The sequence below is a fragment of the Eucyclogobius newberryi genome, unplaced genomic scaffold (genome assembly GCF_026437365.1).
Source record: "Eucyclogobius newberryi isolate DKJ021-1_F unplaced genomic scaffold, fEucNew1.0.hap1 SCAF_6, whole genome shotgun sequence".
In the NCBI taxonomy this organism is placed as follows: domain Eukaryota; kingdom Metazoa; phylum Chordata; class Actinopteri; order Gobiiformes; family Gobiidae; genus Eucyclogobius; species Eucyclogobius newberryi.
This window is the reverse complement of record NW_027316278.1, coordinates 32,037,932-32,110,020: the sequence shown is the minus strand read 5'-3', so window position 1 is coordinate 32,110,020 and position 72,089 is coordinate 32,037,932. Positions and strand designations below refer to the sequence as shown.

The 72,089-nt window shown below is 43.6% G+C and overlaps 1 protein-coding gene across 2 annotated transcripts; it reads right to left on the bottom strand.

Annotated features, from left to right (window-relative positions):
- Positions 1-21,813: 21,813 nt before the first annotated feature.
- Positions 21,814-70,896, bottom strand: LOC140347356 (dual specificity testis-specific protein kinase 1). Of its 2 annotated transcripts, XM_072433773.1 has the most exons (10): positions 70,740-70,880; positions 63,012-63,084; positions 39,812-40,005; positions 36,009-36,130; positions 32,438-32,486; positions 31,430-31,579; positions 25,239-25,412; positions 24,480-24,563; positions 24,301-24,387; positions 21,814-21,963 (listed from the first exon to the last, which is right to left on the bottom strand). In XM_072433773.1, the coding sequence occupies exons 2-10, from the start codon at positions 63,040-63,042 to the stop codon at positions 21,859-21,861; spliced, it is 996 nt and encodes a 331-aa protein (XP_072289874.1). In that variant the 5' UTR covers positions 63,043-63,084; positions 70,740-70,880; the 3' UTR covers positions 21,814-21,858. The 2 variants fall into 2 exon arrangements, with proteins under 2 accessions (XP_072289874.1, XP_072289875.1); XM_072433774.1 differs by lacking the exon at positions 63,012-63,084 and having other exon boundaries at positions 70,740-70,896.
- Between the last annotated feature and the right edge of the window lie 1,193 nt (positions 70,897-72,089).

Sequence of the window (72,089 nt, the reverse complement as noted above, 5' to 3'; positions counted from 1 at the left end):
TGCAAAATGTGAACACAAAACAAAAAATATCTCACGTGGCAATTTCATCTGTTCATGCAAGCGAACGTCACATATCACGAAAACCGTTAAGCGATGAGTTTTTACTGTGCCTTAAAACTCCAAATAATTTCACAAATGTTGCCTGAAAGGCGTCGGTTCGTGCCAATACCGTCTCACAGAGCCGTCAGCGCAGATATCAGAGCTTTTGAACGGCTTTTTATGTCTTTACACCGACTTGTAAAGGTCAAAAACCTTCATCAAAGAAATCAAAGTAAGCACTAAAAGCTCAAAACCACTTAGAAACATATTTAATATTTAGTGCGGCGCCATTACCACACACAGGGAACGTTTCAGTCACTTACAAACAATTTTTCAGAACATTTTTGAAGTCCATTATGCTTGACCTGTGCTAATCCCCAATGCTAATCATGTGTTAGCATTTTATACATTACTCGCTTACAAAGCCATAGTCATTTGCGTTTTAAAATGCAGCTGACCTTTTGTACGATGTGATTTGTTGTTGTGTAAATGTCAGAACCACGACAGTAAAGATTAGGACTCTTCTGATATTTGAGCAGTTTATGCAGATTTTCTTTGCACTTTACATTATCGACCAAAATCAAGATGGCCGTGTGTGTGTTCTATTCCGGTCTGGTCACATGGAGGAGGCAAATGTGGACTTTGACTTCTGCAGGAAAGAACGAGACAGAGACAATGGTCTGTTTTATCACCAGGCGGGAACATCGTATTGTTGGAGCCTGAAATACAGAATAACAAGGCCTGGTTTCTGTATCTGAGACAGGAATAATCACTGGTGTAAATATGCAGATTGTTGTGGTTGACTAAATATTATTGTCTGTAAATCATCAAGTTCAAAATTTGTGGATTTGCATTTTGGACATTTCTGATCAAAACCACATAAAGTAAATTCACTTTATTTGACATTTCAGTATGAAACAGGAATTCTAAATTGTACTACAGGTTCTGGTTGTAAAAAAAACAAAAAAGGTATGAATTTTATGCCCATTTTAGAATGTTTATTTACAAAAATGGACACCTAAACCTACAAATGAACCTGAAGAAGAAAATATATGGACTGGAAAAAAGATGTATACATTGATACTAGTGTAGCAAAATGTTGTGAATTTTCAAAGTTGGGTCAAATGTATAAGATAATTATTGTTAACAGGAATAAACTGAGAATAAATTGTGAATTAACACTGGGAGTGATGTACAGACACATAACCAACTGAATTTACTCTTGTTTAAATATCTGTGTTTTCACGAGAAACAATCCACAAAGGTGTCATGTCCAGATATGACCACTAGGGCTTTAGGAGGACGGTTTGGTGACTTTTCCAAACAAATGCCCCTCATTAGTCGAGTCAAGTTAAACACTGAGACTGAAGATGGGATAATTAGGCCTGACGTCACTGAGAAGTGACGAAGTTTAAACACCTTTTAGTTTGAACTGTTAACTCCGCCCACCTCTCTACGTCTCTGGTACCCTGATTTGTTTGTTTAAACCCAACTAAATTATGTATTTCTCATCTATCGTGACTAGAATGAATTAAATCAGGCACAGGTCCTTAAATTGCAGTAGTTGATGGAGGGTTTAGTTATCAAAAGAAGAAGAAATGGCTCTATAATCTGGCATTCAGCAAAAATATCTGCTGAACATATGATGGTTTATGTGTATTATTTTTCATTTTGGAAATTTCCAGTGCAAAAATTCCCATGGGAAATGTTTGCAACCGGAATAAGATTAGATCAGAGTTGCAATGTTCAAGCGCAGCAGGAGAATAGACACATGTAATAAAAACTAAAAATCGAACAGAATGCATGCAATAATGTATTTCTATATTTAAACACAGCTCGTCACCTGTCCCATCATGCACTGCTGTGTCATGGCAGCGAGGCAGAGGACTTACAGTAAAGCCTGAGGAGGGAATACTTGATGAGCGGCTGATGTCACTCGAAGAGCAGCTCTGCAGGAACAGGACTGTGCTCCGGGAATGTGGGACATGTTCTCCAGGAAGGAACGAGGAGGAATGAGAAGAAAGAGAAGGAACGAGGAGGAATGAGAAGAAAGAGAAGGAATGAGGAGGAAAGAGAAGGAATGAGAAGGAACGAGGAGGAATGAGAAGGAATGAGAGGAAAGAGAAGGAAAGAGAAGGAATGAGAAGAAAGAGAAGGAATGAGATGGAATGAGAAGGAAAGAGATGGAATGAGAAGAAAAGAGAAGGACAGAGAAGGAATGAGAAGGAAAGAGAAGGAATAACAAGGAAAGAAGGAAAGAGAAGGACAGAGAAGGAAAGAGAAGGAATAAGAAGGAAAGAAGGAATGAGAAGGACAGAGAAGGAAAGAGAAGGAATAAGAAGGAAAGAAGGAATGAGAAGGAAAGAGAAGGACAGAGAAGGAATGAGGAGGAATGAGAAGGAATGAGAAGAAAGAGAAGAAAAGAGATGGAATGAGAAGAAAAGAGAAGGAATGAGAGGAAATAGAAGGAATGAGAGGAAAGAGAAGGAATAACAAGGAAAGAAGGAAAAAGAAGGAATGAGAAGGACAGAGAAGGAACGAGAAGGACAGAGAAGACATTGGACTGTTTTCATCTGGAGAAATGTGACTTTTTCAGGAAGTAATCAAATCTAAAATGACTGGAGCCACTAAAGATGAGCGTGCTGGTGATCTGGTGGTTCACTGCTGAATGTAGACAATAGGACGGACACATTGTTTCATTTATCTATTTGACCACCGGCTTGTCTCCATGGAGATGCTCAAGGTAGATACATTTACTCAGTTACATTTACTTGAGTAATGAAGCCCGCGTAAATTCACCACATCTGCGTTGACCACCATGCCAGGGCACGTCTCCCCGTGGCACCTCCTCTGCTCCCAATCAGCGCACAGGCGGTCTCATTTTGAACCCTGATGCAGTTGGCTCGACCACTTCAGACCGTACTGCGACCCACCACCTCCCCTCCTCCTCCTCTGCATCCCTCTCATCCTAATCATCCTCTCTACCTTCTCACCACATCTACCACCACCAGTCTCCGGGCCCTGGAGAGTGTCCATGACCCGCCGGGGTCTGAGCGCCAAATAACCCAAGTAATAAAGCTTACTAAATGGTCCTTTCTGAGTCTCTCCAGGGTGAAATGTTTTGAAGAAATTGTACTTTGTTTGAAGTAACTGTGCAACTCGAGGAAAAGTGTCAGTTTTTTCGTCTCTTTTTGAGCCTTCGTTATGCTTTTGTTCTTCCAATTAAATTCACTTTAAACTATTAAACAACTATAATCTGATTTTACGTCCAGACAGTTACTCATTTAAAATTTCAGACTACTTGACCTACCTCTGGTTACACAGCATGGCTTTAAACATATCTCCATGGAGACAAGCAAGTGACACCACCAGGCCAAGTTACAGGTCAGAGCTGTGGAGAGGCGGTGCATGTTTTTTTGTGCGTATAACTGAATAAGTTCAACATTATACTTTTATATTATATATTTTATGTTTTATGGTTTGTTATCTTTTGGATAACACATAAAAAGTGAAGGTATAACAAAATAGATCATCCGAAATGTTTGCAGTTTTTCTAGATTTGACTTTATTCTAGACTTTATGAAATCACCTTGTGGAAATGCAGTGTTGGCTTTGACACGTGACACTCTCGTTCCTCACGACGCCGCTCTGACACTGATTTGAAGGTTAATTGGGTTGAACTTCATCTCCACATCACTCGTGTCGGATCAGTGGGAGGAGCCTGAAGCTAGCGCAGCCAAACGCAGAATAAAAACACACCAGGACGAGTGCGCGGATGACATCACTGTTTACGAGGTCCTCTTGCTCTCAGCCGCCGAAAACACTGCATTTTCCGCATTGTGACGTCAAAATAAGAGATCTTCTGCTTTATTTTGAGTGCATAAATCATCACCATCCCTAAATCGTGTTTGTTACTACAGCGTGCCACGGTAATCCCCTTTGTTGCCAGTAGATAACGGTAACACCAGCACAGATGCGGGAGCACAACAGACTAGGCATTATTTTACATTCTAAAACATGAGACGCCAAAGCGGAGGCGCTGGGGAAAATGTTAAAATGACAATAACAAATAAATAATGCGTAAAATGTGTCTTTAAGATTTTTTCCGATTTTCCTGCAGTGTCTTTAATCTTACTTTTTGAAGGTTTTCAGTGGGAAGCAGTTGTGGAGGGAGTGTTCCGTGTCAAATTTAAGGTTTTTATTGTCCCCAAATGTGTCCTCTGCCTTCAGCGCCACCGACTGGAGAAAACCTGTGCTGTCAATCTTGATTTCAAACGAGAGCAGCTTTGGAGAAACAGCCGATCGAGCAAATCAGTTATCGCAAAACATTGTATATTTTTCCCCGTGTCCGTCAGAAACCTGCAACTGAAGCGTTTCAAATCAGCCATTCGGTCATTTTTCCCTTAATTTTGGTCCTCCTGAGTCTTTGTTGGGCTGTGACAGACGCTCGGTCACCTGTGGCTGGACCTTTTGGCTCGTGGCGGGATGAGCCTTTTCATTTGTAAGATGGAGCTGGTTTTATGGGGCTGTGGAGCAGATGGTGGTCTGACGTTCTGCTCCCCGTTCAGCGTTTGGGGAACAGATCCACCTGCACCGTAATGATGTCAACACAAAAAGGATCGCATTACAGCCGCATTAAAACTGAGAATTAGGATTGTATTAAATCTGTTTTATGTCAACTTTAATTAGCCTTAATGACGCATGAACAAGTTTATTAAGAATGATTCAGGCCGAGTAACTATTAATTAAGGGATTAGCTTTAGGGTTTTTAGTAAGAAGTACGTTTTTTTGTTTAGTTTTTAGCAATAAAACAAATGAATTAACTGCTTTAATAAATCGGTTTAATGCCATACTGTGGAACATTTCAGGCAAACCAACAACATATCTACAGCCACGTTCCGACCGGTTTATTTTGGAGTGGATTGGGACGCTCTGAAAAGTGAATCATGCTGAGGGGGTGTGGCCAGCTTTTGGCTCCTGAAACACTTTAGCTCAAGAAGATAGCAGATTCTAGGGAAAACAAAATGGAAAAAAGCAGTTTAAATAAAAAAATAATGTATCACTAAATACTGACTTGACCAGGGCCTTATGGACTCGAGCCGATGTTGGAAACCCCCAAAATGTTACATGGTACATCTTTAATTTCTATTTTGTTGGTTTATTCTTCCAAAAAAATCTTTTCCACGTCTTCCCAGATCTCCTCCCGTTGGGCCTGATGTTGTTGGGCCTGATGTTGGGCCTGATGTTGGTCCTGATGTTGGACCTGATGTTGGACCTGATGTTGGTCCTGACGTTGGACCTGATGTTGGGCCTGATGTTGGGGCTGAAGTTGGGCCTGATGTTGGTCCTGATGTTGGTCCTGATGTTGGACCTGATGTTGGTCCTGATGTTGGTCCTGACGTTGGACCTGATGTTGGGCCTGATGTTGGTCCTGACGTTGGACCTGATGTTGGGCCTGATGTTGCATCTGACGTTGGACCTGATGTTGGGCCTGATGTTGGGGCTGACGTTGGGCCTGATGTTGGTCCTGATGTTGGTCCTGATGTTGGTCCTGATGTTGGACCTGATGTTGGTCCTGATGTTGGTCCTGACGTTGGACCTGATGTTGGTCCTGATGTTGGGCCTGACGTTGGGCCTGATGTTGGGCCTGATGTTGGTCCTGATGTTGGGCCTGACGTTAGGCCTGATGTTGGGCCTGATGTTGGGGCTGACGTTGGGCCTGATGTTGGGCCTGATGTTGGGGCCTGGTGATGTTGGGCCTGATGTTGGTCCTGATGTTGGGCCTGATGTTGGGGCCTGGTGATGTTGGGCCAGATGTTGGTCCTGATGTTGGTCCTGATGTTGGTCCTGATGTTGGTCCTGATGTTGGGCCTGATGTTGGTCCTGATGTTGGGCCTGATGTTGGGCCTGATGTTGGTCCTGATGTTGGGCCTGACGTTGGGCCTGACGTTGGTCCTGATGTTGGTCCTGATGTTGGGCCTGATGTTGGTCCTGATGTTGGGCCTGATGTTGGTCCTGATGTTGGGCCTGATGTTGGTCCTGATGTTGGGCCTGACGTTGGGCCTGATGTTGGTCCTGACGTTGGGCCTGATGTTGGTCCTGATGTTGGTCCTGATGTTGGGGCTGATGTTGGTCCTGATGTTGGTCCTGATGTTGGTCCTGATGTTGGGGCTGATGTTGGTCCTGATGTTGGTCCTGATGTTGGTCCTGATGTTGGTCCTGATGTTGGGGCTGATGTTGGTCCTGATGTTGGCCTGATGTTGTCCTGATGTTGGGGCTGATGTTGGTCCTGACGTTGGTCCTGATGTTGGGCCTGATGTTGGTCCTGATGTTGGTCCTGATGTTGGGGCTGATGTTGGTCCTGACGTTGGGCCTAACGTTGGGCCTGACGTTGGGCCTGACGTTGGTCCTGACGTTGGGCCTGATGTTGGTCCTGATGTTGGGCCTGATGTTGGTCCTGATGTTGGTCCTGATGTTGGGCCTGATGTTGGTCCTGATGTTGGGCCTGATGTTGGACCTGATGTTGGACCTGATGTTGGACCTGATGTTGGTCCTGACGTTGGACCTGATGTTGGGCCTGATGTTGGGGCTGACGTTGGGCCTGATGTTGGTCCTGATGTTGGTCCTGATGTTGGACCTGATGTTGGTCCTGATGTTGGTCCTGACGTTGGACCTGATGTTGGGGCTGACGTTGGGCCTGATGTTGGTCCTGATGTTGGTCCTGATGTTGGTCCTGATGTTGGACCTGACGTTGGTCCTGATGTTGGTCCTGACGTTGGACCTGATGTTGGTCCTGATGTTGGGCCTGACGTTGGGCCTGATGTTGGGCCTGATGTTGGTCCTGATGTTGGGCCTGACGTTAGGCCTGATGTTGGGCCTGATGTTGGGGCTGACGTTGGGCCTGATGTTGGGCCTGATGTTGGGGCCTGGTGATGTTGGGCCTGATGTTGGTCCTGATGTTGGGCCTGATGTTGGGGCCTGGTGATGTTGGGCCTGATGTTGGTCCTGATGTTGGTCCTGATGTTGGGCCTGATGTTGGTCCTGATGTTGGGCCTGATGTTGGTCCTGATGTTGGGCCTGATGTTGGGCCTGATGTTGGTCCTGATGTTGGGCCTGACGTTGGGCCTGACGTTGGTCCTGATGTTGGGCCTGATGTTGGTCCTGATGTTGGTCCTGATGTTGGGCCTGATGTTGGTCCTGATGTTGGGCCTGATGTTGGTCCTGATGTTGGGCCTGATGTTGGGCCTGATGTTGGTCCTGATGTTGGGCCTGACGTTGGGCCTGATGTTGGTCCTGACGTTGGGCCTGATGTTGGTCCTGATGTTGGTCCTGATGTTGGGGCTGATGTTGGTCCTGATGTTGGTCCTGATGTTGGGGCTGATGTTGGTCCTGATGTTGGTCCTGATGTTGGTCCTGATGTTGGTCCTGATGTTGGGGCTGATGTTGGTCCTGATGTTGGCCTGATGTTGGTCCTGATGTTGGGGCTGATGTTGGTCCTGACGTTGGTCCTGATGTTGGGCCTGATGTTGGTCCTGATGTTGGTCCTGATGTTGGGGCTGATGTTGGTCCTGACGTTGGGCCTAACGTTGGGCCTGACGTTGGGCCTGACGTTGGTCCTGACGTTGGGCCTGATGTTGGTCCTGATGTTGGGCCTGATGTTGGTCCTGATGTTGGTCCTGATGTTGGGCCTGATGTTGGTCCTGATGTTGGGCCTGATGTTGGACCTGATGTTGGACCTGATGTTGGACCTGATGTTGGTCCTGACGTTGGACCTGATGTTGGGCCTGATGTTGGGGCTGACGTTGGGCCTGATGTTGGTCCTGATGTTGGTCCTGATGTTGGACCTGATGTTGGTTCCGATGTTGGTCCTGACGTTGGACCTGATGTTGGGCCTGATGTTGGTCCTGACGTTGGACCTGATGTTGGGCCTGATGTTGGGGCTGACGTTGGGCCTGATGTTGGTCCTGATGTTGGTCCTGATGTTGGTCCTGATGTTGGTCCTGACGTTGGACCTGATGTTGGTCCTGATGTTGGGCCTGACGTTGGGCCTGATGTTGGGCCTGATGTTGGGCCTGATGTTGGGCCTGACGTTAGGCCTGACGTTAGGCCTGATGTTGGGCCTGATGTTGGGGCTGACGTTGGGCCTGATCTTGGGCCTGATGTTGGGGCCTGGTGATGTTGGGCCTGATGTTGGTCCTGATGTTGGGCCTGATGTTGGGGCCTGGTGATGTTGGGCCTGATGTTGGTCCTGATGTTGGTCCTGATGTTGGGCCTGATGTTGGTCCTGATGTTGGGCCTGATGTTGGGCCTGATGTTGGTCCTGATGTTGGGCCTGACGTTGGGCCTGATGTTGGTCCTGATGTTGGTCCTGATGTTGGGCCTGATGTTGGTCCTGATGTTGGGCCTGATGTTGGTCCTGATGTTGGGCCTGATGTTGGTCCTGATGTTGGGCCTGACGTTGGGCCTGATGTTGGTCCTGACGTTGGGCCTGATGTTGTTGGGCCTGATGTTGGGGCTGATGTTGGTCCTGATGTTGGTCCTGATGTTGGGGCTGATGTTGGTCCTGATGTTGGCCTGATGTTGGTCCTGATGTTGGGGCTGATGTTGGTCCTGACGTTGGTCCTGATGTTGGGCCTGATGTTGGTCCTGATGTTGGTCCTGATGTTGGGGCTGATGTTGGTCCTGACGTTGGGCCTAACGTTGGGCCTGACGTTGGGCCTGACGTTGGTCCTGACGTTGGGCCTGATGTTGGTCCTGATGTTGGGCCTGATGTTGGTCCTGATGTTGGTCCTGATGTTGGGCCTGATGTTGGTCCTGATGTTGGGCCTGATGTTGGACCTTATGTTGGACCTGATGTTGGACCTGATGTTGGTCCTGACGTTGGACCTGATGTTGGGCCTGATGTTGGGGCTGACGTTGGGCCTGATGTTGGTCCTGATGTTGGACCTGATGTTGGTCCTGATGTTGGTCCTGACGTTGGACCTGATGTTGGGCCTGATGTTGGTCCTGACGTTGGACCTGATGTTGGGCCTGATGTTGCGTCTGACGTTGGACCTGATGTTGGGCCTGATGTTGGGGCTGACGTTGGGCCTGATGTTGGTCCTGATGTTGGTCCTGATGTTGGTCCTGATGTTGGACCTGATGTTGGTCCTGATGTTGGTCCTGACGTTGGACCTGATGTTTGTCCTGATGTTGGGCCTGACGTTGGGCCTGATGTTGGGCCTGATGTTGGTCCTGATGTTGGGCCTGACGTTAGGCCTGATGTTGGGCCTGATGTTGGGGCTGACGTTGGGCCTGATCTTGGGCCTGATGTTGGGGCCTGGTGATGTTGGGCCTGATGTTGGTCCTGATGTTGGTCCTGATGTTGGACCTGATGTTGGTCCTGATGTTGGTCCTGACGTTGGACCTGATGTTGGGCCTGATGTTGGTCCTGACGTTGGACCTGATGTTGGGCCTGATGTTGCGTCTGACGTTGGACCTGATGTTGGGCCTGATGTTGGGCCTGACGTTGGGCCTGATGTTGGTCCTGATGTTTGTCCTGATGTTGGTCCTGACGTTGGACCTGATGTTGGTCCTGATGTTGGGCCTGACGTTGGGCCTGATGTTGGGCCTGATGTTGGGCCTGATGTTGGGCCTGACGTTAGGCCTGACGTTAGGCCTGATGTTGGGCCTGATGTTGGGGCTGACGTTGGGCCTGATCTTGGGCCTGATGTTGGGGCCTGGTGATGTTGGGCCTGATGTTGGTCCTGATGTTGGGCCTGATGTTGGGGCCTGGTGATGTTGGGCCTGATGTTGGTCCTGATGTTGGTCCTGATGTTGGGCCTGATGTTGGTCCTGATGTTGGGCCTGATGTTGGGCCTGATGTTGGTCCTGATGTTGGGCCTGACGTTGGGCCTGATGTTGGTCCTGATGTTGGGCCTGATTTTGGTCCTGATGTTGGTCCTGATGTTGGGCCTGATGTTGGTCCTGATGTTGGGCCTGATGTTGGTCCTGATGTTGGGCCTGATGTTGGGCCTGATGTTGGTCCTGATGTTGGGCCTGACGTTGGGCCTGATGTTGGTCCTGACGTTGGGCCTGATGTTGGTCCTGATGTTGGGGCTGATGTTGGTCCTGATGTTGGTCCTGATGTTGGTCCTGATGTTGGTCCTGATGTTGGTCCTGATGTTGGGGCTGATGTTGGTCCTGACGTTGGGCCTAACGTTGGGCCTGACGTTGGGCCTGACGTTGGTCCTGACGTTGGGCCTGATGTTGGTCCTGATGTTGGGCCTGATGTTGGTCCTGATGTTGGTCCTGATGTTGGGCCTGATGTTGGTCCTGATGTTGGGCCTGATGTTGGACCTTATGTTGGACCTGATTTTGGACCTGATGTTGGTCCTGACGTTGGACCTGATGTCTGGCCTGATGTTCGTACTGACGTTGGGCCTGATGTTGGTCCTGATGTTGGTCCTGATGTTGGACCTGATGTTGGTCCTGATGTTGGTCCTGACGTTGGACCTGATGTTGGGCCTGATGTTGGTCCTGACGTTGGACCTGATGTTGGGCCTGATGTTGCGTCTTACGTTGGACCTGATGTTGGGCCTGATGTTGGGGCTGACGTTGGGCCTGATGTTGGTCCTGATGTTGGTCCTGATGTTGGTCCTGATGTTGGACCTGATGTTGGTCCTGATGTTGGTCCTGACGTTGGACCTGATGTTGGTCCTGATGTTGGGCCTGACGTTGGGCCTGATGTTGGGCCTGATGTTGGTCCTGATGTTGGGCCTGACGTTAGGCCTGATGTTGGGACTGATGTTGGGGCTGACGTTGGGCCTGATCTTGGGCCTGATGTTGGGGCCTGGTGATGTTGGGCCTGATGTTGGTCCTGATGTTGGGCCTGATGTTGGGGCCTGGTGATGTTGGGCCTGATGTTGGTCCTGATGTTGGTCCTGATGTTGGGCCTGATGTTGGTCCTGATGTTGGGCCTGATGTTGGGCCTGATGTTGGTCCTGATGTTGGGCCTGACGTTGGGCCTGATGTTGGTCCTGATGTTGGGCCTGATGTTGGTCCTGATGTTGGTCCTGATGTTGGGCCTGATGTTGGTCCTGATGTTGGGCCTGATGTTGGTCCTATGTTGGGCCTGATGTTGGGCCTGATGTTGGTCCTGATGTTGGGCCTGACGTTGGGCCTGATGTTGGTCCTGACGTTGGGCCTGATGTTGGTCCTGATGTTGGTCCTGATGTTGGGGCTGATGTTGGTCCTGATGTTGGTCCTGATGTTGGTCCTGATGTTGGGGCTGATGTTGGTCCTGATGTTGGGGCTGATGTTGGTCCTGATGTTGGTCCTGATGTTGGGGCTGATGTTGGTCCTGATGTTGGCCTGATGTTGGTCCTGATGTTGGGGCTGATGTTGGTCCTGACGTTGGTCCTGATGTTGGGCCTGATGTTGGTCCTGATGTTGGTCCTGATGTTGGGGCTGATGTTGGTCCTGACGTTGGGCCTGACGTTGGTCCTGACGTTGGGCCTAACGTTGGGGCTGACATTGGGCCTGATGTTGGGCCTGATGTTGAGCCTGATGTTGGGCCTGATGTTGTTGGGCCTGACGTTGGTCCTGACGTTGGGCCTGATGTTGGGGCTGACGTTGGGGCTGATGTTGGGCCTGATGTTGGGCCTGATGATGTTGGGCCTGATGTTGGGCCTGGTGTCGGGCCTGATGTTAGGCGTGATGTTGGGCCTGACGTGGGGCCTGATGTTGTTGGGCCTGATGTTGGGCCTGATGTTGGGCCTGATGTTGGGCCTGATGTTGGGCCTGATGTTGGTCCTGATGTTGGGCCTGATGTTGGTTCTGATGTTGGTCCTGATGTTGGGCCTGATGTTGGTCCTGATGTTGGGCCTGATGTTGGTCCTGATGTTGGACCTGATGTTGGGCCTGATGTTGGTCCTGATGTTGGGCCTGATGTTGGTCCTGATGTTGGTCCTGATGTTGGGGCTGATGTTGGTCCTGATGTTGGTCCTGATGTTGGTCCTGATGTTGGGCCTGATGTTGGTCCTGATGTTGGTCCTGATGTTGGGGCTGATGTTGGTCCTGATGTTGGTCCTGATGTTGGTCCTGATGTTGGGCCTGATGTTGGTCCTGATGTTGGTCCTGATGTTGGGGCTGATGTTGGTCCTGACGTTGGGCCTGATGTTGGTCCTGATGTTGGGCCTGATGTTGGTCCTGATGTTGGTCCTGATGTTGGGGCTGATGTTGGTCCTGATGTTGGTCCTGATGTTGGTCCTGATGTTGGGGCTGATGTTGGTCCTGATGTTGGGGCTGATGTTGGTCCTGATGTTGGGGCTGATGTTGGTCCTGATGTTGGGGCTGATGTTGGTCCTGATGTTGGCCTGATGTTGGTCCTGATGTTGGGGCTGATGTTGGTCCTGACGTTGGTCCTGATGTTGGGCCTGATGTTGGTCCTGATGTTGGTCCTGATGTTGGGGCTGATGTTGGTCCTGATGTTGGCCTGATGTTGGTCCTGATGTTGGGGCTGATGTTGGTCCTGACGTTGGTCCTGATGTTGGGCCTGATGTTGGTCCTGATGTTGGTCCTGATGTTGGGGCTGATGTTGGTCCTGACGTTAGGCCTGACGTTGGGCCTGACGTTGGGCCTGACGTTGGTCCTGACGTTGGGCCTGATGTTGGGGCTGACGTTGGGCCTGATGTTGGGCCTGATGTTGAGCCTGATGTTGGGCCTGATGTTGTTGGGCCTGACGTTGGTCCTGACGTTGGGCCTGATGTTGGGGCTGACGTTGGGGCTGATGTTGGGCCTGATGTTGAGCCTGATGTTGGGCCTGATGTTGGGCCTGATGATGTTGGGCCTGATGTTGGGCCTGATGTCGGGCCTGATGTTAGGCCTGATGTTGGGCCTGATGTTGTTGGGCCTGATGTTGGGCCTGATGTTGGGCCTGATGTTGGGCCTGATGTTGGGCCTGACGTTGGGCCTGATGTTGTTGGGCCTGATGTTGGGCCTGATGTTGGGCCTGATGTTGGGCCTGATGTTGGGCCTGATGATGTTGGGCCTGATGTTGGGCCTGATGTTGGGCCTGACGTTGGGCCTGATGTTGTTGGGCCTGATTTTGGGCCTGATGTTGGGCCTGATGTTGGGCCTGATGATGTTGGGCCTGATGTTGGGCCTGATGTTGGGCCTGACGTTGGGCCTGATGTTGTTGGGCCTGATGTTGGGCCTGATGTTGGGCCTGATGTTGGGCCTGATGTTGGGCCTGACGTTGGGCCTGATGTTGTTGGGCCTGATGTTGGGCCTGATGTTGGGCCTGATGTTGGGCCTGATGTTGGGCCTGATGTTGGGGCTGACGTTGGGCCTGATGTTGGGCCTGAAGTTGGGCCTGATGTTGTTGGGCCTGATGTTGTTGGGCCTGATGTTGTTGGGCCTGATGTTGGGCCTGATGTTGGGGCTGACGTTGGGCCTGATGTTGGGCCTGACGTTGGGCCTGATGTTGTTGGGCCTGATGTTGTTGGGCCTGATGTTGGGCCTGATGATGTTGGGCCTGATGTTGGGGCCTGGTGATTCGTGCCCGCTCGTCTCTGGAGGCGTGGTTTACATAAGAGGTGACGGGGCTTTAATTGGCGCCACCTCTGCGGGTCTCTCCAGCTGGGTCCACCGCGCCGCGCTCGGGCCTGATTGAGAGGCTCGTTTGTCTAATCAGGCTGTGGCATAATGAGGACGAGCGGACGACAAGGGACAGGATGATGTAACCGCCTCACCACCGCTGCAACCCTGGGAACCCAAACTCTGCTGAGAAAGTCTCGCAAGCGGCGTTCATTTCCCACCTTGAATCGAGCAGTATTCCACCACATACGTAGAACATTATCTCAGATTTAGTTTGTTGTAAACCTTATTATTGATCTAAATGAACTAGAAACGACTCTTCAAAGCATTTACCGTATTTAAGCAGATCATTATCAGTCCTTCAAAATAAAACTCTGAGAAAGCTAATGATCAGGGAATATCGTTAAAACATTAAAGCCATGAACAATCTGACACTTTAGGGAATTTCTTTTTTCAGTTCTGGTGTAAAATGCCGTCTAGCAAGCCACTCAAGCCACTCTTTTGACTCTCCTTTTGAAAGCGGGTTCCACCTTTCAGAAATAAATGCCCCATTACAGGCGTCTCAAGAGATCTGCTGTTAAAATGAAGACGTTTGACAGACTGGCTATGAACACAAATCAGCGCGCGGACATGATTTAGTTCATCTGTCTTACAACATTAAAGTAATTCTGACAGGTCGGACCACTCAGAGAACTAAAACGCAGTGAAGACAATTATATTTTGAATTTTGATAAGAAATGTTATGGCAAAGAAGCTAATCTTGTAGGTTTATAATTTCACTTCCTGTTTGTAATTGATGACATCACACTAGGAAATTACCCTGCAAGCATTTTTTTTTTTTTTACTTAAAGGCGCAATGGACAATTTTTGAGAATGCAGGCGGAAGTGCGCATGCGCACTCCCCCGTGCGGACTGATACAACACACACGTGCGTTTGTTTATTAGCGCATCACATCACATCTCTCGTCTCCTGTAGATTTCAGTCCACTTCTGAGTCAGCTCGAACTGTCTTTCTCCGTCTTCATTTTGTCCCGTACACTGAGGGAACTATATTATGAAAGATCCATGCGCTTAGGCACGCGGAAACGTGGGCACGAACCGCACGCGGCTGCAGGTGAGCGATAGGTGCGTTTTATGATTGATACGTGGCAGGACAAATGATTTATCCACGCGACGAGGAAATATGATAGAAAATTTGCTGAAAAAAATCGTCCATTCCACCTTTAATACATGATCCCAACTTTATTTTGTTGAATTAATCTTGTCAAAATGGTAAATGTCCCTGGTGTGATGTCACTTCCTGTCATTTTCTACAGCTTTTTCAACATTTTCTCCACTTATACCTACTCGATTGGTGTAAAACTATCATGTCTATGTACAACAGGTATAAACACACCAAATAAAGTCAAAATTTTAAAATTGTAAACACTTGTCATAAGCACTTTAAACCTGGTGGAAATTGGGCCAAGAATAGACTCAACCATCTGGAAACTCAACCATCTCTGGTTCCAGGATTTAGGTTGTGATTTTCTGTTTTTGCAGCACATCGTTGGTCATGTGATTTCCCTGCACGCTTGACAAGTTGACTGCTGCACGGTTACATATTTATGAAGCCAGCTGCCGCTCTAAAAGTGCGGGTGATAAGGAACTGACTATTATTCCAACTTGACAATCAGACAGCTGCAGTTTCATCTCCATAAGTGTGTTTATGTGGATCTGCTGTGGGTAAAGCACGGACGAGGCGGCACAACGCGCTCCATCTGCTTCTGTGAGCTCCACAATGGCAGTTTTCTGGGACTGTGGACGATCTAGTCAAGCTGACCTTTCAGTCACTGCTCCTTCTCCTCCTTCTCCTCCTTCTCCTCCCCGGTTTTAAAGTTTGCTGGGCTGATTTCAGTAGTATTTTTAAATGAAAGGACACACATTATGCATTATTTGTACTGACACTGACCTTTATACATGCTCTAGCGTGCCTTTACTTTGGCATCTCATGTTTTAGGGCTTAAAATACTAAAATCGCATCAGAGAGTCAGGCAGTCCCTCGTCAGGATTTGGTGTTAGCACTACTGGCAGTTAGCTAGCCCCTGACATGCTAATGGAGGCACGCAGTTGTAGTGCATGTGCTTTGAAGCAGAAATGTGCTGGAGAAAAACAGCAGAAGACCTAAGGATTTCAACCTATTGGGTCACAAATCTGGTGTATTTGAAACTGAGTATTTTGTGAGGCTCAGAGAAGGAAGAAGATCACCTTGCGAACAGGATTTATGAAAAAATCGTGAACAAAGCTAACGTATTTTCCCGAGTATAAGTCGCACCAGCCAAAAAATGCATAATAGAGATGAAAAAAAACATATATAAGTCACACTGGAGTATGAAATGCGGTTGCAAGTGTGAAAATAACAAATAATATCACATATAAGTCGATCCGGAGTATAAGTATAAGTATATAAGTATAGATAAAAGAATGAGTCGCACCCCGGGCCAAAACTATGAAAATAGGTGCGACTTATAGTCCAGAAAACGGTAATTACAAATTCAGTTATGTTTCTGACGAAGGGAAAATGTTATAACATAATTAAAAGCTAAGCTAAGTAAATGTCCTAACCCTAACCCTATATTAACCCTATCCTAACCTTAACCCCCAACCCTAACCCTAACCTTAACCCTAACCCTATCCTAACCCTAACCCTCTAACCCCAACCCCAACCCTCTAACCCTAACCCTCTAACCCTCTAACCCTAACCCCTAACCCTCTAACCCTCTAACCCCAACCCCAACCCTCTAACCCTAACCCTCTAACCCTCTAACCCTAACCCCTAACCCTCTAACCCTCTAACCCTCTAACCCCAACCCCTAACCCTAACCCCTAACCCTCTAACCCTCTAACCCCAACCCCTAACCCTAACCCCTAACCCTCTAACCCTCTAACCCTCTAACCCCAACCCTCTAACCCTCTAACCCTCTAACCCCTAACCCCTAACCCTCTAACCCCTAACCCTCTAACCCTAACCCCTAACCCCTAACCCTCTAACCCTCTAACCCTCTAACCCCAACCCTCTAACCCTAACCCCTAACCCTCTAACCCTCTAACCCTCTAACCCCTAACCCTCTAACCCTAACCCCTAACCCTCTAACCCTAACCCCTAACCCTAACCCCTAACCCTCTAACCCTCTAACCCCTAACCCCTAACCCTCTAACCCTAACCCCTAACCCTCTAACCCTAACCCTAACCCCTAACCCTAACCCCTAACCCTCTAACCCTCTAACCCCTAACCCCTAACCCTCTAACCCTAACCCCTAACCCTCTAACCCTAACCCTAACCCCTAACCCTAACCCCTAACCCTCTAACCCTCTAACCCCAACCCTCTAACCCTAACCCCTAACCCTCTAACCCTCTAACCCTAACCCCTAACCCTCTAATTCTCTAACCCTAACCCCTAACCCTCTAACCCTGAGGGTGTGCCATCTGTTTACAAGATGTTACTGCTAAATGTAACATGCTAAATTCTTACTTTGAGGGTGTTTGCGTCTCCACAGAACTGACCTGTACTTGACCTGGTGGTGCCACTTGTCTTTACGTTTAATGCCATATTGTGGGACATCTTAGCCATTTGTGTACGCAGTACGTGCAGTTGTGATGAGGACTGTGCTAAAATATCAAACTACTGATGGCGAGACTAGATTTGTTGATGCATCGTTGAAATTGTTATTAGCTGTATCGATCATGAGTCATTTTTGATGTATTTTGCTTCATTATTTTATGACATTGTATTGTAACTACACGTGGTCGCAGTAGGCGTAGTAGTAGTAGTAGATGTAGTAGTCAGAGAAAATAAACTAAAATATAGTTAATATTTCCACCAAAATATGATTGCGGGGGAAAAAAGTACTTCATGTTCATGTTAAGCGCTGCAGTGACGGATTTTCTTAGGCAACACCTCTACCTGGTGGACATTAAGAGTACTGCACTATAGATTTGAATTCTGGTTTCCAATATCCCAAGTTCTGTGTGTTGGGCCAGTTATGAAGTACATTTGACAATTCACAGCTTTATGTAAATTCATATTTAGATATTTACCATAAATTTAAATAGACAAAACCCATTTTTATTTTCTCTCAACACAATCTGCAACTAAAGATGTTTTATAATCGATTTTTATCCACTTTATTTATTTCTTAAAATGCATTTCCCCACTTGTTCCCCAGACAAAAAGATTGGTCCTTAGAGTAGCACCTACAAACAGCTAAAATTACAATCTTGGAAGGACTTTATTCTTTTATTAACTTTATTTATTATACAACATTTATTTTTTTCCTAGTATATTTAGAACAATCTTATTCAAAGGCTAATTTGTTGAAGCTTTGACTCCAAAAAGGCAAAAGGCATTACACATTTTTCACCCATTTTCAATTAACTAAATAATATATGCAAAATGATTATTGTGTCTAATATACCAATGGAATGAAGAAAGAAAGAAAGAAGAAAGCTGTATTCATTGTTTCCGATTTCTCTGTCAAATAATATGTGAAATGTTCCTCATTAAAAAACTAAATTAAATATATCTGAAAACATTACATGATGAAAAACTTGTAATCCCTCTTTTCTTATAAGAAGTTCATATTGCTCTCATTCACCTGCAGAGTGGCTGTAACTGGCCCAACAGTGCATTTAAGACTTTCAAACATCAGCATTAATTCCTGTTTTACGGCATCAAACCATAAAAGAATTTGCCTTTGTTCCTCGACACATTAATGCTTATCAACCAAACATTATGCGCTTTGTAACTTCTCAATGCGGCGCTCATGATTGAACTGAAAATAGGCCGGCACTAGTGTTTGCATAAATCCATAATAATCCTGTTATTTCTATGCAGATGGAGGTGGACGAGGGCAGCAGCGGCGCGAGTCTTTGAGGAGCTTTTGATGTGTTTGTGACGAGACCTCAAAGCTTTGAATGTACCATGAGTTTTAACATAAAGGTCGTCACTGCAAAGACACGGGTCAAGAGGTACTTTCATTACGCTTTAAACAGAAACATGCTTTGCTTTAGAGTATTTCTTATTTTTCCTGCAATAAGTTTATGATATACCGGACTTGTATTGCTGTACTATATAATGGCAGCGTATAATATGTGACTATTTGGTGAGGGGTCCGCCACCTGCTTCAAATGGTTCATAGCCACGTTTTGACTGGGCCTGATGCATTTGTCTGTCTCTTATAAATGACCATCACAGGATCAAGTCAGTGTTTGGTGCGGTTTTGTGTTCACTCTGCGTTCTCTCTTGTCCAATCATCAAGAGACAAAATGAGTAAAACCGCTTTGGGTCGTTTGAACGGGTCGATACGGTTCAAGACACCGAAGCAAACCAGTGGAAACGAGCCTCATAGTGGCAGCTAAAACATAGATTCTTCCTTCCTCGTGTGACTTAGTCTAATAAAAATTCAAATGTATTACGCTTTGAAATAATGAATATAACAGCAATAACGATGCTTACTGTATTTTCCGGACTATAAGTTGTACCTTTTTCATATGTCGGTGTAATCCCTCATTCGTCCAGGCGTGTTCCATAGTAGAAAAAGCTTCAGTTGTAGTCATCTGGACTCAGTTTACTGAGTCCAGATGACTACAACTGAAGCTTTTTCTACTACCTTTTTCATAGTTTTGGCCGGGGTGCGATTTATACTCCAGAACGACTTTTATGGACTTTTACTGATATTATTTGTTATTTTCACATGACAACAAGAGGGCGCTCTAGGCTCTAAGCGACACAGAAGAAGAATCTGCACTTCCTCTTCCTCCGGAGTTTGGGGAGTTGTTTAGAAGTGACACAGAGGAAGAAGAATTCAATGGATTTAGTGATTTGGGGTAAAACTGATGCTTTGGTAAACTTGTTAGCATGTTCTTTATGCTATAGTTATCTGAATAACTGTTCATATGTTACGTAAACCTAATCATCATGTTCTTTAATCTGTTATTTTAAATTGCATTTGAAGATGAAATGTCTGTTCTTGGATTTTATCAAATACATTTCCCACAAAAATGCGACTTATAAAAAAACATATATATGTCGCACTGGAGTCAGTGCGACATATATATGTTTTTTTCTTCTTTATTATGCTTTTTTTTTTTCCAGCTGGTGCGACTTATAGTTCGTAAAATACGGTATTTATTATAATTTCTTTTTCAAATTTTGAAAAATGTTTTACAATTTACTTAAATTATGTTGAGCCCCAAGACTACTCAATTTGGCATGTACATTTTTCCTGATTTGCTTAAAAATATATTATAGTGACATTATAATACAGTTATACACCAATTATACACGTTTTTGTAAAATACAATTTTTTTTATTTTTTATTGTACCACTTATTTACAAAGAAAAACACAGAATAACAAAAGATGACAAGTGAACATGGCATATTACTTTACACGCCTCCCTTTTAGTACAAAGATAATCTCATTGTTTCAGTAAAAAAATCTGAATACGTCTTAGTTTTCACCACAAATACTTGTCATTGGGATGAATTTCTGTTCAAATAAAATGGAAGTTAGAGATGTTTGTCTATCGTAGCTGCCTGGACTGTCACAAATCAGGTAAAACATGAGAAGAAGAGAAGAAAAACCCTCAATCCCCAAAATATATTCAAACAAAGAAAATGATATTTACACAAATCTCAAAGTTCATAAAGCAACAAAAACCTCAAGAACAGAACGAGAGGAATACAGTTACATTATTGTTCATCGATTTTACATGAGTTAATAACAGTTCTGCCTGAGTCCAGGGAAAGACTAAATATCCACAGACGTAAACATCTGCATCGTCATAATCATAAAACAAAAAAAGAAATACAAGAAAAAACAGTTTGATTTAAAGCGGTTTTACGCTCTAAATCTGTTAAAAACGCCTTAAAGGTTCGTTACGTAGCATTCCCAGAGTGCACTTCTAAACCAGAACCGAGGAAAGGAAGTTAAGTTGAAAGGTCAAAAGAAGCTCTGTAGATGTCACTCAAATGCACTGGTCCTCTGTGTTTTTAAAGTCCATACAGCGCCACTAGACTCGTTTGTATTGAGTTTATCATTAGTAACTCAACTTTGAAGAGTTAGCATCTATTGTTTATAACCTCATTCAAACAGCTTCCCCTTTGACCTCTGTAGCTTGTGTGACGACTGTTTTTACAAAAGGAACTGAACCTGTGTTTGCTGAACCGAACAAATGAGACGCACGTGAGGCTCATTCTGCTTTCTGATTGGACAATAGCCCGGCTCGTTCTGGTCGCTGTAAAAGTGCAGATCTTCGCTTCCCGTTTCGTTCGTTCTCTGTGGGGACGAGCCGAGATCACCGGGGGAAACCTACGACGTGTTTTTGTCTCAAAGCTAACGGCTAACATACATTAGCTTAAACATAAAACAGACACACTTGAGTTAAAAACACTCGACTTGTCATTCTGTGTACTTTTATCAACAAGTTAGTTCAGTTTGTCCTGTTATTTGAACATTATAGATTACATTATTTATTGTGCGTTAGCATTAGCTTAGCGACAAAAACAGTTACTTATAAACACATAGTATACGTCTCCAGGTGAAGTATTTACATGGAACGTAAAGGTCTTAACACGCTGCCTGTGATTATCCATCTGGACCTGGCTCTCCGCTTTGTCTTCATTAATTATTGATTTATTTTAGCGAAACTGCTAATTCCCCATAAGGAATGAATGGAGCAGGAAGTGGAGCTCCGCAGTTTTAAGGCAATTCTGTGAGAAGGTCTAGAAAACCCAATCATAACAAACAATCTGGATGTCCAATGTTTCGTAATCAAGAATAAAACAGGAACAGCTTTAGTCTGATTAGGTTCATTGATTTAACACGTTTAGCTCATTTTCGTGGACACATTCAATACAAATCTCACTATTGGTCCTGCTCAAAGCTTCTGATTGTTTCGTTTATCTTTCAGAGGTAGTTTTCCCCATTTGATTGTATTTTTTTTCAAACGTTCCCATGGTTAACAATGTTCAAAAATGATTTACACGGAAAAGGTACAAAACAAAGCAAACTCAACACGTTTACGTCTATTTCAAAAGCAGTTTGAAAGGTTCCAGTACATACAAAAAGGTGAGATTTCCCCGGCGCGTCGAGCACTCGGTTCTGTCCGTTCTGTCGAGTGTGCCGTGCCAAAGAGGGGGACGCAGGCCGCACGTTGTTTTTAAGACACTTGGGTTTAGTCTGGGCGTCTCCAGAGATCTCAGCTGCTGCTCAGCTCGGACTTCTCAGGCAGCTCCAGGCTCTCGGCCACTTCACTCAGCTCGTCCAGGAGTTCTGTGAAGGCCGGGCGTCTGAAGGACTCCAGCTGAAGGTCGAGCACACAACAGAAACTTAACGGACTCAAACACTTGGGGTTAGCGTTACTTTAAAAGGTCTGTTATGTAACTTTGTCTGGAGAAGGTTGGACACTTTGGACACCTCCACATGCTGAAGGTGCTGGTGCTGTGACATACGTTGACGCTAGCGCATTTTCTTTTTTCAGATTTTAAATATATAAAACAGAACAGAAAAAAAATAAAACAAAAAAACAGTGAGAACCCCCCAAAAAAGGCGATAAAAGACAAATTAAAGCTCATATTGTCCAAGGTAAACATCCTATTTGTCAATTTTTAAATTAAGTTCGAATATGATTATTATTTTTTCATTTCGTGTGAAGACCTTTTCCCAGACGTATGTCCCAAAGGTATCTATTGATTGTGTCCATGGCAGGAGTTTTAAGGCCCAAGTGTCCAAGTCCAGTGTGATGCGATGGGAAAAACAATCCAGAGTACTTTGTTACTCTCAGTCTAATATTTATGAACAATAGAACTGTCCCAAAACATGTGATAATGATGCAGGGCCGCTGCTAACCTTTTGGGTGCCCGCAGAAGCTGGACAATTTGCACATCTTCTTTCATTTTCACGGTTTCTAATGGAATATGAGGCCAATTTTCATCAGCTAAAGACTGTTTTGCTCCTTGTGGTTCATAGAATACATCTGCAGCTCAAAACTGTCCCCAGCTGTGCCCGGATCATCTGTTTGTTTAAACTGTGGCTTGTAGCGGCCCCTGTGCTACTCAAACTCACTATGGAGAGAGGAGACACTCGAGTCTTAGTTTGAAGTGATAACTAAAAAAAGAACTAAAAACAGACTATGCTTACTGAAGGCTCATTGCTTCATTGCAAAAGGAGTCATTCAATCCAAACTGGCTGGTCAGGTTGGTGGCCCTTGATGCCCTTCACACTGTGCGTTATGGAGCACTGTAATGATGGGCCCCTCTGCAGCCACAGTTCCTCCAGCAGAACTGTATTTCCTTGTGAGTTTGTTGACGTGTTAAGTGCCCAAATTAGCATGCACGCTAATGCACTTGGTAAATATTTCTTAAATCTGACATTACGCTGGACAATGAAGCACTAAAAATATAGCAGGCCACATACATTTTGGTTTTGTTTCACTAAGAATTCAAAGTTAGATATTGATAATTATTACGTGTTGGCAAATGTAAAGAGCATAAACAACAACCATGAGTCTGGGCTGTGCATCTGGATGACTCATGAACATGAATGAGATTGAAGTTTGTATCAGGGCCAAAGCTCTAAGTGAATAATGTCAGACCTGTACACAAGAGCAGGGCGAGTTTCAGTTAGAACTCCTCTGTTTGTCTAAAACAGTGTCCAGATGATTACCTTTAGCGGTTAAAATGACAAAATGACAAGCAAAGTAGAGGAGTTTAATGTCTGCGATTTTAAGACCAGGCCACAGACGTGAGGGCATTTTGCAACGACTCACATGAAACAAAAGAGATCCGAACATGAGCTGCTTTAGATGTGCTCTTATTTAGAGACAAAATAAAACAAAAAGAAGAAATAGGTGAGGATTAAACTGGCTCATAACGGCCACAGGAGGGCGCTGTGTTCACTGGAGGGGAGGAGCCTGTTACAGTCATCGCAGCAGATGAAGAATGATAAAGTCTGTTTGTTCATTTAGTTCTTTCTTTAGTTACTCTGATTGGCTGTTGTTAAGTTGTTGGACACTCACAATTAGAGGTTTGGAGCTGCGACCAGACAAATATAATGATGTTAATAATACTAATAAACAGAATCACACTGACCCACAGACACTTGGAGTTATACACAGACCGTCACCTCGATTCTGGAGCCCAGAAACTAGACTTCCTGTCTCTGCGAACGCTAACATTGTTATTGATCGTCATCATGGTAATTTGTTATTGAAATAAATGAAAAAGTATATAATATTAAGCCCTAACCTTAACCCTAACCCCCTAACCCCTAACCTCAACCTTAACCCCTACTTCGTCTGGTTAAAACTAGTTTATGCCATGGATCTGTATTATTAAGAGTGTAGCTAACTCATCCCAAAACAAACTAGACTGTGCAATCTATAAGTTTAAAATGTTTAAACCCGAAAAAAAATTAATTGGGTCAAAGCGGGAGTCGAACTCAGGACTTCATAGATCGGAGTCCACGTCTCTGACCGCTGGGACAACACTTTTGTGCTGCAAGACAGAAAATCTCTCCAGAATCGGGGTGACGGTCTGGGTAAAACCGCATGTCCCACACACAAATCCTCACGCGTGTAGAAGACTTTAGTGCAACAGTTACTTAGTGCACCTTTAATAATAAGAATGAAAGGTTAAGTTACCAGGCAACATCTGGTGGCGAGGTCCAGGACTTTCTGTGGACATCCGCTGACCAGGTCCTTAAAGGAGCTCACGTCCAGACCATAGTCCTGAAGTGACCACACAAACACATCATTATCTCATGTGTCAAACACAAATGTCACAAACACAGAAAAGTACTTGACGTGAGTATTTTGTGTACCTGTGTGCGAGGCAGGATCTCCGGGTCAGCTGGGATCCGGGCCAGGATCTCACACAGGACGATCCCAAAAGAGAACACGTCCACCTGAGACAAACAAACAACGTGTCCGTCACATACATGAACATCTAAAGTTCAAATGACTCGAATTAAGATCCTATTTTCTATTTAAGATTAGAACGAGATATTTGTTTTCTTAATTCAAGTGACATTAGATTTGACTTTTCACTCTCTAGTGGGTTTTTTCTTGTTCAGTTTGTTCCTTTCTGTTTCCTGTTTTTTGTTGGATGAAAACATAAAACAAAGAAAAAGATTGTTTCTTATTTTAAGTACAAAGATTTGTTGCTGTACCTGATTTTTACGTCTTAAAAACATAAAAAAACAGAGCGAGGTCATTTTAAACTGTTGCAATTCTAATTACTCAGAGCGACGAGTTTAAAAGCACTTTTCATTATATTCCGAGGTTGCCAAGTCAAATACAATAAATTTCAAGTAATCTTCATATACCTGAAATTTAAAATAGCTGTTTAGAAGAGTTAGAATATCAAGAATATATTAAAAAACAACAAGATTTAAAGAACTGGGAGAATTTAAAGTAAAATGAATGACAGACATGAACATGACGGCACAGATCCCATCATCTGAGAATTGTTCAAATTATTTCAGAACCCATTTGATTTGAGTTCATTTCGACTGACGTTAATCTATAAAAATACTATTGTCTACATTTTCTGAACCAGTTTGAGTGAAAGTGCTGTTTACCTTCCGGTCGTACGGTTCCCCGCGGAGCATCTCGGGGGCCATCCAGAAGGCGGAGCCCACCAGAGAGAGCTTCCTGCCGGGGTCCTTCACGGGCAGCTCCACCACCTCTCGAGCCAAACCGAAGTCTGTGACCAGAGCCTCACGACCACGAGACGTCACCCGGATCAGGCAGTTCTGCACAGACACACACGCTTACTGCAGCTGCAGAGTCAGCTGTGGACACTAGAGGGCAGCGGAGGAGGGATGAAAAAAGCACAAGTCCTGGTCCTGGTTCTGGTCCTGGTCTGGTCCTGGTCCTGAATCTGGATTTCCCTTTAGCTGTAGTGTATTAAGTGCAGGTTGGACTTAAAAGATCTTTCACCACTTCCTCATTTTATTTGTCATTATTTGTTAGAATGAGGGATTACACCGACATTATTTGTTAGTTATAAATAATATACACTGGTATAGATAGATAGAAGTATAGATCCATAAAAATGAAAAAGGTTGTGTAAGTACAAACATTTGCTCAGCTATTGTGATATAAAATGATTGAATGGAAACAATATAGAGTTCAACAAGTTTCTTTGAATATTTCAGTATTTATAAAACGCAATTATGGTAATAATCGGTGTAACCTGGTGTTGCCATATGCACTGCAGTATCACATTTTACCATGAAAACTACTTTTTATGTTAAAACCTGACATAAAATTATAATAAAATGATGTGATAGAAAATGACCACGCTATTTTGTAATCTCTTGATAGTTTACATGTTAAAACATTAGACTGCCAATTTCATATCCACACAAAACAGTTAAATCATTATAATAAGTCCACAATCTTACGTGCATCCTGGTCGTTTGATTGTAACTTAAGTAACAGCTGCTTTCTTGAGAAATACATAATGTGGCTCCAAATATCCTGAACAGAACAAAGTGGAGGAAAATGGAGTGGAGTTGACAGCCAGGCCACGAGCGCGGCGCTGGGGGTGTGATGACTCTGTAGTTGTGTAACACCAGTGGGCGAACGCTCCAGTGACAAGGACCAGCGCCGAATGTATTTAATTAATCTCATTTACAGGCAGGCTTTTATGCAAGACGAAAAGCAGTGATATAACACCTGAGGAATGGACTAAAAATATGTGCTGTGCTCACATTTTTATCACACGTGTCCTGTTCAGCTCTGAGGGAGACTCAGGCTGCATTCATCACGACAAAACAGGGACTAAACCAGGTCTCAACTCCAAACTAAACGTGGATTAGATCAGGACTAAACAAGGACTAGAACAGGATCAAGGCAAATCCACATCAGGGCTTAAACGGGCTCAATGTAGGACCAAATAAGTGTGAACGCAGCTTAGTCTGGTCTGGTCTGGTCCTGGTCCTGGTCCTGGTCCTGGTCCTGGTCCTGGTCTGGTCTGGTCCTGGTCCGGTCCTGGTCTGGTCCTGGTCTTGGTCCTAGCCCTGGTCTGGTCCTGGTCTGGTCCTGGTCCTGGTCTGGTCTGGTCTGGTCTGGTCTGGTCCTGGTCCTGGTCCTGGTCTGGTCCAGGTCTGGTCCTGGTCTGGTCCTGGTCTGGTCCTGGTCTTGGTCCTAGCCCTGGTCTGGTCCTGGTCTGGTCCTGGTCCTGGTCTGGTCTGGTCTGGTCTGGTCCTGGTCCTGGTCCTGGTCTGGTCCAGGTCTGGTCCTGGTCTGGTCCTGGTCTGGTCCTGGTCTTGGTCCTAGCCCTGGTCTGGTCCTGGTCTGGTCCTTGTCCTGGTCCCAGTTATGTGTCTTCTGTACAAATGTGAACGACTAAAACTCGACAGTCGTTAAGTTAAGTGTAAGTAGTTGCTGAACATAAACTTAAATACAAATTAAAAAGAGTGAAAAGTGATTTCAGTTCCTGTACATTTTATATAGCGTGAGTGACAGGTGGATTTAACCAGCGCACGACTGAGGCCGAGGAGTGGGCGGGGCAAAGTGTCTGCATTGGAGCCATGATTGGAGCACAGAGCTGCATTAAACAGCAGAAGAAAGTATTTTAACCATTCTTTACCCAAACCTTTTCCCTTTGCGCCCGCTGGTCTTTACGAGGATCTCCAGGAACATCTACAGCTTTCATGAAATGGGCCGTGACTTTTTCCAAAAGCTTAAGCCTTGAAACAAACCACTTGCTCCAAAACAATAGCTGCTTTGACTTGAGTTGTAAATGTCTTGATGTCAGAACTCGGATTAAAAACGACTTATTAAGTGTGTGCAGCTCGTTTGGCCTCATGGCGCCCGCGCTCTGGCTCTCTGGGGGCCAGGCCGGCGGTGTTAGTGAACAATGGCTCGTTATCACTTCCCAAACACTGACGATGTTCCAGAGGGTGATAGAAGAAGGTGAACTAAGGTTTATGGAGCGCTCTGGCGCTCCAAGTGACTTGGAAACAGTTTATACTGTACTTTTCGGGCTACATAGCGCTCCTGAATAACAGCGCACGCAAAATGTATGACGAAAATAGAACTTGTACATATACGGGCCTCACCTGTCAATAAACCGCAGGTGCCCACGTTGTAACATGAGATATTTACACATATACTGCGCAGTAGTGATGCGTTTTGAACCGGGGGTCCCGCGGCGCACCTGCAGCCCGCTGAGTCGGGGTCTAATCAGACTGATTTCTCAGTGAATATGAGTTGGATTGTAATAAAACACACAGCATTTTGAAGCTTAACAAACAGAAAACACCTCTGAGCTGTCCCTATTGTCCCCTCTGTCCCTATTGTCCCCTCTGTCCCTACTGTCTCCTCTGTCCCTACTGTCCCCTCTGTCCTTGGTGACCCTGTGTGAGCTGATTTACCTGTGTCTGTGTCTTCTCATCTGGTTTATCTGCTCCTGAGCTCGTGTTGGTTTATAAATCAGCAAATTGTTCTGTGAAATGTGTCAAAGTTTGGTGTGCATAATGCTACTTTAAGAGCTGATATGTCTTTGTATGAGAAAATTTATTTTAGTCCCATATAAATCAATGATTAAATGATAAAACATATTTAAGCTTATTAAAAAGACAAACTGACCAAAAAATACATACATATTTTTGTTTATTTTTTTGCTTGTAATGTCCGTTTTTTCATTCTTTTTTTAAAACAAAATCATAATTTACGTATTGATTGCACTCAATAAAAACATTTAATTATAATTTTTTTTTTAGTAATATAGCAACTTTACTTTACTAATTAATGCCCCTGCACTAATTACACAAGAGCACTATTATGACATAACACTGGATGCACTGTTGCACCATGGTAACCGTATAGCTGCACATTGTCATCACTGTTTATGTGCAGAAGCCGGACGGAGCCCAAATCTGAACACAAAATCACTTAATTATATTTCAAAATGTTCTGCTGGAAACAAACATTTTCTCATTTAAATGTTTTAAATAGACTTACGATACCAATGCACAGTCTATTTACAATCAATGTATACATTATGGCACACGGATTATTAAGAAGTGAATGTATTATATAAGTAATGTATTTGATCTGTGAAACACAAAGTATTTTGCTTTGTGTGTATACTTTGTGAATATAAAATGGTTTGGGGGAAGGCGCTTTAACATTAAATTCCATGTAAATATATCATAATAATGAAGAAAAAAAGGCCAAATAAACTAAACTCAACATGAGATTTTTATAATTTGGATTTAATAAATAAATTACGTTATTTAATTCACAATTTTTCCTGATTTATATTCACGTTTGTCATTGTCGCACTGCTTTACCTAGAAACAGAGCTCTTAATAATGTAAATGAACATACAAAATAATAAATGATAAAGTAACCACATAGACTTAAATCTAAAAAGGACAAAAATAATCTAAACTAAACTAATCTAAACTAATAAAAATAATAATTATAAAAACACTTTTATTTAAATATTTCTTCTTTTGCCTTTATTATGCTATCATTTTTCTTTCTTTTCTTTTTTTTAAAACCCTTTTTGTATCACATGTTCAGCATTTTTCGGTGCATGACTGACCGATGTCACGAGATTTACTCCACTACATTTTTTACATCGTATTATTGCATTCATATTTTAATCTGATTTCACACTTCCCCTTGTTTAATTTAAATTCAGAATACATTTAAGTTAAGAAGAGGTTTTTTTCTTTTTAAAGTAATTTTGGTAATAGTTGTCATTTAGTCAGGATTGGACCTGGCTTCATCCTTGGTATAGTAGCACTTTAGTTCCTGTTTGCTCTTCTTCTATTATCATCATTATTATTTCACTTATGGACAGTGTTTCCAGGCCGTGTGCAGGTTTTACAGCGGGTACCCTGGCAAAGACAACATTTATGTGCCCTTTAAAAGCTGAACTTCATGTGAGGCGGGACATATTGTTAAAAACCCTTGCCTTTTGCTTCAGCGCGGTGAGTGTTTGGTGGTTGCCAGGTTTCCCAAAGGCAGAGGGCAGTTATGCAGCGCGGCGGCTGCTCTTTTGTCACGCACGGGCCTCGGTTCAAACGGCAGAAAGGAATCTGTTGGTGGCATTTCATCTTCGCGAGTAATGGACGTCACCAAACGGGGCCGATGCTAATTTATTCATCTGTTCATTTGTTCATTGACTGTGAACGGCGAGCCCTAGTCAGGTGCTACGTCGTTTCCTCTGCACTTTAATCCACATTTGTGTCCTCTTTTGAGCGAGTCTTTATGTAACGATTGACTGTATATAGTCTTATTTTTAGACCTCTTACAACAACACAACAAAAACAGAAAAAAGAAGAAAAATATAAGCTGGACCAGGAAGAACATAAGGTAAGTAAAGAAAAAAAAAAAGATAAAAGTGTCATTAAAAGAAGAATAATTCAATTCTGAATAATTGTTGCGTTGAAACAATTTTTTTTTTTTTTTTATCCAATATGCTACTAAACGTGTGTTAAAACTGTGTACTCTGAGTAGTATTTTTCATGTTTTTTACCTTTGCTTAAAGGCGGTATGGACGATTTTTCGGCGATTTGAGAACTCAGGCGGAAATGCGCATGAATACTCCCCCGTGCGGTCTGATACAACACACACGTGCGTTTGTTTATTAGCGCAACGGAGCGCATCGCATCTCTCGTCTCCCGTAGATTTCTGTCCACTTCTGAGTCAGCTCGAACTGTCTTTCTCCGTCTTCATTTTGCCCCGTACACTGAGGGAACTATATTATGATAGATCCATGCGCTTAGGCACGCGGAAACGTGGGGACGAGCCTGACGCGGCTGCAGGTGAGCGGTAGGTGCGTTTTATGATTGATACGAGGCAGGACAAATGATTTATCCACGCCACGAGGAAATATGATAAAAAATTTGCTGAAAAAAATCGTCCATACCACCTTTAAGTACAATTTTGGCAGCAGAACTATCCATGTTACTGTCCTTTTACTTACGTTGCAGGTTTACAGTTACTCTGATATTAAAGGAGTCTGTCATTATGGAATACGGCATTAACTTATCTACCTTCACTTTGCATTTATTCAGTTAATTTTAATTCTGGATGAAAAACGTGCATCCTTCCATTTGCTTTTACTTTTATTCCACACTTGGTAAGATACTGCAGCCACAGTAAAGACATTAAAATTGTCTGGGATTCAACTTGAAAATAGACAACAACAAAAAAACTATGGACAAAATGGGACAAGTATTCTGAATTTAATATGCTCTCATTATTATTTTTTCCTTTGTTTTAAATACCACTCGTTATGTTTTATGTTCTCCCTGGTCCAGCTCATTATTTAGATTTTTTTTTAAATTTCATGTCATTTTTTTTCCTTCTGTTATTGTTTTATGTTGTAAGAAAATTGCAAAAATTAATAAAAAATTGTCCGGTTAATCGATGATCACGGAACTAAAAAAATGATTATTGTGACAATTTTAGGAGCAAAATAAACTCTTTGGTGTTCTACAAAAAAGTACAGCTAAATGTATTGTGTTCAGAATAACTTGAGTTTGATTCTACACAAGCCGCTCACATACAAGAGGAACGGTGAAACGTATGAGAATTGAAGAACATTAAAGCTTTCCCTTCTGCTGTGTCAATAATGACGAATAACTGTTGCATCGTGACGTTTCTTCTCACGAAAATAATAACAGAAAAATGTGATATCGTGACATTCCAAAGCGAGTCTAACCCAACACAAGACAAGCCGAGAGAAGTGTTACTAATATATCTACTGTCGTTCTTCAGGTGTTTTGGAGAGCGTGTGAACCTTGGAGTTGAGGTCCCGGTGGTAGATGTTCTTGTAGTGGAGGTAGATCATTCCTCGGCTGACGTCACAGGCCAAATCCACCTTCTCCTTCCAGCACAGAGGCACGTCTTTACGGGCCAGCAGCTCCTCCAGGCAGCCGCCGTTCACATACTGCCACAGAGCAAACACAGCACACACTCAGCTATTCATGTGTGTACCATGTTTTATTTCATTTCAAATTGCCCCCTTTTATGTTAACAGTTGTTTCTTTTTTCCATTGCAGAATTACATTAAAAAAAGAGAGTTTGGAGCAATTACAGGCAAAAAACATCTCCATGATGTTGTTTTGCCAAATAAAAACATAAAAATTTACCCACATTTCTACCCAAAAATGTAAAAAGAAGCCTATAATTCTATGGAGAACTGATATTATATTTACACTGAATAAAATTGAATGTGACAATGGTGTAAAATAGTAATCGTTTGAATTAATTGCACAATGTCTGACTATGGAAAACAAGAATAAGCAGCAAATGCAGAAACTTTGACGACACAACGACCAGTGGATCTGACCGCTGTATAAAGTATGAGTATGGAACCTTTTCTACTACCACTACTACCATTTGTTCATTATAAACTACTTCTTTGTTCATGCTTTATTAAGGCTAAGTAAAGTTCAGTTATTATAAAGATGAACTGAAGCTTCAAATGTCAGAAAACAAACCCAGAACCTTGTGGTTATGAGAGTATTAACCACTAAGCCACCATTGTTCATCCCAGTTTAAAGTTGCGTTCATCCAGTGCTGTTTTACTTGTGTTGAACGTTCTTTACAGTTAATTATTTTTTCTTGCATGTTTCCATTCTTCTTCTGTTCTTGAATTGCGACGCTGGAATTTCCCCGATATAGTTACTGGCTGGTGATTGGAGAGACTGTAGGCTGACACTTCTTCATTAGAATGCCCCAAGGCGGAGTCTTACTGGCTCTAAGTACAATGTGTTTACCATGTGATGTTTGTGTGAAGTCTCACCTCCAGTATTGGGTACAGTTTGTCCTCTTTGACACAGATGCCCAGATACCTGCAGAGAACGAGCATGAAGTACGGGTTTGTCAACGGTGACATGACATTACATAACGTGACATTAAATAACACGACATGACATTAAAATAACACAACATGACATTAAATAAAGAAAGTCGAAGGAACTGAAGAGGTTCAAACACACTACACATGAAGGACGTGAGCAGGACACTTTTTGTTTTGTGATCATGGCATCTACAAACACATGACAGTTTTCCTAATAAAGAGTGCTAAACCAAATATTCATATACATTTTATATTCTCTCTGCTTGTGGCATCATTAAACTCTATTTTTAACACATAGATAAACAATAATATTTTACATTTTCTTGTGGTAAAGTTCTGAATGGTACTGCGGCCCCAGAACCCACTTGCCTGACCGCCAGCCCCGCCCACATTCTCACATTCTGTTCGAATGCGTAAGGGTCTGGAATCGGAGTCAGAGCCAATGAAATCGTCAGTAATCCATTTACCTATCCAATCCAAGTCGGAGGTTTTAACGCGTCGTGAGATACGGAAGTAGCGCTTTCCACCCCCGTTCCAAAACATTCAAGATGGCGGACCCGGCTCGTGACCCGGCTCGTGACCCGGCTCGTGACCCGGCTCGTGACAGAGTGTTTACTTCTGCTCTCGCTTCGGTTTGAACGATCAGGAAAGTCCGCTCTACTCGCCGTGATGAACGTGTGTTAGATGCGGTTATACGAAGGGCGTCATCGCGATTCAGGAGACATTTTCTGCGTTCGGGGACGGATAACGCGGAACACGCCTTGTTGACATGGGCTACGTAATATCCGGTTAAGCGTGTCGCGTTTTTTGCGTCACTTCTGGGTTTATGTGATTGCTTCTGTCTCTGCCCTAGAACTTGAAACGCAGCGGTCGAGCCCCAGACCCACACAGTTTTGATAAGTAGTTTGCCAAAATGTGTTGGGAATGGCTGGTCAGGCAAAGAATCCACACTTTTAAAATACTTTACAAAGAGCGAGCCAAACTCAAACTGAACCGTGCAATCAGATTCAGAATCTTTTAGAACCAGAGCAAACCGCTCTCGCCTCAGATCAACGGATATTTGCTTCGCTCATTGCTTTTGAAGGGAATTTGAATTTGCTTTCTTTTCTCCTCGTAAGCAGCCATGTTTGTTCTGACACATACAGAGCATGAGTGTTCCTGATTGGCTGAGTCACTTGTCAATCACACCTATCTGAAAAATGGACAGACTTATATTGATCTGTATAAATGATACTGAGTGATCTGATTTTTTTTGTCTGGGATGAGGAATAAATGTTGTCATATAAGTTAAACTGAGGCCACGGTCTGCTCTGCTCTGACCTTGTTAAAGGCTGAGGCAGAGCTGAGTCAAACCGGCACAAATCCACTGGTGGCAGCAGCGATGACTCGACAGCGTTCAACAGGACTGACATTTCCACCGCTGTTCAACCTCATCATGTAGTTACTGTAAGTGCCAGCGTTGTATTGAGAAAAAGTCAGTTTATTCTCAGCATTATTTTTTTCAGCTACACAGCCTTATCGTCAGGAAAGTTATAAAGACTCAAGTTTCAACGTATGAAAACGTTATCAATAAAATAACACAATATCAATAACACATAATATTAAAAGTTAAAATCCGATTAACCTCTGGCCTCTTTACCTGTGAACTTAATGTTTTTTCCATTTGAATTTTTTTAATACTTTTTTTTTTCTATTAAAAAAAAATAATAATAATATTTACAAAATGCACCTGACATATTCACAAAAGCTGACATTTAAAAAAAAAAACAGCAGTGAAGGTGAAGAGGCATTATTAATCTGCATGAGTTTCGAAGTGTGATTATAAAAATAATATAAGTTAAAAGTTTTAATATTGTTGAGATCCCACTGTGAGGGTCTGAACACTGTGAGGGTCTGATCCCCACTGTGAGGGTCTGAACACTGTGAGGGTCTGAACACTGTGAGGGTCTGATCACTGTGAGGGTCTGATCCCACTGTGAGGGTCTGATCCTACTGTGAGGGTCTGATCACTGTGAGGGTCTGATCCCACTGTGAGGGTCTGATCACTGTGAGGGTCTGATCACTGTGAGGGTCTGAACACTGTGAGGGTCTGAACACTGTGAGGGTCTGATCACTGTGAGGGTCTGATCCCACTGTGAGGGTCTGATCCTACTGTGAGGGTCTGATCACTGTGAGGGTCTGATCCCACTGTGAGGGTCTGATCACTGTGAGGGTCTGATCACTGTGAGGGTCTGAACACTGTGAGGGTCTGAACACTGTGAGGGTCTGATCACTGTGAGGATCTGATCCCCACTGTGAGGGTCTGATCCCACTGTGATGGCCTGATCCCCACTGTGAGGGTCTGATCACTGTGAGGGTCTGATCACTGTGATGGTCTGATCCCACTGTGAGGGTCTGATCACTGTGAGGGTCTGAACACTGTGAGGGTCTGAACACTGTGAGGGTCTGAACACTGTGAGGGTCTGATCCCCACTGTGAGGGTCTGATCCCACTGTGAGGGTCTGATCACTGTGAGGGTCTGATCACTGTGAGGGTATGATCCCCACTGTGAGGGTCTGATCCCCACTGTGAGAGTCTGATCACTGTGAGGGTCTGATCACTGTGAGGGTCTGATCACTGTGAGGGTCTGATCACTGTGAGGGTCTGATCACTGTGAGAGTCTGATCACTGTGAGGGTCTGATCACTGTGAGGGTCTGATCACTGTGAGGGTCTGATCAATGTGAGAGTCTGATCACTGTGAGGGTCTGATCACTGTGAGGGTCTGATCCCACTGTGATGGCCTGATCCCCACTGTGAGGGTCTGATCCCACTGTGAGGGTCTGATCCCACTGGGAGGGTCTGATCACTGGGAGGGTCTGAACACTGTGAGGGTCTGATCCCACTGTGAGGGTCTGATCACTGTGAGGGTCTGAACACAGTGAGGGTCTGAACACTGTGAGGGTCTGATCCCACTGTGAGGGTCTGATCCCACTGTGAGGGTCTGATCACTGTGAGGGTCTGATCACTGTGAGGGTCTGATCCCACTGTGAGGGTCTGATCCCACTGTGAGGGTCTGATCACTGTGAGGGTCTGATCACTGTGAGGGTCTGATCCCCACTGTGAGAGTCTGATCACTGTGAGGGTCTGATCACTGTGAGGGTCTGATCCCACTGTGAGGGTCTGATCACTGTGAAGGTCTGATCCCCACTGTGAGGGTCTGGTCACTGTGAGGGTCTGATCACGGTGAGGGTCTGATCACTGTGAGGGTCTGATCCCACTGTGAGGGTCTGATCACTGTGAGGGTCTGATCACTGTGAGAGTCTGATCACTGTGAGGGTCTGATCACTGTGAGGGTCTGATCACTGTGAGGGTCTGATCCCACTGTGAGGGTCTGATCACTGTGAGAGTCTGATCACTGTGAGGGTCTGATCACTGTGAGGGTCTGATCACTGTGAGGGTCTGATCCCACTGTGAGGGTCTGATCACTGTGAGGGTCTGATCACTGTGAGGGTCTGATCACTGTGAGGGTCTTACCTGACGATGTTTGGGTGGGACAGTTTCTGCAGGAGGCTGATCTCCCGCACGATGCTGTCCTGGTCCACATCGTTTTTATAAATCTTCACCACCGTCACTTTGCGGCTGCTGTTGTGTGTCACCTGAGACGAGGAAGAGGAGGAATGAGCTCTGGAAAGCAGAGGATTTTCTTCCACTGACGTTCTGCTTCATTGCTGATATAAAAGTTTTTACGACTGAATTATTAAAAGGTGCACTATGTCACGCCACTTCAATCAATCTCATCTTATTTGTGCACAATTCAAACAACAGTTCAATTCAATGCTTTACAACTTTAAAAAACACAATAAATCGATACAAAATTAAAAAGGCATGAACATAGTTTTTTAAATAGTAAAAAAACAGATAAAAGTATTTCATAGGTGCGGCCAAACAAAACAGTCTTTAGCCTGAATTTAAACACAGCCGGGGCGGGGCCTGTCTCACAACCTCGGGAAGGCTATTTCAGACCTTTGCCCCATAGAACTGGAACGCACATTCTCCATGTTTTGTCCTGACTCTGGCACCAGCAGGAGGCCGGTCCCTGAGGTCTTCAGAGTCTGAGATGGTTCATATGGCACTAACATGTCCGAGATGTGTTTTGGTGCTAGGCCATGGAGAGACTTGTACACAAGCAGAGCTGCTTTAAAGTCTCTTCTCTGAGCCACAGGAGCCAGTGCAGAGACCTGAGAACAGGACTAATGTGATGGTACTTCCTGGTTCTAGTCAGGACCCGAGCAGCAGCGTTCTGGATGTACTGCAGCTGTTTTACAGCTCGTTTGGAGAGGCCAGTGAGCGGCCGTTACTGTAGTCTAATCTACTGGAGACAAACGCATGGATCAGTCTCTCTAAATCTGGTTAAGACACTATATTTTTTATTTTGGCAATTTTGGGCAATTTAAGATGGAAAAATCCACTAGTCTCCAAGATGATGTTATTGCTTTACCTGAGATGTTCCTCAGAATGGCATTTAACTAATCTTAAAAAACGTTCTTACTGAGTGGCATTGCTTCTCCAGAGATCTGACCAGTAACTCGGCCTGGTGGTACCGGCTCCACTCTCCATAGTGATAGTGCAGCTTTGATAACACAATATCTCTTCATAAAAGCATCATGACGTGGCACATTAACATAAGAACATCGCCAAAACTGCACCTCGCTTGTGCTTTGTAAATGTGTGAACAGTTACTGCAGCGGCGCAGCTGTTGACAAGGACAATTATGCAGAAAAAGGTCAAACTAATGTGGAAAATGTGAGATTGAAAGAGTTATAATAAAAAGAATCACACTTTGTCTTGCAAATACACACCAAAACTCAGATCTATTTATTGGGTTGTCTGAGTATTGTAGTTATCTGAAAATGTGCCCAGCGTTTCTTTCCATTGCTGTTATAATGTAAATATAAGATAGTTGAGCACAATGTGATTTGAAGTAGTGATACGACAAGCCCATTGAACCCTTCACCTCTCCATGTTCACAAATACACCACCAGTCACTCCTTTTGTCTAAACTGCACGCTTTTTGAAATCTGCTCATTGTCATTTGGTTACGCAAGTTAATTCAGCTGCAGAGGTCAGAGGTCGGCGAAGCTGGTGGGCCAATCACGGCACGGCAGGAATGTCCCAATTAGTGTCGGGACAAGAGTGGCCTTTATGCAGAGAACGTGTAGGACGACGACGAGAGGCACGGAGCAGATGGGAGGAGCAGGTGGGAGGAGCAGATGGGAGGAGCAGGTGGGAGGAGCAAGTGGGAGGAGCAGATGGGAGGAGCAGATGGGAGAAGGTGGGAGGAGTAGATGGGAGGAGCAGGTGGGAGGAGCAGGTGAGAGGAGCAGGTGGGAGGAGCAGATGGGAGGAGCAGGTGGGAGGAGCAAGTGGGAGGAGCAAGTGGGAGGAGCAGATGGGAGGAGCAGATGGGAGGAGCAGATGGGAGAAGGTGGGAGGAGTAGATGGGAGGAGCAGGTGGGAGGAGCAGATGGGAGAAGGTGGGAGGAGCAGATGGGAGGAGCAGGTGGGAGGAGCAGGTGGGAGGAGCAGGTGGGAGGAGCAGATGGGAGGAGCAAGCGGGAGGAGCAGGTAGGAGGAGCAGGTGGGAGGAGCAAGTGGGAGGAGCAGGTGGGAGGAGCAGGTGGGAGGAGCAGCTGGGAGGAGCAGGTGGGAGGAGCAGGTGGGAGGAGCAGCTGGGAGGAGCAGATGGGAGGAGCAGGTGGGAGGAGCAGCTGGGAGGAGCAGATGGGAGGAGCAAGTGGGAGGAGCAAGTGGGAGGAGCAGATGGGAGGAGCAGATGGGAGGAGCAGATGGGAGAAGGTGGGAGGAGTAGATGGGAGGAGCAGGTGGGAGGAGCAGGTGGGAGGAGCAGATGGGAGAAGGTGGGAGGAGCAGATGGGAGGAGCAGGTGGGAGGAGCAGGTGGGAGGAGCAAGCGGGAGGAGCAGGTAGGAGGAGCAGGTGGGAGGAGCAAGTGGGAGGAGCAGATGGGAGGAGCAGGTGGGAGGAGCAGATGGGAGGAGCAGGTGGGAGGAGCAGCTGGGAGGAGCAGGTGGGAGGAGCAGGTGGGAGGAGCAGCTGGGAGGAGCAGATGGGAGGAGCAGCTGGGAGGAGCAGATGGGAGGAGCAGGTGGGAGGAGAAGGTGGGAGGAGCAGGTGGGAGGAGCAGGTGGGAGGAGCAGATGGGAGGAGCAGGTGGGAGGAGCAAGTGGGAGGAGCAAGTGGGAGGAGCAGATGGGAGGAGAAGGTGGGAGGCGCAGATGGGAGGAGCAAGTGGGAGGAGCAAGTGGGAGGCATTCTGGACCTTTCTGAGCAGAGTTATACAGATCAGTGCAGAAGGTAAATTAACTTTTAAGAGCTTTTAACCATAATGCACCTATTCTTTTATGTGCTTACAAATGGCCCCTGTTCACAAAAATTAAAACATTTGGAGAGAGTTGTATTTGGGTGATTCGTGCAAGTTTCAGTAATCCTGTTTTCTTCTGGATTTCAGGCTTGCGTGATCAGAAAATAGATGTTTGCACCTATCTCATGTCCCCACCCACAGCTGTCCTGACTGTAGTTCGTCATACTAAGGCTTAAATATGTTGTGTTGGCATTTTTTCTGAAATAGAAGTACCTAAAATAAATAAATAAAATGTGTGACAAATTATCTCTAAATACCATAATACTTGGTCTTTAAAAAATACTTGTTTAAATTACTTGAAGTTTTTTAAATAACTGTTTTTTAAAGTTTTTAAATAGATAACTGAATACTGGTATTTTATGTTATAAAACATAAATTGTATACGTGGACAAACGAGTAATTAAACCTAAGGACATGAATAGAAAAAACACAATTTTTGTTTGAAGACTAATAAAACAATGTTAAAAACGATAGCTGCACATTCAACTTTTGCAGAGAGAGTAATCTTAGTGCTGAAACAATGTGTATGTAGTTTTAAACACAAACTTGCCCTTTCTGGATGTCAAAAGAGAACTAGGACTGAAGAAAACTTGATCCGACCCAAACAAGTGCACGAGTGTTCACACAGAAACAACAATTCATAGAAAAAAAGAATTAGAAAACAGTGAATTATTAAACTCTCCACTCCATGCTGTCCCAGTTCTGCTGAAGCCTCATTCATCCTCATCGGCCAAATCAACATTTTGATAGACGAAAACACCATCGACTGATTAATGGACCCAAAAGAGAAGACTCACCCATGTAGGACATCTTACACACTTTACTCACGGAGCGTCCTACAGCAGGCCCCCTGGGCACCGGGGCCGAGAGCAGATATTGAGCTGCACACTACTCACCTTATAGACTTTGGAGAAGAAGCCGGTGCCGACGAGCTCTGCAGAGAAGTTTTCCCAGAATTCCAGTTTGCGGACAGCCGTGCGGAGCTTCTGCCAGCGGTCCACACTGTAGTACTGGTCTGAGGACTCTCCATAGAGCGTGGGGCTGGAGGGCTCCGAGGACAGGTCCACCTCACACATCCTGGAGATGTCTGCTGCACGGGACAAACAAGAATACAGTTTAAAAATATAATACACACCTGCCCAACGTACTTTTATTCAGCTGAGGGAGAACAAACGTATGCCAGAGTGAGTGGAAAACTGTCCAATCTGGCAACACTGTACACAGGAAGTAGTTTTGTGTTTAGGGAAGTTAAAGGTCCCATAATATGCAAAATTGACTTTTCAGAGCTTTTAACCTTCTTACATTGCTATTTGTGCTTCATATATGTACCCAGAGTGTTTTTTTGATTGATTCCCGCAGTGTTTAGCTATATTACAGACTATCTCCTTTCCTCCAATCTCCAAACTGACGGGCGGTGGAGGCAAGACCGCGTCATAAGGGCAAGCACGCAGCAGTTGATGCAGCAACCAGGAAAATAAACGGAGAGAAGTTCTATCCGATACCGAAAAACCAGGAAATAAGAGCGCGATGGACATAAGACATAAGATATATATATATATATATATATATATAGATATATATATAGATATATATATATATATATATATAGATCTATAGATATATATATATATATAGATCTATAGATATATCTGTTCTGCGCACGCTGTAGAATCAACACGTTTTTATTCAGTCTCAAAGTACTCTTTCTCACTCACTGCGCTGCTCCGCGGAGCTTACAGCACACAGCTGTGGGGCTACGTCACAGGTGGGCGGGGCACACACGCGCTCTGAGACTACGTCACGGGTTGGGCGGGGGAGCCAGATCGCTCTTCGCAAAGGTGGGGGCGAATATCAAACCAAGCTGTTTGCATTTCCGGGTTGGTGAGGGGGTCCAAGGTCTGGGTGATATTTCTTAACTATTATGTTAAGGGTGTTGCACAACCCTTATTATTATCAATTATACACTTAGGATAGACTACGAAACGTGAAAAAAAGCATGTTATGGCACCTTTAATCTGCAGCAGCTTCACCGATCCTCACGGCATAAACACACTTTTTCTAAATTTTAATTTTCAAAGATGCTTTAAACTGGATTAATGGAGCTGTTTTGTGGACTGGATGTCATTAATTTGCAGACAAAACTATAAGAATATCACAATTTAAATGTATAGCTTTACAAGAGGTGAGTAATTATGTAATTATTGTTTTTTATTTCTCACATTTGTATCTTGTCATTCCGTCTGCTCCTGATGCTTGGCTTTTTTGGCTGTTGCTGTAGCGTTGATGGTTTTTATTGTTAGAAATCACACGGAGCAGCTCAGAGTCGCACTGACCAGAGGATGCCAACACTGACAAAGATCCAAACGCGGGTCACGCCTCCCTGAAGTCGGGGCAGGAGCGAATCGGGGCCTTAATTGTGCAAAATATTTCCGTGTGCACCAAGCTTAAGGCTAATTACTTATGTTGGACCATAGAGAACTCAGGATAAGTAAAGAAAAAAATACAAAGTAATAAGGTGGTATCCAAAGGAACAAGGGGTTAATGCATACTATGGTATAAAGTAAGAGTCCCTAATTATTTATGTTGAAGTTAAACTACTTCTTATAATTTAAACATAGTAAATGACTACGCACAAACACTTCGCATATATTCGAAAGAACAAACCCTCTGCACTCTCCATTGCCGGACACTTCACAGACAAAGGTGCAGTGACACACGGGAGGACACTTTATAAATGGAAAAACATAAAAGCGTAAAAGAGCAGGGGGACAAAAGGTCTCATTACACGTCCACTCTTCACCTGAATGAAGCTGCACGGCTCACAATGACAGGCAAAAAAACGGAATAATGTGGGCTTGAAATAGAAGGTCAACTGGAAAATAGGGAATAGTGTTTGAAAAAGCAACATGCGGCAGGTTTGTATGAGATTTATTTTATTATGAGTGGTGCTGAAGTGAATGCCACGATGTCTACAAATAAAACAACACAAAATATAGAAGTATAACGTGAAAGGCAGTGTTATTTTAATGCATTTGATACAGATAAGATCCAGGTGTAGGTACAATACTGGCCCAAGAACTAAAATCGTCCCCAAGATGCTGCATTGTGGGGAAAAGACAATTCTAGGATGAACTTGAAGGCGCTACATTTTGACATGTGATTGGCAACGTATAAAATGAAGTGTCCAGATATGAAGAACATCCCTTAATTTTCATTTAATTGACAAAAGTATGTACATAGTGGATGCTGCAAAACAGATATGACAATTTATTTGGATTATCAGATTTATGGAGCTTTCAGATTAATTAAACGCCATGTAAACAGTGATCGATCCTTTTGTGTAGGAAAATCCAGCAAGACGTAGATGCACGTCGTGCATCGATCAATAAAAGGGATGTGGAACTGACAAAACTATGTAATTTCATGTGATAAAGTCAAATATGTTCTGCCACAGTAGTTACAGGAAGTGCACTGTTAGCATGCTAGTTGTTATTAGCTTTCCCAGGATGCAAAAACGCTAATAAACACATCGCGGTGAACATTTAGAAGACATTAAGTGAGTATTGCACGTGGACCACTGCAGAGTTTTGTTCACGTTTTTATGACAGTAAAAGTTCAGTGGTACAGTGCCTTTAAGTATCTCCATGATCAGAGCAAATATCTGACCCAAACAGCACTCACACGAGCACAACCTCATCAAAAAACTGTAATTCATCCCGAAAAGTACCAGTAAACTTGGCATTTACATTTGAAAACGGCAGAATAAACTGATATCTCAATCATAATTCTTATAATTCCAGTAAAATAATTAGTTATGATGACAAACTAATGTGGCAGAGATTAAAACAAAACAAAAAATCCTGACACTGTGGAAGTTTCTGGAGGTGGAAAGTCAAATGTATTTTTACAAAGTGTGGATTTTTTTATTTGAATTTGGCTTTCAATAACGGGTTACTTTAAAAACCCGTTACTAAACTGATACATTTCACCAGTTTCCGTTCTTTTGTGCATCGTACACCAATAACCAGGTCTGTAATTGAGCTTATCCGATTACTCTTGATCCGATTCATGTAAATGCAGCCGCTTCATGTTAAAACATTCTCACTTCTCCATCACTTCTTGGCTGCTTCTTCGTGCCTCGTCTGGCTGCGGGCACGGCGTCAGGAAACATTCCACATCACGGGCTTCATTTACACCTCTGAGAACGCACCCAACGTCTGACTCACCCACCGCCGCGTCGGCACAGCCCGGCCTTGAGCCAACAACGTCTGCCAGCGACATTTTTGTGCTCGTTCCGATCGAGGTGCTTTAAAAAGATGGAGACGTGGGGGGGAATCTCACGCTGCTACGAGCTGGACGCTGCAGGGAAATGTTCAAAGGCGCATTCCGAGATGGTGGAGCGCTGCTGGCACGCCGAGTCTGTGCTCACGCTGTAAAGCCAGCTGTGAGCACTGTTGTTCTGCGAGGAAAGCGGTTCAGTGGATAAAGATTGGTTTAAGAAATTCACAAACTATCATCTTTGGTCTTTGATAATCAGTCGTTCACTTAGCTAATCTCAAGCTCCTTCACATTGCTGTTGTTTTTTTCATTGTAGCACTACTGCTCCAGGTTTTAAATGAGTGAAATATTATATTATCAGAAAATATGATGTAACCAATTGATCTAGAGCTGGCGATACAGACCGATATTTGCACTTTTCAGCCTTACTGCAGAACAGGCTGATTGATGTTTTGTATACAAGAATACACGTAAAGCTTTATTTTAACACTTTAGTGCACAAAATAAGACTATTCTGCTCTCTCATAGGTTTGTGGTTAAACAGGGCTGTGGATGAGTTTGTTGCAAATATAAATAATAATAATTTTGTGGAAATTGTGAAAAATGTGCCCTACATATTGCACAAAAAATATCAACAGAACTTGGGCTTCTCAGGATTCTAAATAAATAGATGAAATAAACTAAAAAAAAACATAACTAAAAAAGAGTAGAAGATAAGATAAGCTTTATTCGTCCCACAATGGGGAAATTCCAGGGTTGTATAAGAATTAAAACAGATAACTTAGAAATAACTCTTATAATCTTAATAATAACACTCTTATTTACAGCTGTTATAAAGCTACAGCTACAGAAAATGTAGATAGATGAATTGATACAGAAAATAACAACAATACATAGGACAAAATCAGATTTTTCCAGAAGGTTTTTATAGCAATCTTGGTCAAGTAAGAGACTACATGAAAACAAAAAATACAACAAATATTTTGAGTTCAAAATTATATTCTATTGATTTAAGAGTGCTTTTTTTAATGTGGTATCAAAATATTAGTATCAGAATAGATTATCTTTGTTGAATATCCACACATTTGCAGAAAGCTTTATATTTTCTTCATTTAAATCAAAGAGGCACTTCATCCACACAGTCATTTTAGCATTAGTGAAAACTGCTCAGCAACCATTCCATTCCCGCTCTGCCCGTCATAAAGACACTAGAGGCAGGCGTTATGCTTTTGTGCCGTTTCAGCGAGAGAGAGGTGATTGTTAGCAGCAGAGAGAGAACAAAAGTGTTTAGAATGGACAGGCTGGTGTTTGATGGAGTGACAGTGTGTGCTTCCCACTGCCGTCACTCTGAGACACAAAAAAACAAGACAAAACGAGACAAAAACACAGCATCAGCGCCGTGCGAGGATTATCCCAGTCTGTAGAAGCCGATGGGGAGAAGATTTAGAGGTTTTTGGTAAGAAGTTCCAAAAAAACCACCTTTAAAACCAAGCAAATAAAGAGGTATTTCCATGTGGCCAGTGGAAGGCGCACATGAGGACAGTTTGGGGGTAAAGCCAACTCGTTTCAAGCCCAGTTTTGACCGGGCCATGTCCCCCAGTCACTTTGTACCGGGATGATCCTTTTTCTACACGAGACAGAGTTCAGTCATTTACAAAAAGACTTAACTTAAGACTTAGATGTGGCTAAAGCTAGAGGAAACAAGAATCGACTTCAGGATTATCGACAGCTTTTTCTGAATGTATTTATCTTTCCTGCGCCTCTATGTCTGCGTTAGCATTTCACTGATAATGACATGTCTGTGCTGTGATTGGTTGGATCAGAGACCTCTCACTGTCTGCATGGGGGGGACATCCTCACATGCCCTCCACTGCAAATCTATACAATGATTGTTTGGACCAGATGAGTGAAGGGGAGAGACGTGTGACATTCATTCTGACGACAACTCTGTTCAATTGTTTTACTTTATTTCTTGATAATTGTTAGAAGAGAAATTCCACAACAGCGTTTTCACGACTTTTTATGAAATGTGTTGGGTTTGGATGATGTTAGATGCATTACGCACTGGAAAAATCATATTATGCGGCTTGATGCAAGTGTGTGTCCATAAACAGGAAACAGCTGATGCTAACCTGTGCTAGCTTTGTTATGCTAAGTTCGTTGGCTAACCAAATTAAATCATCATCACTGCAAATGCGGCACAGAATCAAGTTAGTGAAATTATTATTTGTAATCTTATTTGTATTCTTTATCTGCTGTTTGTCCTTTTGTTTTCCCTGAGTCTGCGTTCTCTTGTGTCCAATCATCTCGAGCTAAAGCGTTTAGGCCGAAACGAGACCTTCAGACCCCTTAAACTGGACAGTAATGTTCACTTCTGGCAGTGGAGACACTTTCGGACTGTCCTGATCCGCTCCACAGTGAACCGATGGAAACGTGGCTAGAACCTACAGCGGTTGGTCTCCAGAAAGCCTTCAAGAGGAGGAGCTACACACTGCTGGGCACTGATTGGACGTGAGAAAATGTGCACTTGTGTGAAAACGTACGCACAGAAATAAAAACTACGACCTCATTTACAGTGCATATGCCGTTTTACGACCAAAACGTTAGGGCTGTACTCAAAATATGAAGACTGTATATGTGTTTGATCCAAACTGCAATCACAAGACCAAAAGCAAACAGAAGTAGTAGTTCATACAAAACAATTATTCATTTATGTATGATTTATATATCAGGAAAGTATATTTAACCCATGATTCACTCCCATCTTCAGCTAGTTCACTCTTGTAGGGGAATGGAGATGGACATTCCACGGCCAGATAACAGAAAATCTCTCTTTGAACATTGGGAGTTTTCGTTCTCCCTCTCTCCTTCACCGCAGGGAGCTGCTGTGACTTTTGTGATAACAGACCTTCTCCCCAGTGACTTTCAGGAGGACGCCCCAATGAAAACCATGTTTTATGTGATTATGCCATGAATGTTCGTCTGAATCAACTCCATACACCGCATGTTTTACCTTGTGTTACGTATTTTTCCACTGTTTAAGGTTTATATTCCCAATGCTTTAACTCAAGTGCCCATCACAGGTGAAAGAAGATGTAAAATGTGTCTACCTCAAGAAATAATGTGCACAAACTGCCAAAAGAGTTTAACGTGTAAATGTTAAAACAGGGTTTAAATGTTTTGCCATTATTTACGTTACTCCAGCTTTATTTTCTCGGCCAGGAAATGTTAAACGGGAAGTCTGCGCAGTAGCGCCCGCCCCTTTCGCTCCCAGCATGCCCTACGGGCCAGGTATCAAAAGGACGCTCCAAGCTAGAAACGTTGTCTTCTCTTCTCATCCCCTTTGTGTTCAAGCCTTTGTCTTTTTCTCTTGGAAGCCGTCTCCACGGACGAGCCGTTCACCTTTTCCTTTGTCTCAACAAAAATCCGTCCGTCACGTGGTCGACAAGGCCATGCCAGCCCTGGACTCTGAAACCACCTGAAACCACCTGGAACCACCTGGAACTAAGCTTAAGCGCTAAACCGGACAGAGACTTTCTTTGCTACTTCGTTTCTCTTCCTTTTTGAAGTAATCTACGGCGTTTACGTGGATCAGCGCTACGTCCTCATCTGAGTAAAGGCTGCGTGAGGAGCTAACACGCCGCTAAAAGCGTTCTACCGCTAAGGAACTCCCGGACATCGCCTCCGTTGCCGCCGCCGCTTCAAGGACGTCGCAGCACACTGCTCCACGCGACCCCTCGCTTCACGGCCGCCGCCCCTTCACGAACCTTCGCCGCCACACCGCTCCACGCGACGCCTCGCTACGGACCTCGTCCGCGGACAAGGACCAGCCGGACCGAGTCTCTACAAAACCGTAAGCCGAGTTCAGTGTGCGGTTCTTTTGTGGCGTGATTTGGGTAGAGCTCAGCTGTTCCTCCTCCCTTCAGCTTCTCACTTTCCCTCTTGTTGATATATATTAGCATAGACACGTTTGATTATCAAAGGCAAAACCCTGGTTTAACATTATCTGCATGAAATCTGCTGTTAAATCTGATATAACATCTCCTATGATTTACCTGTGCACATTTCTGCTCCGGTGTTTTTGATTGCCCTTTGGATAAATAAACTACACGAAAGAGTTATTGACTATTGTCTGTTTGATTAGACTATGTGTAAGTCCCTGAATCGTGAAACACCCTTCAGACCTTTCTAACGAGCGCGATTAAGGACCGTATCTTAGCTCTTTGGGTTTAACCCTGGTGCCCCGTCTTGTCTCGTTTCTGCTAAGAAATCTTCCTTAATCATAAACTGAATACCTGTAGTTTGAGACCCTACACTATACCAACAATGTTCTGCTGTTATCTAAAGCATATCCTTATAATTAGTTTAAAAAAACAACTGTATTATAAAAGAAATTACAATAATAGTTGGCTGATTAATAGAAGTCTGATTATTCAAATATGTCCAAATTGTAACTGTATGTGATGAGAAAACTGCATAAGTCTAAAAGCAAAAATAGTCAATTTAAACCCTTCGGAGCCATAAATTCACCTTATTCCACAAACTGGTGCTCTGTGGTGAGCGCTAACCTGGTGATTACTGCCGAGCCTCTGTGACTTCAGTTGTAAAGTATGTAGTGGCTAAGTGCTCTGCGATTGAAGCCAAGCCTTACCCTACGGCCAGTGTGTTTGCCCACAATTTAAATGTATTTAAGTCAGGCAGTCGGTCAGGAAAGCCAGAGGAGCTGGTAATGCTCTATTTTCCGAAATGTTGTGACGCTGCAGTTTGTTCAGTGGGACCACAACGCAGCCTAAAGGACAGAATGTTAGAGCCGCGGTCGTTCTCTGGCGGAGAAGTTCAGTAATGTAGTTTATGTGTTGTTTGTACAGATATACAATATAATGAGGTTCCTGTAGTGTTCCTGTAACAATATGGAAGAATCATTCAAATGTGAGCGAGTGTCCAGTGTCAGGCATGATCACGAGGGCTACGATGAAAATGCTTTATTTCCTTTAGGCAGACGTGTTTTGTCAGTGAGATGTATTTACCTTGACATGTTTCAACTGCAGGCTGCGAGCCATCTTCAGAACTGTGCCCAGTCAAGGCAAATATATATATATATATATATATATATATATATATATATATATATATGTGTATATCTCTATCAAAAGATATTCTCTGTGCACTGATTACGTCGACTAATACTCGCTCTCATACTGATTAAGCTCTTATGAAAACGCTGTATTGACCTCTGTAGAGTTGTTTGTATAAGTGAGAGTGCAGATTAAAGTGCCCAGGAACACCCACAACTAAACTCACTCACTCTGTGTCTTTTCCTCTCTGCTGTTGTGAGTAAAAATCATATAAAATAATTGACTATTATAAATTCAGTAATATCAATTGAGTAAGAAACCTTTGACAGAAAAATGGACTAAATGACTACAACATGAATGGCAACAATTTCATTTAAAACATGCTTTAATTATCACTTTATTACCATGAAATCAACATATTAACAATATATTTTGCTTGTCCCTATCTCAATCGACCAATACAACATGATGCTGTAAAGCAGGGGTGTCCAAACGTTTTTTACCGAGGGCCGCATTTTGCAACTTGTATGGAGCAGAGGGCCACAAACAACCCGAAAATGTCAAATTTGAAAGTTAATCCTTCAAAATTTAGCATTTCACATATTTTCGATGAGCCTCCACACCTTTAATAATACTTGTAACATTAATAACAGGTTGTTATGACATCAAAATGCTTGAATTTGTCAAATTTTACAGTAAAAAGTACTACTTTTAGTTGTTTGGACCGACTCAGAAGGCAGCTGAAGGGCCAACAAAAATTGGTCTGAGGGCCGCATTTGGCCCCCGGGCCTTAGTTTGGACATGCCTGCTGTAAAGTCATTGGGATCGACAAAAGTACCGGTATATCATTTTTTACTGTGACTTTTCTTATTGAGGGTAATCCAAGTACAAGATCAAATATCCAAACAACTACACTGCACCTGTCAGATGGGTGTGTTTGGGACCTTTCCTGACCAGTGCTGCTCACTAAGTAATGACGTTGGTTTGTTGGTCCAGTGATGTCATTAAAAAAATCAAACTGGAGTTCTAATTTGCGCCCCCAGTTTCAAATAGATAAGTCGGGTTGTGTGGAATAGCCTGAAGCAGCGGCTGTGACTGCGGATCAATCATTTGAACACGCATTACAAAACAGTGAGCGCTCTGACGCTGCAGGGGGCGCTGTGCGGGCTCGGCCTGTCCAAGCGAAGAGAGAGCAAAGTTTATGACAGAATATGACACCAACAGCGCCTTTACGACAACTATTCCAGCTCTCCAAGTTCCCCTGGTACACAAACAGTCCTTTACTGAGTCCAGAACGTTCTGCGCCACATCATGCAAAACATAGTAGAAAAAGCTTCAGTTGTAGTCATCTATAATAATTCAAACTGTTTTTCAAACTGAGTCCAGATGACTACAACTGAAGCTTTTTCTACTATGGAACACGCCTGGACGAATAAGGGATTACACCGACATCATGCAAAACAGTATTATTTTCCACTGATCCATAAGCTTTCTTAACTCTATGATGCAAGCGCGCAGTTGAAATGAGCGGGATTTAACGGCATAAATACTCTGATGATGACTAATGATTTGTGGATTTAAAAAGAGCCTAGAAGACCTCCAGAGCTCTTTTTGAGAGGCGCGAGAAAATACGGGGAATGAATGAAACGAGCGCAAATGAAGTAAAATACTACTCGAGATGTGTTTTTGATATTATGACGTGGATAAAAGCTCGACAAAGTGATTTTTGCATAATTTGCGTCATTTAAAGTGCTGTGTCATGGTCATTATTCAATAACTGCTCGTTTGGTGGTAAGACACTAGCCACAGCTACCCCGAGGCAAAGGAGATAGTCTCTAAACGCAGGTTTCTCCAACGGGTGAAGGAAATCAAAGGCGACTTCACATGTTTTAGTTCTTGACGGAGGTCGAGCTGTTCTATTATGTTCCGTCTAAACATTAACAAAGAAAATATTCAATCAAGCTACATTTTGAGGGAACTTTTGTCACAGTTTGTGTACAGAGTCTGTGGTCGGAGGCTGTGACCTGAAGGCCCCATTACCACCCATTATCCTTGCACCGTGATAATGAATAGGCCACGACCCCGTCCCGTCGCCGGGAGCGGGTAACGCAATCACAGCTCCCGCAGACGGAGGCGCTGTGTGAGGCTGCGGTGTCCTCTTTCAGCTCCTGTTACTGCACCTGCCGGGCCCAAAACAAGCACGAGCATGGGAAATGGGCTACTCGCAAACTGCCCTCAGTGACGCGCCACATAAAAGCCACGGAAATGAGTTTGGTCCCGATGCAACGGACCTGGTTTTGTCTTTAAAATGTCATCAATGCTACTGCAACACGCTCCGATCTCCATTAAACATCACTGTGGCCCTTTATAAACAGGATTCAAGGATCTTTTTCTCAATTTGTGCCCGTTATTGTCAATTAAATGTGTCCAAAAAGACCTTCCTTGGGCCTACATACTGACCGCCGCTGCAGACCACTGAAAGCATGTGTTGTTGGCGCATGGTTGAGTCCAGCCCAAAGCTCTTAACCTGTTCTGAGAGCCAGTCGCTGGTAAACGGAGGAGAGAGTGTTCATTATGTATGTGTCATCCGCTCCACTGGTCCCACTATGTTGATTAAATGCCCATGTCCCTGTTACCTAATGTTTTGTTTGGTGTTTTCGATCACTTAAAGCAGGACAGCATTAAATATATATACGAGACATTTTGCTCTTAATAATAAACAGTAGCGTCTCTGTGTTATTGAATAGTAAAGTGGACGTCAGGCTAAAGCCAAAGCCGGACGAAATGTGGAAATGTGGTTTGCTCACAGCACATTAAATGAAGGGAAAACGTCATCGTGGTCTGGGAGCTATGAAGTTATTGCATAAGAGATGGGTAAAGTTTATGTTTGAAAGAAAACTGGTTCACCCAAAAAATCATAAAATAGCATTAAAAGGTCTTACATGTGGGCAATAATTACTTTTTTTCCCCAATTGAGTCATTTCTTTGTCTACGGTTGGGAAATTGTTGATCTTTTATTTGTTCAAGCTACGGTAAGCGGCTAATGCTAGCATTTCTCATCGTATTTGAGAATGATTTGTTCATAAATAAAGACTAAACCGTGTGTGAAAACAGCATTTGTAACAGTTTTTACCTTGTTGTGCACATGTTTGCTGTCCTGCTGCTCTGAGTTTACCTGCAACAGCAAAAGCACTGCCTAAACACAATCTTCTGTTAGCCTATTGTTAGCCTAGCCTACACTCTATTGTCGGTGTTAGCATTAGCACACATGACCCCTCTGCTCTGCACTTACAGTTTTACAGCCGACTCCTATTGTAACGCTTCAAAACATGTGCATCATTTAAAACCCATCGCTTGTTGTTAGATGTGGCCCCTTCGCAGTAACTGTATCCAGGGCCTCTTCATTTACGCAGCAGGAGAAAGACGAGCCGTGAAAGTTGTAAACAAGCGCGCTGATTTCAATAACCCTTTTGCAATTGTTTCTTTGCCTCCTGCCACCATCCTGGTTCTAACTGCTACTGTAAACTCATTTAAACTCCATAGGAAACATGCTTTAACTGTCCAAATTCAGTTACAATCAGTAGTAAATAGATTTTTGATGATTTTGAGCTTTCACTTTGTCAATTAATACCTATCTATTTGTGTTTTAAATCCCCCAAAATCAGCCTTTAAACTAATTTGACGGATGATGTGGTGCACTTAACCTCGGTCTATAGATTCGCAACATAAAAATCTTCCTTTTGCATTTGACCCATTCATAAATAATCAAGGACCGTCTATAATGTGGTACCATTTCAGTTTCTAATTACAGTTAATTTAAAATACTGTAGCTATATTTTGAACAACTGTCCACCTTTAGAGCTCCTGCAGTGGCAATTAACAAACGTTATAATAATTTAATAATGATAATACTAACAATAATAATAATAATACACTAAAATACAGGTGTTGTTTTTGGGTTTATTTTCCTTTTTGTACATTTTTCTTCTCATGCATCAATGTTACTTAATTAGTTCTAGTTTTTGATGGAGTTTTTGTGCGTGAATGTGAGGTGGAGGATGGGTATATTTCGATTTTTCTTTGTTTTGTGACTATATCGTTATGTTAATCTTTTTAATATTTTATTGTCGTCGTTAATTTAAAAAAGAAAAACAATCACAAACGCTTTACAAACGCGAGTGCAAGCAGTCAATTACACAAAACAAACTAGATTTTCAGGTGCCTCCCGTCGTGTACAACAGCATTTCAATTGCCAATATTGGTAAAAATATGTGCCGGGCTTTATTTTCCCCATGTGGGACAATAAAGGAATATCTTATCTTATCTTATTTTATAGTACAGTACATACAAAAACATCTCCGGGGAGACATGTTTGTTTTTAAGATGAATTGTGGTTTACGGCTTCATTAAATAACTCCATAAGCTACATTTCAAGAGAAGGACACTTGACCGGTCCGTGCTCGGCGGCCATCTGTCTGGACTTCTTTTCCCGTCACGCCACGCTGTTAAAAAGGGCTATGAGTAAACAACATGGCACTGGTGAGGAGGAGGAGAAGAGCGAGTGGGTGAGAGGGCTCCGAGAGGTCACATTATTCAGCTCCTGCAGACACAACAACAGCCTGTGCACTGGAGGGGACGAGCTGTTGACAAGACAGAAGCCTCAAAAACGGGATTCTGGGAAATAAAAGTGGGAGTTATGTCGAAAAATGCGCAGTCCCGCTTGCCAATTGTTGTTTTGGAGATATGCAAAAATTTGAACAGTGAGAATATAGTCTACTCTATACCGTATTTTCCGGACTATAAGTGGCACTGGCCAAAAAATGCTTAATAGAGAAGGAAACATTTTTAAAAATTTAAAATAATAACAGATTATAGAACATGGTGAATAGGTGTACGTATGCTAACGCTAACACCTTCAGCTACATGACGCACAGACAGAACTGTGGTAAGTGTCTGGTATGTTAACGTAACATAAGAACAGTTATTCAGATAACTATAGTATAAAGAACATGCTAACAAGTTTAGCAAAGCATCAGTTTTACCCCAAATCACTAAATCCATTGAATTCTTCTTCCTCTGTGTCACTTCTAAACAACTCCACAAGCTCCGGAGGTAGAGGAAGTGCAGATTCTTCTTCTGCGTCGCTTAGAGCCTAGAGCGCCCTCTTGTGAAATGTGGTTGTCAGTGTGAAAATAACAAATAATATCACATATAAGCCAAAACTATGAAAAAACATATAGTCCGGAAAATACGGTAATTAGAACTAAATTACCTTTGTTTTATGGTTTATTCACGTTTCACGCAATACGTGAACCTCGACCAAGACATTTGCAGCCACATTTTTAGCACAATCCTGATCGATTGTTGAAATATCATCTGGAAATCGAGATTGTGAAAAGTGAAATAAAATAATGTGGTCATCAACACAAGTCGGTGGTTTCCTGTGTGTTCTTAGTCTTTTATAAACATTGCTCCACACAGTTATATCAGAAGGTTATGTATCTGTTTATCCGTGGTATCTTATGTTTGAAACCATAGCCCTCTTGTCTCTGTGCGGTTATTGCTCAAGTTTTATTTTGTGGTGAGATGTTTCCAGGAAGTTGAGAGCAGTGGTTTGAGCTCTCTGAAGCTGTGTTTCTGCTGCTGTCAGAGTGTCTGTGGCGGATGAGCTGTGACTGACAGAGAGTGCACCAGCACAAGAGGAAACTACAGGCCAAACACTACTTAAACTATGAGGAAGATGCACTTTCACTGCTTGCTTTATCAGTATGTGATATGTATGAAAATATAATATGAATATGAAAATAACACTTCTCCATTTGCTCTGCGGTTAACGTCATTACACTTTTCTCATACCTGTTTATCAGCCATAAAAGCACCAGCACCAGCCGTGTAAAGACAGTAACTGAGAGGTCATTTCAACTCATATCATTTGTATTGTAGTATTGTCAATTCAATAACAACATAATGTTCTATGATCTCTGTAAAACATATAACACCAGATTTAAGATGATAAGTCACTGAAAAACAGTTGAAATAAAATGCAATGTCTGGACCAGGGCTTCTTAAAGGAGACATACTTAGCTTTTTCAGGTACTTAGCATTGCTCTCAAACACAAGTAGATCATCATTTCATATTTTGCTTAGTAGTGATCTAAACGGGCGTGTACTCTGATGTAAGATTATGAGTGCTATATAAATGTGACCATAGTTTCTGCTGTGGTCATTTGTGTGTGGCGGCCCACCACCACTAAATCCTGACCCCCCCACGGTAAAATACCCCTTTAAAAGGACCTGACTCCGGCTCTGTGGAGTTTGGATGCGTCAGTAACCTGAGAATAAGCTCAACATTCAAAACGCTTCATGATGCGTAGGCACTATTAGGCTGCATTCTTATTATGCTGCAGGAAAGCAAGGACAAGCGGAGCGCAGGGCACAGACAGACACCAAGCACACAGAGATTAGAGTGTGATGAAGGTGTCAGAGGGAGTCGAGCTTCAGCTACAGAACAACACAGGATTTACTCAAACACAGGAATCAAACAAAATACAACTTTGAGTGAATGAACGACGAGGAAACACAGTTGTACGAAGGTTAAACGCGCTGGGGCCCATTCACAAATGAACAGTATTAAATTATATTGGTTTTGTGGCCTTCGCACAGCCTAAACTCTGCACTGTTGCCAAGTAGCCTAGTGTTTCAAGCGTGCAATGACGACCTTCTCAGGGCTATCACCACAATATCTCAGATAAGAAAGACCGAAAACAGGACCTGACCTCGTAGGACGGTGTAGATGATAATACTGTTTGTACAAAAACGATGCAGAAATATAAGTTTGGAGCGAGTACATTAAGACTTCCACAAAGGATAAAGGTATTTACGAATTTCAAAATAAAAGAAATGATGGAACGATGAAGGTTTCTGATAAAGAGCTTTGGGAAATGGTTCAAAATCCACTGGTTAAAACGCATTCATGAGATGTTTAGCGACCTTTAAACTTAAAACCTTCTTGCTTTTTAATTTTTCTTCCTTATTGAAACTGATATTTTGCTCTGACAAACAGACGTATCCATGACTCATCGTGACAGCTCGGACGACTTGCTGAAAACAGTCATTCATCATTGTGGTTTTGTAACTTGTCTGAACACTGACAGAAAGGTTAAATCGTCGACAAGCTTCAGCTTTTGTGTGTTCAAACCGTTCTGCTTGGGGGGTTGAACCCACAACCTCCTTTCTACCACCGCTTATTGCCTGCTTTAAGACGTGTGTTACTGATTAACGTTGATACGGAAATAGTTGTCTTTTGGAGATATGCAAAGAATGAAAATCAAGCGTTTTACATGAGAAAACCAAATTCAAAGCTGCAAAGAATATCTGAGGGAATCAGACGATAAGAAACTAATCGCATAATGTGATATTTCAGCACTTTATTATTTTATTTTCACAGTCCATTCAGATTTAAAGTGCATCTCGATCTGAATTGGTTCTTACCTGGTTAATTAAAGGTTAATACTGAAGGGGAATCTAAATATGTTAACCATTACTATATTGTATAATCAACTATATTCATTTTATGAAACTGTTTTACGAAACTGTATTAAAAGTATAACCAACTATATTCATTTTAGACTGTGTTACACTTGGGTTAACTCCTTATACGCACAACACAGAGACACTCACTGCTCCTTTTGAGACATTCTCTGATAAGGACGGACACCTTCCCGGAGCTGCAGACTTCAAGGCCACAGACATGCCAAAGAGCTCATGGAAGAAAACTGGAAGGAGGCGTCAACCGTCATATTCTGCCTAATATCTGAATGTTGTAAATATAACGCGGAGCAAGGATTTCGGAGCGTCCGGACCGCCCGTGTAAGACGCCTCACATTCGATAGGGACATTTTAGGTTAGCGCTCCGTTTATCTGTACTAGTCTTGTAAATGGCAGGGATTAAACATCTGATTGATTTTAACTTTCTGATTCTTGCCCTTCTTTCATAAACGAGCACGCCGACAATACATAAATAACCTGGGACCAATGCCACAGAAATTATTATTTCACAGATACAAATTAACAACATGTCTGTTTTGTTAAATTAATCTTTAAAGGTTGGAGCTCTGCCCTGTACTTCCTGTCCTTTTCAACCGATTTTGTTCAACTTTTCTTCACAAACTGCAGCTTGATTGGTGTAAATCTATCAATTATTAACATATAAACTCAAAATCAAACAATTATAAACCTGTCAAACGCACTTTAAGCAATACTTGAACCTGAACCGAGACGTTTACACATTTGAACTCGTTTCTGATTGCAAAATTATGATCTGACTATTGTGAAAATGGCACAAAAAGGTTTTCTACTTTGGGGCTCGAACCCACAACCTTCCCCGGTCTTGCTGGAGCTTTTAAACAGGGCATTGAAGTGGCTTTTTGCAGCGCGTGGCATTGTTTGGAAATAGAAAGTCTTTGCTCAGCTCCTTCCACACCCTCTCTCCCGTTACTCTTCCCTTCCTCACTGTAAAAAGCGTCTAGCGTTACCGTGGCGTCACCATCGCGGCCTGAGGGGCGGGTTCACGTGGGCGGATGTTTGATGTACAAATACCATATGGGCGCGTGCATAATGGCATCAGATAGGGCTGATCTCACTGCAGGACAAACACTGCACATTTTCCATTGTGGGCGCGAGGGCAGAGGACGACTTAATCAAACACACGAGAGCCCTTGAAAGAGCCGAAATGTGTCAAAGGCCCCCTGGTGGTGATCGTGTGACATTAATCACGCCAAGGTTGAAGCCGCCTGTATTTTCTGGCGTTTAATGCCGCGTGAGATGTGTTTGAGAGTATTTTTATGTATTTTTCTTTTGTTTTTTTAGCAATTTTATGGTTTGGCTTGGATTTGATTTGACTGGTTTTATTTATTTTTTTTTATTTTACAATCCCACCAAGTCAACACAGAGACAACTTTGCTCTCTGCCTGTGGAAAGAAACACAGAGACTTTTTAATTAAATCATTTTATGCCTTTTATGATTTTAAAGTACTGGTTAAGCACATTTTATTGATTGTTTTAATGTGTTTTATTTGGATACCCTGTGTTTTTTGTTTGCTCGATTGGTTTTCCCTGTATAAAATAAAATAAAATAAAGTTAAATAAACTAAGTGATTAAAAAGGATTTAAGTTGAAAATGACAGGAGACTTTGTCACATCCAATGCTCATATTGCCCCTCGCACCAAACAGTACAGTGAATAACAAAGATTGCCACTTTTTGTTACGTTATTAACCTTATTCCACGGGCGACATTATTAAAAGGTCTTTCTTGCTGGTATAATTTTACATAAGAGCTTCCGATGGCAACAGTAGCGGCCAGAGAATCGGGTTGGATGAGTCGATTGTCACATGAACATTTTACATAAATCAAAGTACTTAATGGCACATTTCGTTCTCCACTTAAAGGTGGTATGGACGATTTTTTTTCAGCAAATTTTTTATCATATTTCCTCGTGGCGTGGATAAATCATTTGTCCTGCCACGTATCAATCATAAAACGCACCTATCGCTCACCTGCAGCCGCGTGCGGTTCGTCCCCACGTTTCCTCGTGCCTAAGAGCATGGATCTATCATAATATAGTTCCCTCAGTGTACGGGGCAAAATGAAGACGGAGAAAGACAGTTCGAGCTGACTCAGAAGTGGACAGAAATTTACAGGAGACGAGAGATGCGATGCGCTCCGTTGCGCTAATAAACAAACGCACGTGTGTGTTGTATCAGTCCGCACGGGGGAGTGCGCATGCGCATTTCCGCCTGCATTCTCAAATTGCCGAAAAATCTTCCATACCGCCTTTAAGTGAACAGAATTCCTGCTCAACTGGAAATGCCAAAACAAGGAAAGTGTAAATCCATCACAGAAAGATGCAGAAGTGGGCAGGGCTGAATAACTGTCGTAAGTGGCTCTTGATATGCTGATACGAGCAGATTAGGGCTGTAGTCGACTAAAGACACGGCCTATCGACCGATTTATCGACTAAAAGTGGTAAAAGCAATCAAAACTATGAAGTACTTCTATGTATCTGACCCAAACTGCACTCAGACTACAACTGCACTGGAGTCCATGATAAAAACACCCATGTATACAGAAAAGTACCAGAAAACAGTGTATTTAGAGTTAAATTAAACTCATGATTCACTCCAAAATCTTAACATAACTCGCTCCAAATCCTCCTCTTGTTGCTTTAATCTAAATAAAATAATTAGCCAGCTAATAAAAATGTTGCTCGACCGATTAATCGATTAAAAGACTAAAGGGTTGCAGCCCTAGTGCAGATTCTGATTATTTTTCCCAAATGATCTGAATTCCTCTAAACTCAGTTACTGTCAACAATGTACACAATGCAGTGCTCATTACAAAATATATATACACAAATGTAATATCAATGATAATGTTAATACAGCACTTCCTTTTGACGGAACAAACGTTATAATTAGGGATGCAGACCTAAACCCACGTTCAAGTCCAGATTCGAATCCAGAGGTTTAGGTTCAGGTCCGGACCTAATGAGTCCACTCTTTAATTTTGCAGATCCATTGGCATCAAAGTCATGTAAAAACCTTCAAAAACTAGCATAACAGTCAACTAGAACCACTATAAATCAATCAATCAACTTAGCAGTATCAAAAATAGAATATGAAAATATTTTACACTACACACAATACATCATATTAACAGCATTAAACACAAGACCATATTTAACAACTGTAGAATACAAATACTATTACAAAATATAAGCTCCAATTAATGTCCAGCAATTAAACAATATTACTTTGACTTAGTATTTACTTAGATGTATTTATATATATTGCACATTAACCCACCTAAATAAATGCTACATCACACCACAACATAACAGTTATTTCATTCATATTGTAGCGACTCTAGTCTCTAGTGCGCGTGTGCGGTCTCTGGGGCGGAGCTAAGAGCGGGAGACGAGGTGGTTTTTGATGTTCCTGTTCCATCACCATGGTTACGGCCAACAGTAACCAACTCTGTTCAAGAAATAAAGTGACAACTTGTGAGCACTAAACCAGCATTACTGACCTGAGCGAGAAGTTACAATATTTACACACAAACCAAAGCACAACCTGCTCCTTTAACAAGCGTCTTAAACTAACTCACGGAGCGCCACAAGCGGCGACGCACGCGGCGGCTTCAAACGGTTCAATTAAGCCAGTGATCTTCCCGAAGGTTCGGTCTCTCGCGTCTTTAAACTCATTGCGCCGGCTTCAACTTCTGCCGCGCGGAAGACGCGTGCGTCGCTGATGCTCCGGGCGCGCCATTGACAGCGATGTCAGTGTTTACGTCTTTTCTAGCGCGAATTTCGCGATCTATGGAATGTTTAGATTCTAGAACGTAAAGGATATAGAATGTGAGTGGTAGATTTTGGTGGTAGAGTCCAGAACCGAATCACCGGGGTTTCGGTTTTTTTGGACCTGAACCGAAACGTCCGGATCCGGTCCGTCGTAGCGGTACGCATCCCTAGTTAGGCCCGAGCGCCACAAGCTGGCGAGAGGCTTATTAGTCTCGTAAGGCCGTGCGAAGCACGGCTGCGAAAGTGCGCACGTAATCGAGCGCGAAGCGCTCGCCCACTTCCAAACACTCACTAACGCACTCCTTCACTCACGCACGCCCCGTGCATACTAATTAGTTGTAGGAAAATGGAACATTACCGTTGTAAACGAAGCCCGTGCAAAAGTTTGCGGTCGTCATCCCCATATAAAGCACTCATTTGCGCTAAGTAGCTCACGAATACGTTCCCCATCTCTTGCATGTTCCGTGCATATAAGCATGTAATGCAAAAATTGAACATTATTACTGTATAGTGGGCCAAAAACACAAAGTGGGCGGAGCCCACTCTTCTTCTTCTTCTTCTTCTTCTTCTTCTTCTTCTTCTTCTTCTTCTTCTTCTTCTTCTTCTTCTTCTTCTTCTTCTTCTTCTTCTTCTTCTTCTTCTTCTTCTTCTTCTTCTTCTTCTTCTTCTTCTTCTTCTTCTTCTTCTTCTTCTTCTTCTTCTTCTTCTTCTTCTTCTTCTTCTTCTTCTTCTTCTTCTTCTTCTTCTTACCAACCCCCCTATTTTTCACCCAGTGAACATTGACGAAAAGTCACAAAAATTTGCACACCTCTAAAAATCGTGCCTCCTTACATTCTGGCTATCTCCCTTTTCTAAAATTTTAAAAAATTGGCGTGTCAGCGCCCTCAAATGTACCAAAAATGCATTAAGAAAGAAAATGATCCAAAAAAAATCTTATCGTAGAATCATGAAATTTGGCGCAGAGGTAGATGGTGACAAGAGAAGTAAAAAATATTATTACGGCAACGCCGTCCGCCCAACCAAATGTTGGCCATATTGGTTCAAAAATGGCTAATTAGGACTTGGAAGTTTTTCCAAACGTCTTACTTTTACAAACTCCTCCCAGGGCGTTGGCCCTAAAAAGCTGAAATTTGGTGAAAATGCTACTGAGGAGTGGGAAATCAAAAGTTATTCAAATTACATTGATACCTCTCACGGTCTCTGTGCGGCGAAGCCGCAAACTGTAGCTAGAATTTCAGAAATCTCCCATATTTATAATTTCTGGCGTTTGCGCAGATAAAGTCCAAATTGCGTCAAATTAGAATCAGTTGTTAAACTCTTTGCCCTAAACCTACTTGAAGTGAAATAAATTGATTTGGCGCCACAGCGCCTCCTACAGATTTTATATGGAGGTTAAATGTTTAGTTTTCCGAAATTTGACACAAAACTCAATTTTGGCATTCCCATCAAAAATGTAAATGAGAGCCATGTCATTGACCCATGTCAATTGTTACGGTGTTGCCGTAGTGATGACCGAAACCTCCCATGTTATTCCAATGGGGAAATCGCCAGAACATGCTTACACTTTATACTTTCACCAACTCCTCCTAGGGCGTTAGCCCTATCAACATGAAATTTGGTGAGACTCATCTTCAGGTGTGGACCATCAAAAGTTATCCACATTTTTATTCAAAGAGTCACGGTGTCTGTGCGGCAAAGCCGCACATTTTGCCAAGAATTCAAAATAAAATTGCTTTTTGATGGTAAAACAAAGGGGAGAAGATGTGACAGCGTTAGCGCCCCTATTGTCCTTTTAGTACGCCTTTTACACTTTTAGTTGTCTTCTCTTATTGTACGGCATTGTATTGTGGTTATCTTCTAACATAAAAGATAAATAAAGCTCAGTCAAACTTATTTAACATACTTAACGTTACCGTGTTCAGGGATTGTCGGAAAACAATACAGGTTATACAATAATGTTGATCATTGGTAAAAACGCGTTACTTTTATAACACAGTAGCAAAGTAACTTTACACGTTAGTTAGTTTCCCGGGGAAGTAACGAGAAAGTAACGCTACAAACACTGTTCATATGGTATTACTGTTTGTCAAACCATAACTGTTGTGTCATTTATATGGATTTTGGTTCTTGTTTACAGTCTGGTTGCTCGGTAACAGTTGTAGAATTACCTCTACCTTTGTCTTATTTGCTGCTCATGTCCAACCAGGAAGTACAATTATAAACTTGACACAAATGGTTCAAACTGGGGACAAACGGGCAAAATCTTGAGTTAAATCTAAAATATAATCGTCTGAAACTGTCATTAAGACTTTAAATGACAAAATGGAGATGTTCTGGTGCTGGATGGATCGCCCCGGTGACACAGATGAGGCTCTGACGCCACAGTGGTTTAACACTCGGGTGTCACATATCTCCCGTCTGCTCCATTCACGTCCGACTCACGGTCAAAGTCCAGTTTTAATTCTTGTTTTAGTCCCGGCCGGTCACACTGTGCTTTTGACCGTGTGACCAGGCTTAACATATTTAATCACGCACAGAATCGAGGCGCTCTTGTGGGACTGAAGTGGAATTATAGTGGTTTACAAATGTTGTAATGGGGAATTTCTCTAGCGTTAGAAAGACTAAGTATGTTTCACGACCCACCGACTCTAAAAAGGGACTAAATCAAAGAAAATTCACCCCCAAAAAAGCAATTTTTCTCAATTTAATGAGCTTGTAAATCATGTTTAACCTTTAATATGCTCTGATTATTATAAATATGATCTAAATATATAAAACTAGACTTTGTTCATAGAAAGTAGAGCTGAATTTTTCAACTTTATTTCGATTTTTGACTCAATTTCATCATGTTTTCTTACAAAAAAACAAAAAATATGACTTTTAATTGATAAAGTTTATGAACAAAGACATACTTTTTAAATAAACTTCCTGTACCATTTACTATTATTGCTCCAAACAACACTCTACACGCCTGACACAAGACGCATTGATTAAAAAAACCTCCAGCCAGCCAATAATTCTGCACTAAAAATGTGGTATAAATTCAATTAAAATGTGATTATTCCCCAGCTTAAACACAACGTTCCTTCTCATAACGCTACAAAGGCATTTTTAGCACGCTACTTTTAACGCGACACTGGTCCAACTTTTAATTACGACAAGTTCTACAAAGCACCAGCAGATGGCGCCAGACCTGCACCCGCTTACCGACTGAAACAGAACACCAAAGACAAAGACAAATGACAAAGAGCGGAGAATGTGCAGTCAAAATATAAAACTATTCTTGGTGTTTATACGACATTCTGAACGGGTCAAACGCTCAGACAAACGCGCACTGTTGCCGAGCCACGCCCCGTTAAGTGTAGTCAGAGTGGGCGGTACTTACTCCATTGGTTTATTACGTTATTCATGTGCATCTTGTGGACAGCGGCGGACGGGACCGGACGGCTCTACGGTCACTGGGGATGGAGGACAAACACAGAGGGACAACACGTGAGCGACGCACGACAACCACACAGCCACGTGAAGCAGGAAACACAACGCACAGACAATTGTACCATGTATGATTTATGCTGCGAATAAAGACAGATTTGAAGCCGGTCGATTAGTTGTACCGAGCGTTTTGGGGATGGAACTCACTGGAAGCAGCTCGTAACTCACGTACGACACAGCTACGGGACTGCACCGACGTGAATCACAGTGTCGATCACCATAATCAAGTGAGAAAAAGCATCAGGATTTAACGATTATTCACAATTATTGGATTATTGAGACTGCGACCAGTGAATTTTTTTCATTCTCATTCAATTTTGTGACCGGCTTTGCACAATTTAACTTTCTGAAAGGCAAAATAAAGTTAAATGTGACAAAAACAGTGTTAGTATCCGCTCTGCTGAGACTCTGTTTACCGGGTTTATTCCAGGGCTGACTCTTCTTCATCTTCCTCTCCTTCTTTGATGTACAGCTTTATTCTTTAGGCTTTTTTCTTTAGGCTTTGATTTGTCGTTGCACCTGCTTCTCTGTGTGTATACAACAACACAACAACGAACAATACCTCGTGCACTTGGATGCCAACTGCCATAAAAAACTACAACGACAACAGTTTGGATATTACGGCAACATAGAGGAACGCCTCGGTCCGTATGACGGGGAAGAAGAAGAGGAAGCGTGACCTGGTCGGTGACGATATGAACAGCGGGGAGGACTCCCCTGGAGCCACTGATCCTGTGCAGCGTAGGGCGTCTTCTTGCTCGTCTATGGAGGGCTCTCTCAGTGAGGAGCAGGGCGGGGGGGTTGCAGATGTCGGGGATGTGAGTTCAGAGTGTAAGGTGTTCATAAAGCTCGCGCAGGATAATGCGTCCTTTAAGGGGTGGGATCCGATGGCGTTGACAAGGAGCCTGACTGTAGCTGTGGGAGTGGTCAAGCATGCGAGTGTCCTTAGGGATGGCTCGCTGCTGGTTGTGTGCAAGGACGTGGCTCAGCAAAGGAAGGCGATTGAAACTAAGTGTCTGGGGGGGAAGGACATTCTTGTGTCTGATGCTGTAAGAGGCACGGTCAGGGGAGTTATAGTAGGCGTCCCTACGACGACATCTGTGGATGACGTAAAGGAGAATTTGACTGGAGCTAAGGTGGTGGATGCTAGGCGGTTGAAGATGACCCGGGATGGGGTAAGGTGTGACAGCCTGTCGATAATGATTAGATTTGAAGGTGGGATCCTGCCTCGTGTGGTGTGCGTTGGGTACATGCGCTATGGCGTACGCCCATATGTTCTGCCGCCCCTGCGTTGCTTCAAGTGCCAGCGCTTTGGGCATATTGCAGCGGTCTGTAGAGGGAAGCAGAAGTGTGGTAAATGTGCAGGAGACCACGAGTATGGGAAGTGTGACGACGGAGCAAAACTCAAGTGCTGTAACTGTGGGGGAGAGCATAGCTCTGCCTACGGGGGATGCGTGTTCAGCAAGAGGGCTGCGGAGGTGCAAAAAGTTAGAGCCTCTCAAGGCATATCCTACGCGGATGCGGTCAAGAAGGTGTCTGGTAGTCAGGTGACGGTGGATGCAGTGGGGGCTGCCAGTGCTGCTGGTGTCCTAGGCGACAGGGGAGGGGGCAGCGTTGCCCGCAGCCAGGGGGAGGTCCCCACTGGGATGCCCGTGAGTGTGGCTTCCACGGGCAGAGGCCCTGTGGGTGCGGAGGATGTACTGGTTGTGAAGAGGAAAGATTTCTTCCTCTTTATAGTGGAAGTGATTAACTGTACTGGGCAAACCAAGAAGAGATCCGAAAAGACTAAGATCATCGCTAAGGCTGCAGGGAAGTACTTTGGAGCTGGGGGCCCCGAGTGGACGGAGATAGAGGATGCGCTGCGGGAGGGCGCCCTGCCCCATTCTGGCAGTGGGAGTGGGGGGGCTCCCGATGCGCCGTCAGGTTCCGGGGGCTCATAATGGCGGTGGTTGTCTTGCAATGGAATGCGCGTAGTCTTCGTGCTAATGGCCAGGAATTTAAGCATTTTGTCTCTACCTTGTTGAACAAGCCTCACGTTATGTGCGTGCAGGAGACTTGGTTACGACCTAGGTGGGGTTTTGGGATACAAGGGTATGTGTGTGTTAGGAATGATAGGGAGCAGGGTAGAGGCGGAGGTGTGGCTGTGTTTGTCCGAGATGACCTAAATTACGTTGTTGTCAGTGTGAGTAAAGCGCCGGAGGCCCTGGCGGTGAGGGTCTGGCTGGGTGGTGAAGCTGTTACTGTGGTTAACCTTTATAATCCGTGTGGTGAGTTAACGCTAGAGTCCTTACATAGTATCGGTAAGGATGTTCGGGGAAAGGCCGTGTGGTGTGGGGATTTTAATGCGCATAGCGCTTTGTGGGGCGGTAGTGGTACCGATAGGTATGGGCAGGTGGTAGAGGGTTTTATCAATCAAAGGGAGTTGGTTTGTCTGAATGATGGGGGTGGGACCCGCTATGATATGGGGACCGGTGCGGAAAGTGCAATAGATCTTACACTTGTGTCCAAGGAGTTAGCTGGTGTTTGTAGTTGGGAGGTTCTTGGTAATCTTTCTTTTGGTAGCGATCACTATCTAGTCCGCACCGTGATTGGCTTTGGGAGCTGTGTGGTCAGGGGGACGAGGATCCAGAGGTGGCAGTTGGCAAGGGCGAACTGGGGGGCTTTCCTGAGGAAAGCTGATGATGGTTCTAGGGTTCTGCAGGAAGGAGGATTGACTCAGGTGGATGATCTCAATAGTGCAATTGTCTCGCTCATCACGCAGTCAGCGGTAGGCACGATTCCTAAGAGTGGTGGTAGTGGACATAGGAAGCGGGTGCCGTGGTGGACTGAAGCATGTGGTCATGCTGTTAGGGCGAGAAATGCGGCGTTTCGCCGGCTAAGGGTTGCCCACACTGAGGGTGCCCTCATTGACTACAAGAGGGCCCGCGCTGTTGTGCGGAAAACTGTGAGAACGGCCAAGAGTGCCTATTGGAGGCGGTATTGTTCCAAAATTGGGAGAGAAACGCGTCTCGGGGATGTTTGGGGGATGATTAAGCGGATGCATGGGGTTGAGCGCCGTCGTGGGACCCCGGTCCTAATACTGAATGGTGTTGAAGCAGTCAGCGACGTTGACAAAGCTGAACTGTTGGCCAGCACCTTTGTGTCGGTGCACAGCTCTGACAATCTCTCACCTGCGGAAAGGCACTACAGGGAGAGTACTTTGGCCCAGAATTCTGAGCTGATTGGGCACCAGCCTTCGACTCAAGATGACCTTGACCTTCCGTTTAGTTTGTTTGAGCTAAGGAGAGCACTTTCTAAGGCGAAACAGACAGCCCCGGGTAAAGATGAGGTGTGCTATGACATGCTCTCTCATTTGACTGATGACACGCTTGGGCTAGTCCTGGGTCTTTTCAACCGTGTTTGGGATTCAGGTTGTGTTCCATCTGCGTGGAAACAGTCTACGGTGGTGCCGGTTCTGAAGCCGGGTAGGCCAGCGTCTGACCCTTCAAGTTATAGGCCGATTGCCTTGACGTCGCAGCTCGGGAAAACGATGGAGCGCATGGTTACCGAGCGGTTGGATTACTTCTTGGAGAGTCAGGGTTTGCTTCCCGCGCACCAGAGTGGTTTCCGTAGGGGCAGGAACACCATGGATTCCGTGTTGTGTTTGGAATCTGATATCCAGCTGGCCAGGGCTCAGAAAGAAAAGGTTATTGCGGTGCTCTTTGATGTGGAGAAGGCGTACGATATGGTTTGGAAGGATGGGCTCCTCATTAAGCTGCGGAAGTGTGGTGTGAAGGGTAAACTGTTTAACTGGGTCCGGAGCTTTCTGTCTGGCCGGCGTATCCAAACCAGAGTGGGCGCTGCTTACTCTGGGGTCTATGGGGTGGAGAATGGGATCCCGCAGGGGAGTGTGTGTAGCCCTATCTTGTTCAATGTTATGATTAAGGACATCTTTGACGACGTGGATGGGTCTGTTGGGAGGAGCCTTTATGCTGACGATGGCGCTCTATGGGTGAGAGGGAGGAATCTCCGGTTTTACGAGGCGAAACTGCAAAGGGCAATACAGCAGGTGGAGCAGTGGACCCTGAAGTGGGGGTTTAAACTGTCCGTACGGAAGTCTCAAGTGATCTGTTTCTTCAATGGACATAGGGACGTCTCCCTTCGACTGCATGGGCAGGTGCTCGAACAGGTCAGGGAGGTGAGGTTCTTGGGGGTCACCTTTGACGAGAGGCTTAGTTGGCGTCGGCACATTGATGAGGTCAGTGGTAAATGCAAAAGGGTGAATAACTTGCTTCGTTGTCTATCCGGCCAGGACTGGGGGGCCAGCAGAAGGTCGCTCCTGGGTATTTATCGGGCCGTCATGAGGGCGGCTATTGATTATGGCTGTATAGCCTACATGTCTGCGGCTGAGACTAACTTAAAGAAGCTTGATGTGGAGCAAGCCCAGGCCTTGCGCATCTGCTGTAGGGCTTTTAGGACCTCCCCTGTCTCGGCGCTGCAGGTTGAGTTGGGGGAATTGCCGTTACGGCTCCGGAGGCTAGAACTTCTGTTGGCTTACTGGGTGAATGTGCAAGGTCATACGAGCTCTCACCCGGTGAGGGACTTTCTCAGGGTTGATGGGGGGCAGAGTGAGGCTGGCGGTATGATTTTCAGCCAGGTAGGAAATGCGAAGGCGCGGCTTGCGGGGGTTGGTGATCTGCGTGTGAGCCCGTCGGTGGCTTTGTCTGCTATAGCTCCGTGGAAGTTTGTCCCGGCTCCTGTTGATGTTAGCTTGCATGGCAAGCTTAGAGGAGTCGCTGGGAGGGCACCGCAGTTTGCCGTTCAATCGCTCATCGATAAGCACTCAGGTGATGTGTTTATTTATACCGACGGGTCTAGGGATCCTGAGAGTGGGCGTACTGGCGCCGCTTATTTTGTGCCTGACCTGGGGCTAGCGGTCAAGAAGAGGTTGACAGATCGCCTTTCTGTTTTCACGTCGGAACTTATAGCGATACGGTTGGCGTTGGAATGGGCGGAATCTGCTTTGCAGTGTTGCGGCATTGTGGTGGCCTCTGACAGCCTTTCTGCATTGCAAAGCATTAAATCTGGGAAATCGGATTGCAGACAGGATGTGTTGAATGGCATCTTCTGTCTGATGCTCTCCCTGTCCAGGAAGGATGTGAGGGTTTCCTTCATTTGGGTCCCTGCGCATGTGGGGGTGGATGGTAACGAAATGGCTGATGCACTGGCTAAACGTTCCCTTCGGCGGCCATCAATTGATGTGGCGGTTGAGTTAAGCAAATCTGAAATCAAGCCTGTTATCAAGAGTCATGTGGTCGGCCTTTGGCAGGAATTTTGGAGCCACTGTGTTACTGGACGGCATTTCTATCACATACAGGGTAGTGTGGGTCCTTGCGGGTCTATGGGCAGGAACGCGTGGGAGGAAAGGGCCTTCGCCCGCATGAGGATTGGCCATACTGGACTCAATTGGTCACTAAGTAGGATAGGCAAACATCCGACCGGTCTGTGTGGTCACTGTCGGGTGCCAGAGACTGTCGAGCATGTGCTGATTTGCTGTGAGGCTTATGATAGGGAAAGGGCCGGGTTGGCCTTGTGGTTTCGGAATAATGGGCGGGAGTTCAATCTGCGGAACGTTCTGGCGATCCAGTCACAGGGTTTGTGTCAGGCTGTGGTTGCTTACTTATGTAGCACAGGGCTGGGTAAACGTTTATAGAGGTGGGGGGTGTTGGAGACTGAGCCGAGGATGAGGAGCAAGAGGATGTTCTAACGCGCTTGGACTTCATGGGCCTAGAAACGCCAAAGTGATGGAAGAAGGACTTCTAAAGGATAAAACGACAAAGACGTCCCATGACCTCATGGGCTTTGTACTTCCAAAGCACCGAACGTCAAAGAGGGCGAGGAAGGTGAAGAAGAGTCTCCCTGGAATAAAGCCGGTTGGTCTCTGACACAACAACTATTCTAGTCACAAAAACACATCATGACCTCATGGGCTTTGTAACGCCAAAGCGATGGGAGGAGTACTTTTACGGACTACGACAGAGTCTGAGGACTACGAAACGTCTGAGGAATAAAGTCTGGCGGTAATGCAACACTCGGATGCCAACCGCCATAAAACAACAACAACAACAACAACAACAAGCTCAGTCGCCCTTTGGTTTGGTGTCAGTTCGTCAGTTGACGTCTGTCCAGGAGACTCCTAGTCTCTCCTGCCCTGCCTGCCCCTGCTTCTGCCCCTGCTCCTGCCCTGCCCCTGCCCCTGCTTTGTTTTCCTGCCTTTCTACCTGAGCTAAGTTGGTGCTTTCCTGTTTTGACTTTTGGGAATTTTTAATCTTTGTTAAAGGTCCCATAACATGCAAAATCGACTTTTCAGAGCTTTTAACCTTCTTACATTGCTATTTGTGCTTCATATATGTACCCAGAGTGTTTTTTTGATTGATTCCAGCAGTTTTTAGCTATATTACAGACTATCTCCTTTCCGTGAATCTCCAAACTGACGGGGGGTGGGGCAAGACCGCGTCATAAGGGCAAGCACACGTCATCATCCCCCCCTTATTATTATCAATTATACACTTAGGATAGACTACGAAACTCTACTTTGCCTTTATCCGGACTGCGTTTGGGTTTTTGCCACTGGGGCCATAACAGTCAGATAAAATAAGGTTCTTCACACAGTTAGGTCTGTATTTTAAGCTGTATATTGAAAAAAAATATCATAAGTTTGCTTCTTAAATTGTTACAATTATTATTTTTGTGTTTTTACGATTACATTGAGACCTGAATAATTAACCTGAATAATTAACCTGATCATCGTCACATTCCTAGTAGTCAGTTAGTCAAATGATTATTTCTGCAGTACATTTAGATTTTGAAAAACACATTTTTAACCAAATGAAAGTTGAAATTTGGAGAAAGAAAGTATTGATAGTAAAAAAGAACAGGAAAATTGAACTTTTTATTGGACGGTTGAACAGTTTTATGATGATCTTGAGCTTTTCCATTGTCTAAAATAAAGAGTATTTTTAAATGATCATTATCAAAAGGGAACAGTATTTAGAGTATGGAGACTATTCCTCAGTATCGAAATCAAAATATTACATGTTAATATAATATAATAACATAAATAAAACTATTGTAGATTTTATGACGTATGTATTCCTTTAATTGTATTTATTTCCTTTAGTTTTACACATATTGCTCGAATAAAATAAACCATTTACAAACTGAATTATTCATGAAACTGTTTATTTCATTTTGCGATATTGTTTCAGAGATTATTTTAATGTATTTCTGTTTAAGTGGCAATGGCAGTTTTAAAACACATTTTTAAGACATTTAAGACGGTTCTGTGGTTTATTCTCTGCTCAAACTCAATCTCACACTTTGAATATGCAAAAGTCCAGCACAAGGAACAATTCAACTTATCCAACGTCTTTAAAACTGGCTTGACATTTCTTTATGCAAACTATATTCAAAGTTATGCTGCTTTTCCAATGCTTTAACGCGCAAAAGTGCAAATGAATATGAAATAATGATCAATAATAATAATGAAAGTAGTGATCATTACACACGCTGCACGGGGACAGAGGAGGACGGTGTATGTCATATTTATAAAAACATACAAATCATGGTTAAAAGTACTTACACAAACTCCGGCGTCGTGCGTGAAAAAGAAACACGTTCACGTTTAAATCCCCCGTGCGGTAAAAGGCGCCATGTCTCCGTCACGCGGCGCATCCAGTCGGTCAAACGGTCAAACTGCGCGTGTTTGCGTCAAGAAGAAGAAGCAGAAGAAGAAGAAGAAGCAGAAGAAGAAGAAGAAGAAGAAGAAGAAGAAGAAGAAGAAGAAGAAGAAGAAGAAGAAGATGCGACTCGGCGCGACGCGACCATGAACACGACTCGTGCAGAAGCAGCGCGCGCTCCACGGCGCTGAGGCGACGTCACGCACGCAGCGTTGTCTAGGGGACCGCGTGACTCCGCCCACCAGGAAGGAGCAGTAGAGGCGCAGGGACCCCTCGCGGCGGCAGGAAGTATTGACACAACATTGTCAGGCATGCGGAGATGACAGTTTAGAATGCTTATTTTATTTCACAAAACGCAGTTAAAGTGCCTCTGACAGGCCATGGCAGGTTAAATATATTTAAAATGTTGCTAAAAATTTATAAAAATGTTATCCCAGAATGTTCTCCTGTTTGTAATTGATGACATCACACTAGGAAATTACCCAGCAAACACTGGGAAAAACTCATCTATGCACAATTAGTTTCAAATAGAAATCTGTGAGAGGGACTTTATTCTGTTGAATTAATGTTTAGGGGGTCAAATTTAGTAAATTATGCATATGTTTTAACTGGAACTTTAATTTAACTTAATTAGATATTTTAATAGATAATAGATATTTTTTAATTAAATGTTTTCAATTTTTTTCAGGTTTATAATTTTAAAATAGGATTTAACTTTTAAGATAAGATAAGATATTCCTTTATTGTCCCACATGGGGAAATTTCATTGGTGCAACGCAGGTAGATACAGAGGTAGATACAGAAGAACAGATCACTTATAGGAAGTCTGAAAAACACTTTCAGTAGAAGATCTCCTAAAAATAAATAAAAACTCCCATAGACAAATAAATACATAAATACCATTGCATGTGATCCCGACAGTAATTGCACATGAATATGTGTCACAACAGCACATAGACTGCACATGAATTTCACAGTAATTGCACATATGACAGAATTGCACATCAGTATTTTGCTTTCCAATACAACTGTAGAAATAACAGATGCTTTTCTTTGCTTTTGAAAATTGTCTGTGTTTTTAAATGCAGTTTTTTAAATGTATTTTTATTGATTTATTTTATTTTATATATCAAATCAAATCAAATCAATTTATTTTTGTAAGGCCCAAAATCACAACAACAGTTGCCTCTGAGGGCCACAGGGAGAAATGAATCAACAATGTCTGTGGTGGCGATGAAGTCAGACAATGTCTG

Bases quoted from the DNA above. Each gene is read 5' to 3' on its own strand.
- LOC140347356 (XM_072433773.1), bottom strand. From the start codon at position 63,042: ATGCACATGAATAACGTAATAAACCAATGGA. The intron at 32,487-36,008 runs GTAAGACCCTCA...CGTTCTCTGCAG, and splicing joins TCCCACCCAAACATCGTCAG to GTATCTGGGCATCTGTGTCA. The intron at 25,413-31,429 runs GTTCACACGCTC...GTGTCTGTGCAG, and splicing joins ACCGGGACCTCAACTCCAAG to AACTGCCTGATCCGGGTGAC.